Source organism: Amphiura filiformis, chromosome 19 (genome assembly GCF_039555335.1).
Source record: "Amphiura filiformis chromosome 19, Afil_fr2py, whole genome shotgun sequence".
Lineage (NCBI taxonomy): Eukaryota > Metazoa > Echinodermata > Ophiuroidea > Amphilepidida > Amphiuridae > Amphiura > Amphiura filiformis.
This window is the reverse complement of record NC_092646.1, coordinates 35,428,220-35,500,308: the sequence shown is the minus strand read 5'-3', so window position 1 is coordinate 35,500,308 and position 72,089 is coordinate 35,428,220. Positions and strand designations below refer to the sequence as shown.

Below are 72,089 nucleotides of genomic sequence, written 5' to 3'. Positions count from 1 at the left end.
GCAATGTTAGCATATTTTGGTGCAAAATATGGTGTATTCGGGCTAAAAAGAAACATGCACATGCCAAATTGGGGCCCCCAGATTTCGGGGGCCCTGGGCCCTGGTCCATCTGACCCAATGGTAAATCCGGCCCGGCATATTTTATAAATATTTTTGTTAACATTATCTAATGTGGTGCTTAGGACTACTACATGTGGAACCGATGCGAAAGGCCGGGTCTGCAAAATAATGATCAGTGAATGATGGCTGTAGAGATTTAGCTTCATCATGTCCATGTTCAGTGTAATCAAATGAAATACTAGGCCTATATAGCTGGATATCATAAAATCGTGGAAAATGGTATCGCCTATCGCAAACCACCAAATCTGTCGTACGTTTGAATTGCCAATATAAAAACCGTGAATTTAGTGTCACACATCTACGACTTGGTTTGAAATAAGGCGAGCCTGACGCCAGCTGACGCCATAAACAGTTTTGGGAATATAGCACACCGTTCGGTGTGCAAACTTGTGCTAAAATGCAATTAAATAACTAAAATCGGATTACTGGAATAATACCAAACAGCAACGGACATTGAGTAAGGACTACGTGAGAAGTTTGGGGTAAGTAAAACATTTCCTTGTTATAAAAAACAGCCAAAAAGCTGTCCAAAATTGCACAAGGCGATATATCTCGAAACTAAATTTTGAGAGGGCCTACGCTGATTCTTTTAATTCTAGTTTAAAATCTATCCGTCACCTGCAGTCTGATATGGTATCTATGGTTTCATCCAATTCTTGGGAACTAATGTGGAAGGTATTTTGGTTAAAAAACCCGATACTGTTAAAAATATCGGTATTTATGCAAGCGACATTTCTATCGTGTAAAATGCATTGAAAATTGTCGGCTAAAGAGTGCATAAATAAAAATCGCGAACAGTAATATCAACAACAACTATCTACATTCCAAGCGGAAACGCTTTTCAAAAACATACAACCTTTTTTCGGGCAATCGCTGAAACCGAAATATGCAATTCTAGACCATCTGTAAAAAAGTGCGTGAACGTTTGTGACTATGAACTTGGGTCACCGAAACAAATGTTTATATTGGTGTCAGGCCTTTCAAATTGATACAATAATTAGCCCCCAATAATGGCTTTCATTTTAACCGTTATTTGTTAAACTGCGATTTTTACTTTTTTAGAAATCAAAGAACGTATCAAAAAACTTTTTGTAGATCGCTTAAAAATGGCCCCATCCCTTAACACAACTAATCTACTACCATCACTGTATACACCAACGCACTGAAGGGTCTATTGTTCTATTGTGTCCGATTTGAGTGAGGACATATTGAAAATGCTGCCAATCAATATTCATGAAGTCATGCGATCGACACCTAGGCCTACAGCTATATGCTATAATAGGCCTAGTAGGCCTACCCTGATTCTGCAATATATATAACAATAACTACAACAACAATAACAAAACCAACAACCAATATCTAATTTGTAAAAAAATATTCATAGGCTTATATAGCCTATACCGCGCCTAATTAGATTAGTAGGCCTATTCCTGAATTATACAATAATTAAAAAACGGCAAAAACAATCAATCACTGAGTCAGAAAGAAAGAAACGAACAAGAAAGAAGACAGAAAAAGAGAAAAAAGTAAGAAAAAATAGAATTGACCAGCTCAAAACTATTAAATACGGTAGTCGAGAAGAGTACACGTCTAACGCGCTAACCGATTGAGCTACGAAGGAGGCTTATGAAAACTGATGGTCTCAAACTGACTATGATATTCAACAGTGCATACAGGCTGTTATGATAAACAACCGCATTGCCCCCGCAAAGTCGGTCGCATCGATGACGAAAAAACGAGTTTTTTGGCTTCAATTTTGAATGAAAGTCAAATGGTAGAGTATTCGACAGACCGTTGAGAAATAATGTTGGTAGTTAGATGTCAAAATTAACGTTCCACAATCAAGATATTGATAATGTAACAAAACTGTTTTTTCTCAATGAAGATTCTCGAAAATGTTCCCCCCCCCCCAAAACGGGCTTTTAAAATTTATTCGGTACTGTATTTGGTTCTTCCCCATGGCAACATTATTTCTTTGGTCGATTTGTAGTACAATACAAAAAAGAAGAAAACAATTACTCGGCGTGGTTTTATACGGAGCGCACATTTGAAAAAAAAACGTCATGGAACGCGTTTTTGATGTTGTGAACATGGTGCGTAAAAACGCTTTAAACGAAGGATTATGAAATTTATTCTAAAAATCTGTATAAACACACAAAGAAAATGTTAAGCTACATCCAATGCACCAACATTTCACTCGCTGGGATATCTGATTACTGAGAATACTCTGTTTTAGAGAACAACTTTATACGTCTTTTATACGTTTTTTATACGTTTTTTAGTGTAACCTTAACTCATGTTTCTAGGGATTAAGTGAATATTGACCAAGGATAAGAATAATGACAATTGATATTAATTTACCCGATATTTTGACCCCCAAATGCATGAAACAAAACGAACATTTCCATGAAAGCCGAGCAGATTTCCTTCATTTATATGAAGAGCTTATTTCCAAACCGTGTTAAGTCCACCCACCTTCAAAATTGAGATTTTGATGAAAATGGGTAGTGAGTAACTAGGGCTATCCAGCAATGTGTTTGTTTTTTCCCAAAATTAGTCAAGTTCCGAAATATTGACAAACAAAGTATCGATTTTTTTCCAAAACGTGTTAAGTCCAATCCAGTTTTGTAGCAAACTGTGTTAAGTCCACGAACACTGCCCTTGTGGGCAGCTTGTAGGCAAGTAGCACGGCATAGGGCTTCCAATAGTTAATCGCCAAAGTTCTTGTTTGGTCCTGAGACTAGTATACATGAATTTGGTCTGCATAAAAGTTGTTGTTGTTTTTGTTTTATATTAGAAGGCTTAGTTTATATGGGATAACTGAAATATTTGATAGATACCTCCAGAAAGACATGAATAGGGTGGGAAGGGGAGAGGAGAGGCTGTGATGGTAGAATTAATGTTAGAGGATGGTGGTAGAGTTAGTTTTTGATATTATTATTTTGTATGATTATCAAAATGTGCTACTAAATTCAAGGTATAATTTTAAAGTTAAAGGTATAAAAAAACTTAGGACTTAAAAACTTACGACTGTCAATATGAGATTAGGGTGGCAGCATGGGGGAGGGGGAAATATTTGTGATAATGTGATAAAACAAGTGCATATTTCAGGTCATCACTTATTGTCAGTGAAATGATGTTTATTCAATTCTGAGAAATGCAATTCAACTAAATTTTTGAATTTTGAACTATTTTAAATGTCGAATTTTGGTAAAAAATGGGCAGCAGGAGGGGGTTCGAGATGCAAGGTGTTTTGTGACAAAATTGTGTTTTATAGTAGAGAGAATCACATTTTGTATGTTTTTAATAAATGTGTTATCTTTTAAGACTAGTTTGAGAAAAATATGGTTAGTTCTGTGTTACAGATACTATGTTTTGTGTCAAAATGTGTTAAGTCCATGCCAGAAATTGCGTTTTGTGTCAAAACGTGTTAAGTCCATGCTACTTTAAAACAAATTAATTCATTAAAAAAAATCAAAAGTCTCTAGATTTTAACTTAACATGTTTTTATGGTCCTATATATGTCACCTTCACTTCACTGTAATTTTATAGAAATTGAACTTTTTTTCATTGCCATAAAGAAAATTCCTGATTTTCTTCAAAGTGAATCTTGTGGACTTAACACGGTTTGGAAATAAGCTCTTCATATACATATCACTATAGTGCCGTACTATTACGCTGATTTCCGTATTCGGCGAGGAGGACAATTTGTTAATACAAACAGAGAGGTAGACAAAAGACCTGTCAAAACTGTTCCACTTGTCCAAGTACTCAAGTATCAAAAGGATGGTCTACAATAGAGTGATTCACGCAACATGAATAGGGGATTAAAAAACTGTGAAGTAGGACCACGTGCTTCTTTTGTCCAATTTGCCATCAAGATTTCGAATGGAAACTGTTCAGACCCAGAACAAGATCATGTCAGAAATTAATATTTTGTTCTGGGTCTGATTATTCGTACTAATATCAATAGAGTTTATTCGGACTAATATCTATAGAGTTTACTGCAACTTTCAAATCCTGGGTTACGTTGATTTAAATGTACGCTGCGGCGTCAATATTTAGACAATTGCTACAAATGAGGTGTCAAAATGCGTCAAAAGTTACCTTTTTTGAGATGTTTACAATAACACGTGAATAAAATCATGTTGGAAACAAAATGGCCTCTATGGTCGCCTATTGTGTAGACTTCGCCGTAGTCCACTTGCCAATTGTGCATCTCAAAACTCTGATTCAATTATTTGTGCACAATTGATAGATTTTCACATCTGATCTTTTCAGTCACCGTACTCCCTCTGTTTGTTAGCTTCCCACGTGGACTACTGACTTTGACTTGCGGGACTCTATGGAGAGTTAGTCCAATTTCTGGCCTAACTAAAATTGGTCATGATGTAATGCATCTTTAAAGGAATCTGGTTTGTGATTGGTCGCCCAGATCTCGTTATTGTTTAAATCCTCCCGACACGTATTGGTACTAATATCTAGGGAATACTGCGCTTTTGTGCTGGCGCGAAAGTTGGTGGATGAACGCGTAGGCATCTAGCGCGTATTGTACCACCATGCTTAGTCTTGTGGTTAGATTTGATTGATAAACAAGTTTGATTGACAGTGTGTTTTAGAGAACGAAGTCCCGGGGTAAAGTTCTGCTTAAAAGTGAAAGTCCATAGTCGATTTTTAACTCGGATACTAAAACTGGCAGATTCTAAAATTAGAATTGTTCAGTATTGAAGTGCCATTATAATTATGCCATTATGATATATTGTATTCAATAATATAAGCCTATACCGGTACTTTACCTTGAAAAGCACCCTAAACAAGGATTTAACCCTTGGATAAAACGACACCCTAAACAGGGATTTCATTCCTAACATTAAATTTCATACCCTAAATTTCATTTCCGCGTATTTAGCAATTGCAATGTTGCTACCCTTTTTTTCCAATTTTTCATGTTTTTGACACCCTAAACGCGATACTCGCGTATCGTGCCTACCCACGAAAAACGACCCTTTTTACGTGTTTTCATTATCGCGGATGGTGTACAGGCCACAATGGGAGTGACCCCCCCGTGTTTATACTAGTATTTTGATGTAATAAATATCAGTATAATTTCGAGTTCAACTGATTGCGTTCATCATGATTAATAACATTTTTATTTATCAAAAATCGATTATGGCATAGTCTACCTATTGTGTGGACCTAAGCTACACCTTCCGGGTTGGTTACATCATTTCGGATGCCATCCCATGTCCTTTATTCCTGCCTATATGTGACCGTCCACGGCGAATGAGCCGTAAATTCCTCCCCCGGTCAATTTGGTTTTATTTCGTGTTTAAAAAATAAACATCATAAACTTAAAAATGGTATATCATTTGACTTCAAACGATATCCAGAAGCGGGGTTATGGTTAAACTTTGCTCCTTCAACAAAATTATAGCTTTTTACGTTTTTACATGTGTCTCTTTTTCCACATTATTGGCAATAAATACAAGCGGCTATGGGACGCAGGGGTAACCTTGTCAATCAAATACTTCATCTATTGTGTCCAATACTTAATGCGATAAGTGATCGATGTTTATCGATAACAGTAGGATCAAGATCATGGAATTAAGCTACGGCGGCGCACTTTAATACTTTACTTAATGCCTGTTAATACTTTACGAGGTGAATCAGCCAGGTACCTGGATTCAGCAGCACTCAACAACGTTTGTCATGACTTAATTTATTCTTTATGGTTACGATTTTTTTTTAAAAACAATAGTAAAAATATAAACAAAATAATGATAATAATATTAATATTATAAGCAATATATGTGATGCGATCAAGCAAAATCAGTCGGAACTCGGATATATTGATTTAGAGATATAGCCAAACAAAGCAACTATTTCCTTTTGTTTTCTATTGTTTTGAAAACTCTTAAATTGATCATATCTTTGGAAATGAATGTTCAATTTCATTGGAGTTTTCTGCAAAATCCAGCTTTTTTATGTTTTTTACTATCCTATAAGAAACTGGAAATTTAATATCCCCGCGTCCCCTAGCCGCTTGTCAATAAATATCAAACAGTCATAATTGGCGGTCATTTCAAATCATCCCCAAGTCAACGAGGTTTAAGAAAGTTCTCTCATTGTTAATTGTTGGTTATGTATACCTGTACAAAATACAATGCCTGGTAACCCACCACTTGAACAGGATTTAGCAATATAAGCAAACAAAGACCAGAGCTATTAAAAGTTCTATAGCCATCTAAGGTAGAAGCTTATTATCCACTTCAAAAATAGGATTATTGATTAGTTTTTGACTATCGAAATGAGACGGATGTCGGGCCAGCTTAAGATACCGCATGAATATGACCTTCGTACACATTTTACACCGTAACTCAGAATACAATTTAGGGAATTTACGGCTCATTTGTGCTGCCGGGTCACATATTCATTGCATTGATGGGTAATATGATGGATTTGAAGGCATTTCATGGTTTGTCTGGGCGCTGGTGTTTTTTATTATTTTGTAGGTCAATCATTTAAATGAATTGAATGGAATAACGTTGAGTGCCAGGGTTGAGTGACCATTGCTGCCGGATAATTAGGCCTATTGTTACATGTGCGTCACGCACTTATATTTAACCAATAAGCGTATAATCCGGGCGTGTAATCTATAAATCTTAAATCTGAAAACATATTACTATTACTAGCCTATATCAGGATTTGCTCTAGCAATTCACTTGTCTTGGTGCAAGTTGCTGATAGTGACATCTTGTTGTCAGGGGAGGAATTACACTATGGCTGAAGAAAAATGTCCCAAATGCGGGCCATGTCAACCGACATGGCTTCAAAAATTAGCCAATCCAAAGGTAAGTCTTACTCTACGTTTGAAGTAGGCATATTTTTGAGAAAGGCGCTATAACTGACAATAGCAACAATAGCACTCTTAATAACATATCTAGCAATAGCACGTTTCTGCCATTACTTTGAATGAATAATTACTACCGCGATTACTTCTTTTTCCTTATAAGTGCCTCCCTCATATGTATGAGTATGATCGCACGTTTGAAGTAGGCATATTTTGAGAAAGGCGCTATAACTGACAATAGCAATAATAGCACTCTTAATAACATATCTTGCAATAGCGCGTTTCTGCCATTAGGCCTACTTTGAATGAATAATCACTACCGCGATTACAGAGAACTGCTTCTTCTTCTTCCTTATAAGTGCCTCCCTCATATGTATGAGTATTATCGCACTGCGTACAGACAAGCTGTACTTATTTTTTACTCTGGAACCTAGAGTAGATGAGTGTATTTTTGAAGTACAGTCAACAGTACCGGGATGATTCCTTGCTCTTTTCTAATAGCATGTGACGTTCTGTAACGTGCACACTACATTAATGTGAGAAATATGCATGTACACGGGACCGACAGCTTAAGTGCCCTCCGAAGCACTAAGCAAGTAGAGTGAAGTGCCTTGCTCAAGGACACAAAGAGTCAGCCAAGCTCAGGTGGACCTGGGATTCGAACCCTTGACCCTTGGATTGTGTTTTTGGTTTGGTTAATAGGTATATGACAGGTGTGCTATTCGCGCTATTTTGCGCCGATGTCATCCTGATGTGTTCTAATTCTCGCTATTCGCAATAAGGGCGCCGCCAGCAGTTTGCGATGTAATCGTGATGTATCATGGGAAAATCGTGATGTATCATGGGAAAAGGTCGACATCAAGTCCGCGCAATACGAATATTACCATGCTATTACATAGGAACACGTGACAATATTTTTAGTTTGTCAATATAACGGTATTACACGCAAGAAAAAATTAATTGTGCACAAGTCAAATCACATTATTAAGTATTATTGAGTATCGATTCGCGTGTAACACCTTTATTTTGAAAAACTAAAAAAATATTGTCACGTGTTCCTATGTAATAGCATGGTAATATTCGTATTGCGCGGACTTGGATGTCGACCTTTTCCCATGATACATCACGATTACATCGCAAAATCCGCTGGCGGCGCCCTTATTGCGAATAGCGAGAATTGAAAATTGCCTTATTCGCACGATTATGCGATTTTTTCTGATTGACCTACACTGGGTGTACTATTCGCGCTATTTTGCGCTTAGGCCTAACTTAAAGAAAATTGTTTGATTGGCGTAACATAAACAAATAGGGTCTATGTAGGACCCTTTAAGGACCCTTTAAGGGGGTACTACACCCCTCGATAAATTTGGGTCTATTTTTGCATTTTTTCTCAAAAACTAATAACACAGTGGTAACAAAAGTCATGTATATTATTGGGGCAAGGAATCCAATTACTACACTGGAATTTCAGTGACCCAAGACAAGCGGTTTGTTATTTATGATCAGAAATAAGGTACCGCTAGGGCGCCCGGGCTAGGATGTACCTCGTTTCCTATCATATATACCGAACCGCTTGTCTTGAGTCACTGAAATTGCAGTATAGTAATTGGATTTCTTGCCCCAATAATATACATAACTTTTGTTACCAGTGTGTAATTATTTTTTGAGAAAAATGCAAAAATAATCACAAATTTACCACAGGGGTGTAGTACCCCATTAACCTGTCATCTAATGTCAGTGAGTACTCTGTTTAACAAATTGTGAACATTCGTCCTTCAAAACAAGTCATGAATAGACCGAATCCTAATATTACTTCCAGATTATCTTATTAAATTGAATAAACTATAATCATAATCAGTAATCTTATCACATATTAACATAGCATACCTGTTTGAATTATATCAAATCGGGTTACAATAATAAAAGCCTTTATTCCTCCCATTATTTGAAACACGGAAATTCTGATGGAAAAGATCAGTAATTCCCTAGGGTTCTTTTTGGGCGTACACGCTACAGCGTGTACGCACCATTCTATTGTCACTTTTGACCTTTAATGGCGTATAGTATGAGATGAAACTTTCGTCACAATTTTTGTAGTCTGAAACGACGCAAGTGATATTGTGCGATGCAGTTCCGATGAAGTATTTTTATACTAATTACTCACTATAAAATCAACGATCCATTCAGTACATACAAGCTAGACACCGTACCTCACGGTGATCTTCTGATAGAAGTTATAATTATTGGAAATACTATAATCACTTTTGACCCATAGCGGATGTTGCAAAGAAATATTATGGTTGGAAGCAGCCATAAGTATTTGCACAGTACAATTGCGTCATATTGCGAGATTTGTGTCAAGGTTTTTCTCCCAATTAAAGTGTATTGGAACTTCGTTATTGTAAATTTAACGTATACTTTGCGAACATGAATGTCATTGGTACCTGTGAAGGCGCGGAGCAATCTAATGATATGCTAATTATTCTGCTATCTCCGGGGCGTAATCAGAAATGAAAACCTCAACGCGAATAGTTGAAAGGCGGAGTGATTTAATGATAATGCTAATCATAGGGGTATCTCTGGGACTATCTGAGCCGACTATCTGAAGGGCTAAGTGATACGGGTATCTCTGCGCCTAAAGGGCGGAGTAATAATATGCTATTTATAGGGGTGTCCTACAAAAAGGAGGCATTTAAACATTTTCTAGCAACCTTTTCTAACCTTTGGTGAAAATATCTTTCTTTACAGTTAGGTGTAGAAATTAACCTGTAACAACTGAAAATCAAAGATGGCACTTAACTTGAGTTTTACAACTCGAGAGATGACGTCTGAATTAAACATTGTTCTGTATAATTAGGTGTATAAATTAACTTGTAACACGAAATGTGACCTAGGACAATTGTTTACAACTCCAAAGATGACGTCTGAATTAAGATTTTTTCAAACCCTTTGTGAAAATATTGTTCTGTATAATTAGGTGTATAAATTAACTTGTAACACGGAAAGTGACCTCTTGTGACATTTTTCTAACCGTTGGTGGAAATATCGTTCTTTAGAATTAGGTGTAGGAATTAACTTGTAACAACTGAAAATCAAAGATATCATTTAAATTGAGATAGGACTATTTTTTATAATTCGAAAGATGACATCTTAATTGAGATTTTAATTACCGTGATATCATGTGACACATACATGATATCATGTGACACATACATGATGAAACGACATGGTCCATAACAGAAGGCACGATCTATAATCATCATAAGCATAGTTTAAACTTACTATTGTGTACACTCTAAGAAACTTACTATTGTGTACACTCTAAGAACAATTTTTAACACTCAAACAAATTTATACGGATATGTTACAAATCACATTCTTCCCCTTGTAACCCCCCCCATCATTATTACATGCCATGTGTAGGGATTGATTGGTGATTATTGTGACAGGATTCAGTTAAAATCCGACAAAGTAAGACAGAGCTACATTATCTAAACAATTATTGGATTAACATATTGAAAAACACTATAACGCGTTGAAGTGTTTATTCAGTGTTATCAATAACGCGTTCATCTTGCCGATATAAACATTTTGACGTGTTTTGTCGGCAACATAAACGAGATCACACTTCAATGCGTTATAGTATCTATCAATATGTTATTCCAATAATTATTCTGATAATGTATAGCTCTGTCATGCTCTGTTGTACTTTGTCAACTTTTAACTATATCTTAGTACATTACTCACCAACCAAACCCAACACATGACACGTCATAATGATCAAGTCAAAACTCATTTGTGGGGTCACAAAAGTAACATTATCATTTCTTACATATCCGTATAAACGCGTTCAAGTGCATGATTAAAAAAGTGTCAACGTTTCTATTTAGAGTCTATAGGCTGCATTCTTGCCTTATGTCACAAATTTACTATCTCGTGTAGGGCCTACTCCCGGGGGGCGCCGCAATATGAAAAGGAAAGAGGTGTAGGGCTGGCACTTTCGCACTTAGGGGCATTCGGTGAGAGCAAAATGTAAAAAATATGGGGTCATTGGGTGAGAGCATGACCTTTTTTTTAAAATGGAATCTTTGGGTGAGAGCCGAAAAAGCGCCACAGAAACCTCGAAAATTGAGTATCTAGTTCTAAATGGCTTCAAATTTCCTTGTTTTTTCAAAATAAGTAACAAAATCCAAGATAAATGAAAGTTGCTGTTCAAATTGGACTTGTAAGGTCTTTGGGTGACAGATCAAATTGAAAAATAGGGGGTCTTCGGGTGACAGAGCATGGACATAGTATGTGTTCGTAAAAAAATATGGGGTCTTTGGGTGACAGCGATGCTGAAAAGGGGGGTCTTAACAGCCCTACATACGCGTCACCTCCAAAGTTGGAGTGCCCCCCCCCCCGGGGCCTACTCCGTCTTCTGTATGTTTCAATAAAGTCGTTTCAATGTAATTAATCGAACATTGTCATACTTTCCACGTGCTCCCAATACTTATATCACATTGGTAATACCCTACACCATCGACAGTTTCCTTTGGTACGCCCATTTCCTTTTTAAGGAATTTTTATTATATGAATTTTACCTCACTGCACTACATTATAATGAAGGGCCAAATGACGGAATAACTGCAGAATACCCCGCCCAGGGTGCCTAACCCTAACCCTAATCCTAACCCTAACCCTAACGCTGTGTTCGGAGGTGAGGTGGGTATTCTGTAGTTTTACCGCTGTGAGCAATTGCAACAATTCTTTGTTTTTATTTAGAGGTGTAGAGTTTGCTCTTTCCGATATTTCATTTATAGCAGATTCCTTACAGATCTCTAGTAACAGCCTCTTAAATATGAGTTTACTTCTTTTTGACTCAGCCTGTAAATAGAAAGGGGCATATGTTAACTTGTTGATCTAATAATCTAAAGATAATAATAATGCATCTGAGAGCTTTTGTCATTTGAACGAAGATCGACGTTCGCTGTTTGAACTATTTATTGCGTACGTGCTCTCAATCAATAGAGAGATTGCGATTTCCAAACGTATCGAACGTAAGTGAAAATCAATTCAAAACCACTCTCCTGTGACGGGCTTTTGAATAGATTCCACGTACGTTCGATGCTACGTTTGGAAATCGCAATCTCACATCAGTTTAAAATTGCTTTACACGTACTTTTAGAAAGCCAATTCCCGAAGTCTCTGCCTTACGACTCTGGCAGTGTGAGGTGAATTGAAGTCTCATTTTGACTGAACTTAACACCTGTCATGGATCCATTCTGTAACTGCCCATGAGTATAAATACACAGCCGATGACATTTCAATTCAATTCAATTCAATTCAATTCGATTTAATTCAATTTAATAGTCAATTTCATATTAATAGTCCGGCAAGGCCCGCAGAGCTGGCATAGTATTTGTTCATGGGCAACTCAACCCAAACCTCCACGAGGTGTCGGATGGGTAACTCTAACTTGGGCAATGGGGAACAGGCTTGGATGTGTGGAAGGCAGCTAGCGGAGGATCATGTAAAGTTTTGGCCACGTTCTAGCCCTTCCTCGGCGGACTCAGCCTGATGTGGCTATGAAAAGACACCGTTTGGTTTTTAAACACGCCTGCATGGAAATGAAATCGCCGTATGAGTTTACAGAAAGAGACATATCATGATATACAACGTGGCATCAAGCTGATAGAAAATAACTAAGATTCGCAGTGAAGCATATGGTCGAATCCAACCAAAGGTGTCCACGGGCCAAAAATAAAAGTCCGAAATAAAAATGTCTCCACAATTTTTCCCTTTTGCCCATTGATTGATGACATATTGGCCTTATAGGAACCAAAAGTGCCATTACTAATCTTGAAAAATAAATCCAGGACGTGTGATAGTAAATGTGATATCAAAACCCAATGTTACCTACGAATACCACTAGGATGCTTTCACTATCGCAATAATAATCAACCTAAAACAAATGGAATATTCCCATTAACCATGTTAACGCTTTTTTCGTGTAATGTAGACCACATGGTGTCAGGAAAATGCTAGCTCAACCAGAAAATATTTGTTTTTATTTTTATAACGCGATCAATATGATCTTAGTCAATTTATGCTAGTTTATTTTTGAAAATGAAGTTTAGGTCAGTTTCTGTATTTTATTTATCAAATGAGTATGAATCAATTTACACATTGTATTAGAACGAGTAGGATATATGTTTTCAAGAATATTAGGAATTATACGCATACACCTAACGCTTTATACAATGAAAAGGTGAAGATACCCGGGTATTCGTAGGTAACATGAGCGATTTAACAATATCTATATTGAGTTTAGAGGTTTAAATTTTGCTATTTTGGTAATGAATTAATAAAATGGTAGTTTTAGATCTCTTTCAGATGGTACGTCCAAATGAATAAATGATATTACCTTAGATCAAAAAATGTTGATGCTTTTAGCAAGATTTTGAACACTTCATTTTGATATACAAGTAGTTAATCAGCAATTTTACATAATAAATCATTGTTGAATGAATCCGTATATGGGTAATAATAGTGTCCTGGGGTACCGCTTAAAGTTTTTGACAATTAATTTCCATTGGTAGAGACACTTCATTACACATGTCATGTATTATGCTGTATTCGTAAGTAACATTTCAGTATTTGTAGGTAAGAATTAGACTTTTGGTGGATATCACAATCAAAACTTCATTTTATAAAGCACTTTGAATGTATTATTTTCTTTATGTGCGTTTATTGATACTTTAGACCCTATCATGTATTAATAATGTCGGTTCACAGCGGTTGAAAGAGGGTTGAAGTAAGAAACAAAGGCACTAAAGTGACTTTAATTTGCTTAATTGCACACAAATCGCTTAAAACCGTTATTGCAGACTTGTGAAGTCCATCTTGGAGTCAGTTACGTCTTGTGGCCTTTCGTTTGAGGGCAACTACAATTAGCTTTATACCAGGGTCCATCACTGTGTTGTCTAGATCATGAGACAGTGAGAACAGTCGTTTTTTCCATGGTATTCGTAGGTAACCTTAGCGAAAACGTCAAAAGTTACCTTCGAATAAATCAATTTGGACACAAATTACTCAGAAACCAGAAGGTCGGTAAACATTTAAAATGAAGCACACATGACAGTTGACAAATCCAAGTATTTATCCCTTCTAATCTTCTTTGAATCTGATTTTTCTTTCAAATGAGCAGACCGTCGTCTATTTCAGTACATATTTTTCACCAATTAAGCCGTATTCAGTTTTGCATGGTGGGCATGTATGTGAATTCGCAACTTTCATTGACATATGATTTGATAGCAAACATACAGGCCTTTGTTATGTACCAATATGGGCATTGGCATGAATGGCGGTGTTTCACAATACTGTCATGATAAATCAATTGTATTCGTAGGTAACATTCGGTTACCGAAATTTACCTACGAATACTTGCTTTTATTGTTGACATCTCAGAAATATTTAAACGCAGGCTATTGAAACTTGGTAGAAATAAAGAGTGTATTACCCTGCACCTATTGCTTAACTATTGTTTACTATTCTCTCACTTTGTGGAAATGGCACAGCTTTTAACTTGTATTCGGAGGTAATGCATATTGTTTACCTAACCTAACTTTGTGCCATTTAGAATTTCTGGCAGCTAAACACAATAATAAAGATGTCCGAATGCAATGCATTTCAGTATTGGACATATCAAAGCTTGTATCAATTGCGCATTTATTAGTGATTTCCATTTTTAAAGATATATCTAGTGCTATGAAAATTGTATTCGTAGGTAATGTAAAAAATACCACTCAAAAAATTATCACAAAAAATTCATAATTATGTACAAATATGTGAAAAATTGAACAGGCAATCTTTGAATACACACCTTTCAGGAAATCAATTTAGATTCAATCCAATGACTTCTTTTCATAACTGATTTATATGTTTTTAAAAATACTTAAAGAAATATTTTGAAAAAATGGGTAAAAATAGCATGCTTTGGGGTCTCTGTGTCTAAGTTTCTCACAGAAGGGGGTCTTATTATATATGGCGCGAAGCGTATGATCAAGGCAAATAAACACAATACAAAAACGAATGCCAATTGATTAATACTTTTAAGTTATGGCCCTGAACATGCCGTGTACACTTTTCGTTGGATTCGACCATATAATGTTTTATGACTGAATTAAGATAATTATACAGGTGCAATTTGACAAAGGAGTGAGTACTGGCGCAAATAACCTTATGAGTTGAAAGCGCCATTCAAATCTACAAAAACGAAATTCATATTAAGATCTCTTTCTCTCTCTTTCCCTTTTTCAGCTGTTCGTGTTGAACATCAGCCTTATCTATTTGTTTCTCGGCGGGGAAACGTACTTAAATGCTTCCTTACCCACCATTGAACGACAGTTCAAGTTGTCGAGTTTGGAATCAGGAGTCTTGGCGATCGTGAATGATCTGGCATTAATATGTGTGATCGTTGTTGGTTCTTATTTTGGCTACAAATCCCACCGACCTCGATGGATTGCTGGAGCTGGTACATTAAGTGGTATGTGCATTAAAGGGGGTGGATAGGGTCATCGTCAATATTTGCCCTGTGTAAATGGTAAATGGAAGAGTAAAAAAATGATGGTACACTTTCAACGTGTGAATGTAATTTTCTTCCCCATCCTCCCCTCTATGATATGCACAGAAACGGTCATATCTTACAATCCTGTCCATCAAAAGTAACCAAAAATTACACAGAGGATTGCCTCAATACTCTACTCTAAACACATGTCTGTAACCAAGCAGCTGTCCAACTGACACAACAGCAAAATGCACTGATATGGAGCAGCTTCCTGGACCACATTCACAGCCCAATAATTGGCACCCAGCACAAGAAATCTGTGAGAATCGTTGAACAGATGATAATTTACAAAACGGTGCTGCTTTTTACTTTTCACGCACTTTCTTTAAGAAGAAACAGGTCTTGTTCCACACTATTCCACTTTAGTCTTTGGGAATTATCATCTGTGCAAGGTCCTCCTTTTAATATTGGGCGTAAAGCATCCAATTATATCATTATTAATTATGTTTTGGATCCAATATTTTCACACACTTGGATTCATCAAAACATAATAATGGTTATTGCTGAACCGTGATATATCATGTCATATCACACAGATGAGAACCAATAAGATTACAGGAACTTTCTCAAGTGTTCATGAATGTGTATTAATAACAATGTTTTATTCCACCATATTTTTTGCTGCAGTAATAGGAAATCTTTTGTGTACCTTACCCCACTACTTGAACAAGCCATTTGATACTAACGATTTTCTGACCAATGATAAGAATGCTTCATCAGATTTGCTGAGTAAATTTCTCTGCTCCGCTGATGATCGAAATTTAAGGATGAAAAACCAATCGTCAGAGTTTTGCCAGGTAAGCGATTCGTTTCGGGGGGGGGGGGGGGTCTTTCTCTATACCTACTTTTTGCTGTTTTTGCTACCCTAATTGGGCGCTTTTAAGGACACTTTTGCCAAATGCGCCCAATTGGGCACATGGGTGTTCACTGAAATTCCACCCTTCGACTATGCCAAAATCGCTGAAAAGGTACCCCAAACAATGGCACATCCCCGTATACCTTCAACCAGAGGGAGAGAGAGACACCCGGGATTCTTTCAGTAACTAGTCCTGGAGCATTATTGACACTTTTATTATTTGTGGCGCATAAACCTGCGCCACAAATAATAAACCGGGAGGTGGACTATACTACAGGTCCACCTTTTTTTTTGGGGGGGCTACCCTCGTGGTAGACTGCCACTGCTCATCTTGATAAATTTATATACTTGCTGGAGATATCAGCCTAAACCCACAACTCCGCCAAAGTCTACAAGCCGTCCACGAGGCCGTGAACCGAAATCCGGGACTGAAATAGCCCTGTGGTATCTGTAAGTACGCTTATAAAACTGGCAGTATTATGTGTAGCAATAATTGTGAATCAATTTTGGCGATCTTCTTGGAAAAAGAACTGGCAACCACGTCCCAAAACTGCAAAAACTGTTCCACAATGCATTGCAAACTTCCAATGTCGATTTGGCTTATTGTAAATGGCCATCTTCTTACCCAGAAAGCACTTTTCATCACCAGAAGACATGCAAACGGTACCGAAAACATCCTGGATCTCCTGTTTACGAGTCATCATTCCCTTCTTCACTCAATCAGACCACACCCAGGAATCGGTGACCACCAAGCTGTCCTTGCTGTTTTGAACACCAAAGTTGATATCCCTAAGAAGCCTGTCATTGTGGAAGAGTGTTAACGAAGAAGAATTGGGACAAAATGCAAGAGAGATTGCGGACAAATTCACTGGTACTGATCTCCCAAGAAAGAACAGTGGAGGAAACCTGGAAGTTTTTTGCGAACTCCTTAAGTGTCCTTAATTGACAAACATGTACCACACAAGACCTAGACTGGCACAAAGGTGCGCCATGGTTCACAAACAGCCTCAAGAAGAAGATTCGGAAGAAAGAGAAGTTTTATGCCCGTGCTAAATTATCTGGTAGAGAAGACCATTGGACCCAATACAAAGACTACCAAAGTATGGTAAAACAAAACCATCTGATATACCATATGCTTTGTTAGATCGAAAAGGAAAGACAACACAGTCAATGTGTGACAGTGGTCCCAGTGATAAAGGTTATGTCACCCTCACGAAGGATAATGATAAGGCCACACCATGACCGCAGAGTGTCTTCACTAGAGAAAGCATAGAACCATCTCAAATGCCAAAATTAGACCAGAATCCGTATGAAGACATGCCTGAAATTGTAGTTTCAACAGAAGGGTGACATGACATCGACAGTTCTTGTCGCAATTTCGCCATTTTTATTTTCACAGACGATTTGACTAATTCAGGCCATCTAGTAGACTTTCTTACCAATCGTTTTTGTTACCCTAACTATAGTTCGCTATAGTATCTATCAGCACCAATCATGACGGAATTATCGAAGCGGAAAATTGAAAGCGAAGGCAATTGTGTAGCTACTAACAGATATCCTACACAATCGTCCTCGCTTCCAGTATGCCGCTTCGCAAATTCCGGTTTGATTGGAGTTATCCGAGCCAAAACGCCAGAGGCCATTTATGACTCTGTATGACTTTATTTTTTGTTCAAAGGGGGAGAGAGACGTTTCTATTTCGGTGATATGGGTGGTCATTGGACAGATTTTGATCGGTGCTGGGTCTGGATGCGTAATGCCACTAACCATTACTTACATTGAAGATGCAGTGGGCAAAAGCAAAATACTTTCTTATACGGGTAATGTATAAGTTTGAGGTGAAGTTCCAGGTCTGGGCCACTCATGTATAACTGTTATAAGTATCCGCGTAATTTGACTTTCAAAATAACTCCTAGTAAGATTCAAACAATTTGTCAAATTTACCCTTAATCTGCCTAAATGAGGATTGTACACGTAAATAAAATAAATACCCTTTATAGCAAAAATATGATTATTGGTCAAAACTATAACTGGAACAATCCAAGACATTTCCCATCCAATATTTTAAAACTCATAGCGAGACCAATACTTGGACGTAAAGCATCCAATTCGATCATTATTATGTTTTGGATCCAATATTTTCACACACTTGGATTCATCAAAACAGTTTTTGCAGCTTTATTACCAAATTTGTAATTGCAGCTGTTGTGTTTTTCGGACAACTGGGTGGAGGTATCGTCGGATTTCTGGTAAGCTCCTTCACAAATTCTCTGTTTGTGGATTTTGATCGTCTGAAGCCCGAGGATATTCCAAATATACCACAGTACGATACCAGATGGATAGGCAAGTAATAATTTTGTGAGAACAAGAAAATGTGACCCAACGCTGATGACACTGATATCGGAATAAGAATAGTCGAGCAGGCACCTTTTATTCTTTTCCCTTTATATATGGGGTCAATAATTATATTGACCATGCACTTTTGGGTAATAGCCTTTTTGAAATATGGCGGGCACAAAAGGAGAGGGCGTACTTTGATTTGGGTAATCTTTTGTCAACTGAGAACCATACAAAAGAATACCCAAACCAAAGTACGCCCTCTCCTTTTGTTCCCGACATACTTAAAAAAGGCCAATGGGCTTGTCCAGAGGAGGTTTAAAGGCATTCCTACAATGCACTATGATTGGGAAATTTGATCAATATAACCTAATTTTAAAGGCAAAGTCCCCATTACCACACACAGAAAATGGTAATTTTAAAACTGCAGCCAACGAGCTAATAGTTGAGACTTATAACTTATATTTGACTTTCTTACAGGAAACATTCATATTGTCCCACTGCATTAATTTTATTCATAAGTCTCAATGTTTTGAATATTAAATAAAAGGATGAAAACACCAGATATTTGCACACAATCCTAATGCAAGGTATAGTCAACTGTGCTGCTTGTGTACAAAAGCCAGACATAGCAAGGTCAGAAACCCCATTGGGTTATGGGAATGTCTTTAAACATCCGCTGGGGCTTGTCTTAGGGGAATCTTAGAATTGGTGCTTGAAAATTTGTCACGCTAATGACGTCATAGGCCATGCCGCATTTGTAGGGGGTTAGGTTTCACTGTCTGAACAGAATTGATCATGTCTCACCTCCTTTTTCAACCAAATCGACGGTAATAACTCTTGTAGTGAGTTACCAACATTTAACCACAGATTGCAAACCTTACTTCCTGGGAACTATAAACACCACACAAGGTCATTTTATGTAACTCATTGACCCAACTGTGTATACTGCCACTAACTATATATCCTGGTGATCTGGTCACCTCATTGACAGATACTAACCTCAGGAGAGAATTCAAGTTCTGATATATTTTTTTCTGGCAGAGAAACCTGAATAATCAGTATTGTGTCTAAGATGCTTTGGTTGTACAATACGAGCCCAAATAGATCAAAGGTCGACAAACTTTTCTACGTAGTTAGCTGTAGTTTAAATTTTTAACATACTCTTGTTCAACGAACTGTCTCAAAATGTCTGTCCTGACACAGGGATGAAAAGAGTAGAGTTTGCTGTAGCCACAAAGTTTAGTTTTAAAAATATGAGGTAGAGGTAAACTGTAAAGTGGTTAACCCTTGACCTCTCACCCCGCTGAAACTAAGCATCATGATATGTGTATGGAAAACTATAATTATTAATCATATGTCATGTAGACAATTTTAAAGTAATTTTAGTATTCGTTGAAATCGGAACATGTTGAAAATTTTACACCGGTAGAAAAATTTGTTGACCTTTGAAACTGTTTGGGCTAATATCGTACAACCCTGAGGAAGCGGTTGAGTTTACAACTTGATCGGAGCAACTTGATTTTATTTACCCCTAAAAAGGGGACGTGGCCTTTGATGTAATTAATAACAACTCCGAATTTTGGCACCCCTTCTAAAACAGTTCTATACACCACAAGGAAGGTTTATGCTCAATCACTTGCTTTTATCCAGAAGTGCACGATCATGGTGACAATATTATAATTCGAGGGTTGACAAACAGAAGGTCTTAACTCACTTTTGGCTATTTTGAGATTTTGGTACCAAAATAATATGTAATACCCACAGATTTTTAAAATCATAAGCCTTAACTCAATTCAACTTCCTATTGCATCTATAGCACAATAATACTTTGTCACATCTCAATGCAAAATATAATTTTTACTAATTTTTCTCAAAAAGGCACTTTTTGAGTTAAGGCCTTCTGTTTGTCAACCCTCGAATTATGCAATTATTGACTACGGTACACCGTTAGTGTAAAGTTGCGTATGAGTAACATTTCCTTGTTTAAAATTGATGCATAACAATTTGAGGGGTCAAAATGACAGGTGATTTCTTCTCGGGGTGGGGGAAGGGGGAGGGAGCGGTCACTAGGTTGTGAGCTGTCACTGTGTTTTAATCAGTGTCTCGGAGTATAGTGTGTAAAAAAGGCCCTGTAGTAGGGCTACTTGCGCCGTTCTCAAATCCCTGGTCATTTTTACATGGATAGATTTCGTACAATTTTTTTCGCAGGTGCATGGTGGTTGGGCTTCCTCATAAATGGAATTTGTTTGTTGGTTTTCACAATCCCCATGTTCTTCTTTCCCCGAAAAATGAAAACCAACAAAATGGAAGAAGCAAATGAGCTGAGAGACGTAGCAGAAGGTGTTCTGAAAGATACAAAAGTAACGGATATTCTCCGGGCGAGCGAGGAAAAAGGACTGACGGAAGTCGCCCGTGGTAAGTAAAGTTCCACGTACAAAAATGCTGTAAACTGTAATAAAAAAACACTAGCATAGTAAGCAAAGAAAGATTAGGAAATGTAAAGCATATTTATTGCAGTGGATATATATAAGAGGATTGGTTTCATAATAGCGCCATCTCATGAAAAGCGTTTTTAGAAGACCTAAAAGGCATTTTTTAAAATTAATTTCGTATTTCAAGCGTTAATTCCCGCTGTATATAGAACTACTTTACTTGCATTCAATGCATATTAGTAAACAGTAATACAATCAAAATCAAATCCAAGTTAGTTGTGTTATTTACTCTAAGCACATACTTTTAAACAAAACAGGTGCAAAGTAAATCTAGAAAAACCGAAATTTGAAACCATTTGCAAAGTCAAGCCAATATAGGAGCCCGTCGTAGCGGGCGCCCCAAAAAGAAAGAAGAAAAAGCGGCACGTGGCCAAAGGTTTTCCAAATTTAAAAGCAAACTGGATACAATTACTTATTTTGAACCTGTATTTATGACGCTTTGCGCAAATTCGGTTTGGTCAAAACATAATTATCGACTATTAAGGATACAAAACCTGTCCTCAAATTTGATGCACGTAGCCTCATTCAAATTTTAATGCATCTTAAAGGCAAGGTCTAAGGATTCTTATTTTAGTAATAGTTTTATTCTGAGCCAAATGGAAACCTTTGTTGTTTGAAACTCAAATCTCATCGCCGATGAAAAATACACCGCGTGATGAGAATTTTCACCACCGAGCTCGTAAAAACCCTGCTCCCCATATCAATTAGTTCCACTCTGATGTCGGCTGTCGACAACAACTTCCAAATTTTCTGACCAATCAACATGAGAAATGCAATAAAATGGGTAAAAACAAGCCCAGTATTGGTCCAGTGTTTTTTGAGATATATATTTATATTATGAGAACTTGAAATGTCTGAAAACTTGTGACTTTACACACTGTATACATACAGTGGTGTAGGGGGGGGGGGAGGTCAGGGATCAAATGGGGACGGCAAAGAGTTAAGTGTCCTTAAAGCATGGAAGAAAAAGATTTTTCTTTAAAATGGGACAAAACATTGACGGGATGGGGACGATAATTTGGCTTTGCCCCTCACACCAAAATCTTGGCGACGCTGGCAGTGTCATCACCCCGATGTCTTCATGGCAGAAATCGCCATGATTGTAGGCCGAATCCATCTGTTCTTCAAAAGTCACGCATGGCCATTTTTGTTCTGACCTGTGTAATAGTTTTGAAACGCATAATCTAGCCTGGTGACTGACCTCTGTAGATGTCGGAGCCTGGTACACACCGTCATCATTCCTATATCTTCGTGTCAAAAATTGCCGTGATAGTACGGCGAATCCTCTCGTTTTTCAATAGCTACGCATGGCGATTTTGTTCGAGATAGGCCGAGCGACTCAGGCTAAGCATAGTACGACTATCATATGAGATACCATCAAGTTCTATTCTACACATTATTACGATTTGCGCATGCTCTAGTATCCCATATGGTGTTACTATTACAAGGAAATTCGATTTGTTTTGAGGTAAAACCAAGGTTTTGTTTCAAATACACTAACTTGAAATTAAATACACTAATTAGCGGCCATCACTGTTTGCTCTGGATACATTTTTACTGCATTTTTGGCGTAACGATTTTTAAATCGAAAGTTAAAATTGTGATATATTTAATTTTGAGAATTACAATTATATAAAGGAACACATTTATGATCCAGGTGCGTGTATAATAGAAAATTCGATCACACTTGTATATCACAATGCATATGTAAACTTTCTTTATCTGTTTCAACAACAGAATATTGATCACCAACGGAGCATGGAGCTTTATGAATTTTTTTTTTATAATATAGCGTGTTGACACTGTGTGGTACGTCATCTTATTTAGACTGCCTCCACCAGTTGTATACACTGCGCTATTATTATAGTACCGTGTTATGTTCCGTGACCCGAGTGTTTTCAAATGAGGGCAGCTGTCATTTTTTGTCCTGCGCCACAAAAAATCTGGTCAGTTTTTGATTTCAAAACGCACGGTTGTTTGTCAATACGCTGGCTAACGACTATCATGTTAACTTCTTTCAGCACATAATTATATTCAAAATCGGCTTCTTTATAAAGAAAAAAATACGTGAGATATTCATCATATTCTACCCCGGTATCCAAAGATTTATCGTCTGAATATCAAATCGTGCATAGCATATACACGTGTATCGATCCCGGGTATTGATTTAGTTTCCCTGCCGTGCAATATAATTATTTCCCAGGCGTTGTCACTGTGCGCTACTGCCTACAGATTTAAATGTCATTGACTATTCATTGCACTTTTTACACAGGTTTGTTGCCTATTCTGAAGCGAGTTGGTTCCAATGCGACTTTATGGTTTTTTCTCCTCTCATCCTCATGTGGACAAGCTATACTAAGTGGGAGTTTGGCTACCCAGCAAACACAAAACGTTTCCAAAACGTTTTGAATTGGTTTTTATTTGGTTTTGGTTTTTTAAAACGTTAAATACACGTTTCCAAAACGTTTTGATAAACATCGAGTTATCTGATGGCAGAATAGTTCGACCAAAACGTTATAAAAACGTTCTAATAACGTAGACCCATTGTAGACAAAATACTCACGAAAAAAGCAAATAAAATCACAATGTTCATAGATCGTTCCATTCGACTGGGGTTCCACTATATAACCAATTAGCTGGATATTAAATAATTATTTAATATTTATTATAATAAGTAGGCTATCGAATCAACAAGAGACTTGCATTTTATTTTTCTGTAATTTATTTAGGCCTACTGTACGTTATTTGCATGAATGATGACAGATATGAATAAAAACGTAAGCAAATTAAAGTAAAAAGTACCGGTAAATTTACATTGCTTTATTTTATAAATCAACTTTCAAAAGATGTAACCATGGTAACGCACGGTCTCGATTTCGTAAAATAATGAACCGGCGGTTAGTCTCGAGTCCCAGACGGCTTGTGCTCCTCGTTACTCAAGGAGCACAAGCCGGCTGGGACTAAGACTACCCACCGGTTAGTGCGGTTTGTGTGTTTCGAAATACTAGTAACAAATTGTAACCGTTTTGACCATGCATCAACGGATATATCTGTGAATCTCAATTGCTGACTGTTTACGGTGGAATTTAATAGGCCTAGCTAGCCTTTAATCATGTTTATAGATCAAAAGATAAACGTGTATAGGCCTTTGATTTTGTAGACAAGTTGCAGCTATGTTTTGGGCGAAACATGTGCGTTTTAATGGAATTACTGACATATGATTTTAGTCTGCACTGATGGCGAGCAATGGTGACTACTACACAGTACTATAGTACTAGTATCCTTGATCTCAGTGACCTTATACTTGACTAGCCTATACGTGGTTACTGCTCAACTACTATATATTAGCTGTTCAAATTTGATTCTGGTGTGGAGAAAGCGATACAATTCTACATGTATTTTTGTTGTATTTAATGATAAGTGTTCCAGCTCCAAGAGTAAAGTATAACAGCATTAAGTCTACTCATTTAGGTAAGTTTTCATTTTCAGTTTTAATTGAGGCCCTTTTATTTCTTAATTCTGTAAATTTTAATAGCATGACATGGTATAAATGTGCCATTTGTTTCTGATTATAATCATATATAATATTCACGCTAGTTGCCCATTGCAAGTCTCTTGTTGGTTTATATACTGCGCCAAAAAGTATCCTTACACTTGGAAGAAAAATAGATAGCGCATCTATTAAATAAATAAATTTACCCAAATATGGTTTAGTTTTAATTCACATGTTCAGTTCAGTTCAGTGAGTTGTAGAATTGATTTTTTCCAAGTGTAAGGATACTTTTATAATTTTAGCGCAGAATACATTTACATTAATGTATTTTAATATCACATTTAATATCCTAGCTAAGGTTGGCTTTCATATTTTGGTTATCCGAATCATGCTGCCAGCTGCCGGCAAGAATAATCGATGCAACAGGACTGGACTGGGACGCTGAACATGTCTTGATGTCGAATACATTGGGGACATGGAGTTATACATTATCTCATGGTGTACATCTTTTACTTTCATGGTTAATGTATTTCTTCATGGTTTCATGTCTTATATACTACACAAGATCGAAGTGTTAACGTCATAACCATGATAACTTGGACTACCAAAGTGATGCGGTTTATTAGCATTTGGAAAACGGTCTGATAACGTTTTCAAAACGTGTCATGCAAACGTTATTGAAACGTATTTAGAACTACGTTTTAAAAACGCAATATTGAAACGGTTTTTAAACAAAAGTGAAACGTAATATTAACGTGAAAAAAAAACGTAATCAAAACGTTTCATGCAAACGTTATTGAAACGTATTCAAAACTCCACACATTTACGTTTTTAAAACGCAATATTGAAACGTTTCTTAAACCAAAGTGAAACGATTTTTTAACGTTTTAAAAACGTATTTTGGCTAGCTGGGTAACTACCCCAAGTACTTAGTATATCAATTCAACTTAAGTGTCTCCACAGCCAGCTTAGCATTAGGTAGGTTCAAAAAGATCATCGCCACATCACCACAATGCATCTTGATTTTGCAAAAGACCGTAAAATTGGTTCCTGATGAAGCATGCAAGTTCCCATTGCGAGCATGTACACGAAGGAGTGCTTTATAGCAGCAACATCACTGGGGTTCTTAGGTTTATTTGGATGGTATTTATGGGTAACTGGTACTCATTACAACTTACAAGCTTTCAAAAATTAAGAGCTCGTAAAAGTAAGACAAAATATGGTTATGAAATTTGAAATGAAAAAGTTATTTTTGACACGGATATCACTCTAGCTTCTCTTTTGATGTTTACTGATGCATTTAGGTCTAGAACGCGACATTCAGCGCGTAAATTTCGGAAGGCTATTATAGCATAACAAAAGGGTAGTTCCTGATAGATGTACAAATCCATTAGATTTTGAAATGCGTTATTTTCACATGAAAAAACAAACAAACATCATAATCCTTTCCTGGCGCATGTGTATAAAAAGATATGTCACGGTTTGGTCTGGTTGAAAAAGGTCACATTTTACGTAAGTGCCATGTACAGCGCATTGTGTATTGGGCTATTCCAGGAAATCTACACTACCCCTGTGAAAGATTTAGCTAAAGTCTTCCACAGAGGGAGTGTGAGTTTCAAATAGAATAGGCAATTGGGTAACTTCCATTTGAAATACTCACTCCATTTGTGGAAGATAAAGGTAAAACCATAATACAGGGGGAGTATGAGTTTCAAAATGATTAACTCTGACAAATTACATTTGAAAAACATACTCCCCCTGTGTAAGATATTTCCAAAATCTTCCACAGGAGGAGTGTGGATTTTAAATGGAATAGCCCATTCTGGGATGCTGTGAAAATATTCTCTGTGGTAGACTTAGGTTGTTTTGTTTTAAAAGCAGGCTACAGATTTTTATACCCGCATGCGAAGCATGGACGGGTATATTCTTATTCTGTGGTTATCTATGCCTGTGCAACAGGGCATAGATATTCTCCTTATGCTCTTTAGTCTTCTCCTTTTCCTTCTCCTCCTTCTTCTCACGCTTCATATTAACAGGACTATCTCCAAAACTACAAGTGCCCCATGGCTCATATTTGGCACACTTAATGGCCCTACCCCATAGATGTGCCTTTTGCCCATTTTGGCCCTATAGGTCAAATGTCACGGGCCCCAGGGGCCCAAATGTAAAAATACCAATCGTGCCATTTCTCATCAAATAAAACAGCCTCATGGCCCTGAGTTGGTACACTGATAGCCCTAGGGGTACTCTATATTTACAAATATACAAGGGCCCCATATGATGGGCCCCAGGGGCCCAAATGTTAAAATATGGTGCAACAGATTTACAAGCCTAGCTCTAAAAGTACAAGATCACTAGGGCTATATGTGGCATATGTATGAGCCCTAAGTTGTAGATGTGCCTTTTGCCCGTTTTGGTCCCAGATGTACAAGGCTAGGGCCCCCATGGGCCCAAATGTTAAAACAAAGGGCTGGCTGTTTCTCAGCAAATAAAGCAGCTACAGGTTTCAGATTTGGTACACAGATATGTCTTCAGTATTACATTGTCATATGTATATATGACCCCCATATGTCACATTATATGGGCCCCAGGGCCCCAAACGCTAAAACATAGGGCCGGCCATTACTCAGTAAATAAAGCAGCTACAATGCCCAGCTTGAGTCTACTGATAGCACTTGAGAATTATATTTCAACATATGTACATGAGCCTCATAAGTCAAATATTATGGGCCCATGGCCCCAAATGTTAAAACAAAGGGCCGGCCGTTTCTCAGCAAATAAAGTAGCTACATGTTTCAGATTTGGTACACTAAATGGTCTTCAGTATTATATTGTTATTTGTATATATGAGTCCCATGTATCACACAATATGGGCCTCAGGGCCCCAAACCCTAAAACATAGGGCCGGCCGTTACTCAGTAAATATAGGAGCTGCAATGGCCAGCTTTAGTCTACTGATAGAACTAGAGAATTATACTTGAACATATGTACATGAGCCTCATAAGTCAAATACAATGGGCCCCAGGGCCCCAAATGTTAAAACAAAGGGCCAGCCGTTTCTCATCATATAAAGCAGCTTAGGGCTCAGAGTTTGTACACAGATTGCTCCTGAGAACTACATTGTTATATGTACATATGAGCCCCATATATCACATAATATGGGCCCCAGGGCCCCAAACGCTAAAACATAGGGCCCGACATAGGGCCGGCCGTTACTCGGTAAATAAAGCAGCTAGTCAGCTACAATGCCCTGCGTTGGTATACTAATGCATTTTTTCTGAAGTTGATATTCCAGAGCGCTAATACCCGTTTAGGGGCTGTGCAATAATTCATATGAGCCCGGGGGGGGAAATTTTTCTAACGGCTCGCCAAAAATCACTTGCCCCCCCCCCCGGCCTGCCAAAAATCGCTTGCCCCCCCTCTCGGCCCGCCAAAATTCTTTGCCCCCCCTTACACATGCCAAATTTTGGGGATCCCAACTTGTAAACCTTAAATGGTCTAGGTATATGTTGCGAGCGCAGCAAGCAGGAAAATTTGCATATTAAAGCATTTCCGTACGGTTTTTCTAAGCATCCATGAATGTGTGCCAAAATCACTTGCCCCCCCCCTCGGCTGGCCAAAAATTGCTTGCCCCTCCCCTTTCGGCTCGCCAAAAATGTTTGCCCCCGACCCCCCAATTTTACCCTCCCCAGGGCTCGTAATTATTACAGCCCCTTAGGGACGCACCATTTGATATTATGGGGGGGCGGGGCTAGGGAGTTTGGGTCAGGCAGATTTTTTTTTTTCGGCCGCCGAAGGCAGCGAAATTTTTTTCCCCTGCCTTAGGAGGCAAAATTTTGTTGTTGTCTTTTTAAGTTGTCTTTTTCAATTTTAATGTATACCTTTATACAGAGCTGGGTAGGGGAAATTTTTTTTTTGCTCATCAGTGAGGCAAATTTTTTGTTTATTCATCAGTGAGGTAATTTTTTTTTACTCATCAGAGAGGCAAAACTTCTTTTTTCAAAAAACTCCCTAGCACCTCCCCCCCGATAATATCTATTGGTGCGTCCCTTGCATGGTTGTATGGTATTAAAATACTGAACATAAAGTTGAATTTTATACTACATCGCTGAACGATAGCGATTACTTTTTAGCCAATAGGCTGAGAGGTTTTTTGTTGTGTTGAGAATAACGCGCTATCTTACTCGTCTCAATACCAATCGTTCGTCGCTTAGCGATTGAGTATAATACAGGTCACGCGGCTCTGGACGCCGGGTTCTGACCAGTTCCGACCAGATTTGCAGCGTAAACAAAAACATTGAACGTGGCGTGGGAAAGCGATTAAAATCAACGACACGCGGATCGTATTCGGGATCGTATATAAATCTCATCATCTGCATCATCATCTCGAATCTTGGATATTTATTTGTTTGTTTGTTGGAAAATACACTTTAGCCTGATTGAGAAGTCTATTTTTGGAGTCGGGTCCTGCTTCACATTCAGCCCAGAGCAACGGATTTCAAAACTGAAGTTGTCTGATTGATCTGCTGGTAGCCGGCCGGCTCGCGGCTGATGATACCGAGTAAAACGGTGGATGAAGTTGTTCCACATAGACACGAGTAACAGAGTGAGTATACATTGAAATTCTTTTCTTTAAATTGTACCGGGAAATTGTATTTATTTTGCCGTAAATATGTTTTTGCAACGAAGAATGTTACCAAACGTTTCGGCGTTAAGTTTTTAGTTTATTTGATAACGACAGATCGGCCAGAATTAGATTGCAAAACGAATGAAATTGATGATTTTGGGGGGATTTTTGCTCGGAAAATGGACGTGTCTTGTGGCATTTAGCTCGTTCACGTAGCGGTTTGACTACAATACATTGTAGTACTTTAACAGAAGCTGGATCTTGGTAGTACAACCTAGAATATTTTCTCAATTTAAATTTTATACTTTCTAGTAGTAGGCCTAGATGATAAATACCTAAAAGAAATCACCATAATAGCTCCCTGTACTAGGATTTTGGTTAGTCCGAATAATCAGACCCAGAACAAAATATTAATTTCTGACATGATCGTGTACTGGATTTTGGTGTGATGGGGCAAAGCCAAATTTTCATCCCCATAGTGTCAATTTTTTGTCCCATTTGTAAGTCATTTTAAAGACACTTTACTCTTTGCATTGCTGCCCCATTTTATTTCTGGGGGTGGGCCCCTCTGTGATTTGCTCATTCAGACATGACATCCGAGGGGCCTCAACTTTATGTGCCTACCGGCCTCGCGAAGCAGGTACTGTATAAAGCGGTGCAAAATGTTATTTAACAAAACAGGGGGGTCATTGGGTACAAATAAAAATGTAAAATAGGTTCAATGGATATAATATTTTTAAAAAAGGGGTCAGTGGGTATAAACATTTTTAAGCAGGGGCCATCGGGTAGAGAATTTTGAATTGAAAAACTGGAGCAAAATTCTATTTTCTTGTTTCAAATTTTCAGTAGAAATTTGTTGAAATAAGAGAATTTGAAAGTTTCGGCATTATTTTGTGGCATTTTGATGATACTATTCTAGGAAAAAATGGGGGGTCATTGGGGTAGCCGCAACTACAGTACAAAGAGTTAGGGCACAGCACACCATGTGATATCGGGGGGCGGGGGTGGGAATTTTTTGAAAATACAAACTTTGCCCACTAGTGAGACAAAATAAATTTTTTAGGTATAGGCCAACATTAAAATGAAATAAAAAGATCCAGCTGACCCACGCTCCCAGATGCCCCTTCCTGAATCTAATGTTGCATAGCTATTTTGCTCATCTGATTTGGAAGATCATATTCATCAAGTTGTTTATGTTGTCATCATATGTATAGGCTACTAAGGCCGTATAAAATTAATGTTTTGGTTCTCGTCCAGAGGATTTTCATGAATTGTAAAATTAGCATTGTCAGTAGTTTACGGTCTTCTCCAACAGTGCTCGAGGAAACGATGAGGCCCTTTTTTTTTTTTTCAAATGTGAGATTCTGAGGATAAACCCCTAGAGTACCACAAAAAGACTTGGAAGTGATGCTTGTTCTCTAATAAACTTATGTATGAAGATTTCATAAATCATTCCAAAGTCTAAAAAATTGAAAAATCTAAATAAAAAAAAAAGAAATCTGACAAATCCCAGAAATTGAGGAAGGGAGGGGACGAGAACCTAAATATTAATTTTACGCGGCCTAACATACAATGTACACGTATTTTAAAAGCAAAAACTAAGACATTTTGCACAAATCTGTAATTTCTGTACTTATGTTAAAGTAGAGAAATGATCTAGGCCTACATGTATTTGAATAGGACTTCCAATTTGTCAATAATGCCATTTTCTTCATTTTTGCTGTTAAATTCTTTCATTTTAGGGGGTACTACATGTACACCCCTGGTCAATTTTGTGCCAATTTTTTGCATTTTTCTCAAAAATGATAGTGCATTGGTGACAAGTAAGATATGTATATTATAGGGGCAAGGACTACAACTACTGCATTTGGCAGGGGTGTGTACCCCCGGGGTGTGTACCCCTTAAAAATTCCTAATGACAATTTAAATAACTTATTTCACTTTTAGTTTTAGGTAATTAACAAACAAATTTCATTTTTTTAAAGACCCAGTGATCCCAGCGAAAGTGTAAAAAAATGAAATTGTTTATAAATTGCTTAGTGAAAGATACAGTCATTCAAATTGTCATTTGGTATTTTTGAAATGAAAAATTTGGCAACAAACAAAGAAAACAGTGCTCCAATTATTATTATCGAAGTTAAAGCCCCATTCGAATACATGTTGCTGATTTAGATACTGTCAGTATCTAAATTACAGGTTCATTTAAATTCCTTATTTTTTTTCTTAAATACACGGCTTTCGGCTGAACAAATAGCAGGCTATGTTTACATTTATGATAATGACAAATGTACCAAAATCTGAATTTTGATGAGCAAATCACTGAATGGGTTGTTTCTTCTGGTCCTTGCAAAATTTCCCACGAGTGCAGTAAAAGTGCCAGTAATCATGATTATGATTTAATACCCTTTTACTAACCCTGACCTCTCACAACTCACTACCACTGCACTGCTAGTGTGTTTAGAATATGTTTATGAACATGGATTAATAATTTCACTGGAATATTTGACAAGTTTATGGCCAAACCCCCAAATCACGTAATTTCCACTTTTTTATGCGGCAATTTTGGGCAAAATTTTCCAATTTTGCCCCCCCCTGAAATTCACTATGCCCCCCGAAAAATTTCTGTCATGCCACTGGGTATTTACATCGATTCTGCGATAAAAAATAAAAAGGCCCCTCCTCCTTTTTCAAAAACCCGGACGTGAAACATGTTTTTTATTTTACTTGGCCTTATTTCTGATGGTCATTTTCATCACTTTTAAAACAAGGTCCATTGGTCATGGTCAAAAACTCTGGCAATTTTTTGAGTGGGGTTCAAGGTCATATACTGAGGTCAAAGGTCAATCTGAGGTCAAATTACAAAAACTGTCGTATGGGCATGAAACTTGGTGGGTACAGTCAACATTTAGCGCCAAATTTTTGGAAGGTCATTTTGAGGTCATCCAGGGTCACCAAGGGGTCATTTGAGGTCAAATTGCTAAAAATTGTATGGGCTTGAAACTTGGTGGGTGCAGTCAACATTTAGAGCCAAATTTTTGGAAGGTCATTCGGGGTCATCTGAGGGCAAGTTAATAAAATTGGTTGTATGGGCTTGAAACTTGATGGGTATTAGTCAACATGTAGAGCCAAATTTTTGGAAGGTCATTTTTGGGTCATCCTGGGTCACCAAGGGGTCATCTGAGGTCGTATTAATAAGATTGGTCGTATGGGTTTGAAACTTGGTGGGTACAGTCAATATTTAGAGCCAAATTTTTGGAAGGTCATTTTCAGGTCATCCGGGGTCATCTGAGGTCAAATTGCTAACAATTGTCGTATGGCCTTGAAACTTGGTGGGTGCAGTCAACATTGAAAGTCAAATTTTTGGAAGGTCATTTCGGGGTCATCTGAGGTCAAGTTAATAAAAGTAGAGCCAAATTTTTGGGAGGTTATTTTGGAGGCATCCGGGTTCACCAAGGGGTCATCTGAGGTCAAATTAATAACATAAGTCGTATGGGTTTGAAACTTTGTGGGTACAGTCAACATTTAGAGCCAAATATTTGGAATGTCATTTTGAGGTCATCCAGGGTCATCTGAGGTCAAATTGCTAGCAATTGTCGTATGGGTTTGAAACTTAGGGGGTGCAGTCAACATTTAGAGCCAAATGTTTGGAAGGTCATTTCGGGGCCATCTGAGGTCAAGTTAATAAAATTGGTCGTATGGGCTTGAAACTTGGTGGGTACAGTCAACATATAGAGCCAAATTTTTGGAAGATCATTTTTTGGGTCATCCGGGTTCACCAAGGGGTCATCTGAGGTCAAATTAATAACATAAGTTGTATGGGTTTGAAACTTTGTGGGTACAGTCAACATTTAGAGCCAAATATTTGGAAGGTCATTTTGAGGTCATCCAGGGTCATCTGAGGTCAAATTGCTAGCAATTGTCGTATGGGCTTGAAACTTCGTGGGTGCAGTCAATATTTAGAGCCAAATGTTTGGAAGGTCATTTCGGGGTCATCTGAGGTCAAGTTAATGAAATTGGTCATATGGGCTTGAAACTTGGTGGGTACAGTCAACATGTAGAGCCAAATTTTTGGAAGATCATTTTGGGGTCATCCGGGTTCACCAAGGGGTCATCTGAGGTCAAATTAATAACATAAGTCGTATTTGTTTGAAACTTTGTGGGTACAGTCAACATTTAGAGCCAAATATTTGGAAGGTCATTTTGAGGTCATCCAGAGTCATCTGAGGTCAAATTGCTAGCAATTGTATGGGCTTGAAACTTGGTGGGTGCAGTCAACATTTAGAGCCAAATTTTTGGAAGGTCATTTTCGGGGTCATCTGAGGTCATATGGGCTTGAAACTTGGTGGGTAGTTCTAGTTCTAGTTGAATACTTCTCAACACCTTATTAGGGCCAAGCGAGAAGGACTCTGGAACCTAGAGACAGTCAACATTTAGAGCCAAGATTTTGGAAGGTCATTTTGGGGTCATCTGGGGTCACCAAGGGGTCATCTGAGATCAAATTAATAAAAATTGGTCAGATGTGCTTGAAACTTGGTAGGAACAGTCAACATTTAGAGTCAAATTTTAGAAGGTCATTTTGGGGTCATCTGCAGGGACTGCCTTTTATGAAAGTTGCAACTTTTCTACATGTTTATGGAATTCCCTATACACTATTTGAATCTTATTTATGTGACTATTATAATACTTTTTTGCCCATATTTTTGTTTGTTTACCACTCTGACTTTTAGCGCTATAAGATATGTACACATTTAAATCGCCCCATGGTGGAGGCATTAACATTTTTGATTTCCAGACTTTAAATAATTCGCTAATGAAAAATATTTCTCAACTTTCTTAAGCACATGTATCATAATTAAAGGGCTATATATCATAGTTTTGATTGCACCATTTTTCAATTCCGATTACATTTTGTTACAATCAACTCGCAAATGTACCCATGGATGGAGGATATTTCAAGCCACAGTAGAAATATCGATTATTTTCCCTGGATTTATATTACAAATCAAGTACATGTACTGAGATGGACACTTTGGCAGTGCTCAGCAAGTGAAAAAAGTTGAAAATCGAAACAGATATTTTGACAAAACTGTAATCCACACGATGTGCCTTGGAGGTGGGCAAATCTTTCTTTAGCAAACTATATTTAGTTTGAAACGCTAAAAAGTTAATTCCAAAAAAGGTCACGGGCGAATTTTTGGCCTAGATACAAATCAGAAATTCATGCCTAATTTTAACACTGGGTTTTTGTAAATAAGGTATATATCCAAGTGATATAAAGTGATTAAACATGTACATCTATCAATCGACCTTTAGCATGACAATACAAAACAATAGAGGATGGTCACTGGCGTACTGAGGGTATTGACCATGACCTGTTACAAATACAACACATTTCAAATTTATATTGTATCATTTCTCAAGTTTTCAGTATGCCTTCGAAAGACAGAAAGAAAAGAGATGAAAGAAGAAGGAAGCGAGAGGAGAAGAAACGCAAGGTAAGTATCACTTTTAGTCCAGTACAGAGTAAATTTGTAAATGCACCAATCCTCTTCGCTTTTATTAGCCTTGGTTCAAGGCATCAGACTGATTTTCTATCTCACTCTCTTCTTGAAAAAAAATTGTTTCTAAAGTTTATACACAATGGTCTATGGTTCTATTTAAGTATTGTGTCTTGTTTCAGCTTTTCACAGCAAACTATGCTAGACCAACTGTACATGTGTGTTGTGTAAGATTCTGGTGTAGGCCTACCCTGCACTATATGAATATATTTTAAACAAAAGGTAATCTGCAGTAATCCTTTTTATTAATTTTTATTAAATCAGCCAGTTTATTCTCATTAATTACATATACAAAGACAAATAATAATACATGAATAAAATAAATAGCAACAATAAAATACATATAGAAATACAAACTGGCAGTGTAAAATCTAGGACACGGAGATACCCGACCAGCGAGTCTCCGGCAAGATAAAATATTTTAAAAAAAACACAAATGTTAAAAGACATTATAGTTTAAACAGTGGTGGACCAATCCATGATGGTTCGGATTTGGAACAATATATACTAAAAGATGTGCACAGGACGATTTTCATAAGATTATTCCGAACGTTCTTAAAAGTTTGAGTTGTACCAGAGAGATGTATAAGTGACTTAAGGCCAGAGTAATGGAAGACACATTCGTCCACGACCGAATTTGAGATTTTTTGATATTTATCAACACTAAGATGTATTCTATCACTTGAAACTGATAAAATACAAGTTGCTAATATTTATTCGTATTTTTTCCTTGATTTATTTCACTCTTTTCAACTCTAAAAAGTCACATGGCTCAAGACAGCTTAGTAAATTGGCGGGAAATAATGAGTCAGAAATGCGCTGAATGCGAAATATTGTGACTACGCTGCCATGATTCGCTGTCAAGACGCAAGCGCAACTCTGCCAGTATGTACAACGCAGTCAAGGCGCATTCGGTATGTTGTTAACGCCAGCAAATGTGGTGTAAACAAATCAAAAATTTGCAGTCAAAATGCCACTTAGATTTTTTAATTATTTTGAATTTTAGCGCACTGAAAGCAGAGATTATAGATTCAAAAAAAAAAAAAGATGCATATTTAGACCATGCACCAGATACAGCTTTTACAAGTGTGAAAGTCTTACTGTTTTAAAATTTAAGGACGTTTTGTGCATAATTTTGTCATTTTTTACTAAAACGTCGATTTCTCAGAGTTCACTTTTGACAATATTATGCGATTTTTGTGACAAGATAACCAAAATATGCAAGCAAAGGGTAAACTTTTTGCACTATCCTTTAGAGTACATCAAAGTCTAGGGAAGGTTTTTTATTTTTCAAAATATTTGTTTTAAACAAAAATATACACCATTATGTGCAATTTTTAGCTTAATAGAGTGACAAAATAGCATTTTTCACATGTTTTTTAAATAATTAAAAAAAAGAGACGAATTTAAAAAAAATAAAAAACCTTCCCTAAGTTCGTGGTCTCTTCTTCATGAAAAGCTAACTGAATTATTTTTACTTCGAACGGATTTTTTTCTAAGTTGTCAAAAAAAAATTGGGGTAAAAAAGTTTTGTGATTTTTTCAAAAACTTGAGATTTTTTAACAAATCTGACGTCACCATGGGATTCCTTGACTCATTTCCTTTCCAAAAATATATAGTTTTATATACTTTGGACATACAATTCAGAAATAATGAAGCTCGAAAAGGTCCATGTTCTCTCCCATTACACTGCCCTTAAGAGTAGATGTATTTTCAGGAGATAGGTAACCTCTACTACCAATTTCAAAAGCATGAATATTGACTTTGAGCCCTTTTTCAGTAAGATCATTAACAAGACTTGCATATTGTCGAGTTTCCTCTGATGGGCATCAACAATGTTTGTTTCGAAGGGTATGGTTAACGTAAGGTACTAATATACTTGTTTATTTCTGGTTTTTTTTTCATATCAATCTGATGTTTTGTATGTGATCAACCCTGGTTTATGGTAATCCGGTTATCATCGCTACTTACCAAACAATATCTGACGAATACATCCTTCATTGTTGATGAAATCGGGACATTATGAATTATACTTTGCTTATTGTAAACCAACATTAATGGTAATGTATATCATCCACCCATCTAACACTATCTTACCACCATAATATTCCATTTTACCCACTGGTTAACCTTCTTCCACTTGTAATCCGTTAATTCACTCGCCTATCCACATGTGCTCAAACATTTGACAATGTCAAATAAACATTTCACACTGCCTTAATGATGCACCTGTTAACCAACCAATCCATTTCACATCCAACTACCCATGTACTCTATTTTGTTCTCATTGTTCTATCTGTGTTTGAATCCCATTTCTTATGACTAATCCACTTATTTGTCATCTTAATAATGTACCATCGCTGTGTTATACTCTTCCTCCCCATACATAATATATTCATTGATCCACTCTTAACTTACCCAATGTTCTTTCACCACTTTCTTTTCCTAACTTACCTGGCATTCTTACACCATTTTTAATTTCTTAACTTACATGGAATTTTTTCTCCACTTTCTTTTCCCAACTTATCTGGTGTTATTTCACCACTTTCTTTTCCCAACTTATCTGGTGTTATTTCACCACTTTCTTTTCCCAACTTATTTGGTGTTATTTCACCACTTTCTTTTCCCAACTTATCTGGTGTTATTTCACCACTTTCTTTTCCCAACTTATCTGGTGTTATTTCACCACTTTCTATTCCCAACTTATCTGGTGTTATTTCACCACTTTCTTTTCAACTTATCTGGTGGTATGTCACCACTTTCTTTTCCTAACTTGCCTGGTTTTCTTTTACCACTTTCTATTCATAACTTACATGGTGTTCTTTCACCACATTCCTTTTTCTAACTTGCTTGGTGTTCTTCACCACTTTCCTCTATAACCTCCTGTAACCTCGGTTCAGGAGGATGATACAGAATTGCATACAGAATCTCATACAGAATCTCAAGCAAAGAATGAATGTGAAGTGATACCTCCTGTACCTTCGGGTGAGGTGCGTGATACAGAAATTCCTACAGAATGCCTTACTGAATCGCAAGCAAAGAATGAACGTGAAGTGGTTCTTCCTGTCCCTTGGGTCAGGAAAGTGATACAGAATGCCAATCAAACAATAAATGCAATGAATCTGCAAATCAAACGTCAATGAATGTTCTTTCTGTAATTGAATCGACAGATCAACCTTCTACACATGCTATCAGAGATGCACACAGAGATGAGACAAGTTCATTACATACTATAGCTAGTATTGAAAGGTCAGTACCAAGTGTTATTTCTAATCCATGTATAGATCAAGACAAGTCTGGTCAAAGTGTATCAGAAATTATGGGCCTTACTACAGGCATGCAGTGCAAGTTTACAAATAAATTAAATAATTCCAGTGATAATGATCAGCCAGGTTGTTCGTTTTGGAGAGAATATGATACTAAGAAAGCAAAATGTCAAGCCAGGAGTAAAAGATATTATGCCAAACACAAAGAGAGAATACTAGAAAAGAGAAGAGCGCATTACATGGCAAACAGGTCATCCTTACTGAAAAATAGAAAAGACCACCATACCTCAAACAGACCATCTGTACTGAAAAATAAAAAAGACCACTATACCTCAAACAGACCATCTGTACTGAAAAATAAAAAAGACCACTATAGCTCAAACAGACCATCTGTACTGAAAAATAGAAAAGACAGGTACAAAACAAACAAGTCATTGATACTGAACAGCAAAAAAGGCTATTACAAATCAAACAGATCATCCATATTGAAAACCAGAAAAGAGAACTACACAAAAAACAATGATACAATACTGGAAAAGAAAAGGATGAATTACATTAGAAACAAAGCTTTGATGTTGATTAAAAGGAGCATATACTACTTGAGAAATAGAGATGCAATTTTGAACCAAAGGAGAGAAGCCTATCAAGAACCTGAAAGAAGAGCTAGACAAATCCAACAAACTAAAACCTCTCACGAATCTTCTAGAAGTGACATTGCAAAGGTTGTTCTGAAATTTAAGACTGAAATCAAAAATGAAAAGCCAATCTACGCATGTCTTATATGCAATCGTTCATTATTCAGAAATCAAGTTGTATCATTCAACAAAGCAAAGTATAACAAAACTACCTTGTTATCAGCACTGCCATCCAATGCTACTTATGAAACACTCCCAACTGTTGCATGGATTTGTAAAACATGTCACAATAACATCAAACAGAATGTAGTGCCACGTTTATCACAAGCCAATAACCTAGAACTGTGTCCACAACCTGCAGAATTGTCAGAACTTAACATCCTTGAAAGACACTTGATTGCACCTGTGATTCCTTTCATGAAATTAGTTCCTTTATACAAAGGTTGTCAGAAAGGTATCCATGGTCAGGTTGTTTGTGTGAAATCTGATGTAGATAGTACAGCAAAAGCATTGCCACGTCTTCCCAATGATGACAGTATCGTTCGAGTCAAACTGAAACGTAAATTGCAATACAAAGGTCACGTTATGTACAAGCAAGTTTGTCCCAGTAAGATCAGAACAGCTCTCAATGTACTGAAGCAAATAAATCCAGTGTTTGAAGACATTGATATAGATGCTAATCAATTGGATGCAATTGACAATGATCCAATCATAGCTACTGAACATACTGAAAGCTTGGAATCAGAAAATGACAATATTATTAACTTGGAACCAAATCAGATTGCAGACCTCACAGATCAACAAGAACCTTCAGAAATAGCAACAGAAAATATCCATGATGAGATCAATGATACTATTAGTACGACTGCATCTATCATAACAAATGAACTTGAAGAACCTGTTGATATGGAAATCAGTGACTCTGAAATTGAAGAACCTTTTGATATGGATATAAGTGACTCTGAACTTGAAGATGACATTTCTGAATCAGTGCATAATAGAAATGATGAAAACAAAGATGAAGATTTAACCGAAACTGCATCCACAGAAACCCATGAACCCGAGATTGATAATACAAGACATCAAGATCAATCTGAAAATGCAAATGAGGAAGTCTGTGAAACTAATCAGAATAACAGTGAAAATGATCATGACGATGTCAATGAGGAAAACTGTGCAACAGATCATAATGACAGTGAAAATGATGATGCCAATGTCAATGAGGAAAACAGTGAAACAAATCAGAATGACAGTGACAATGATGATGATATCACTCACACATCGGTTCCACTCATATCATGTTTGCAGCCAGTTGACTTTACACAATATGTGGCAGATCACCTTGATGATTCCATACTTAGTCTTGCACCTGCAGAAGGCAACAGACCTATCAGTGTTCTCAATGTAGAAGCAGAAGCATTCCCAGTTCAATTTCCTGATGGCAAGAATACATACAAAGAACAAAGAAATCCAAAGGTTTCTCCAAGCAGATATTTCAATGCACATCTTTTTTCGTCAGATACTCGCTTTGCTAGTGATCCACAGTATATTTTCTTTGCTCAATATGCCACAGAATTGAACATGATAACATCTCAGATTTCAATTGCTATGAGACAAGGCCATACCAAAACTCCTGATGGAAAAGCGATCACACCTGACATGCTTGCAGACAAAGATCAAGTCAAACAAATGATTGAAAGAGATTCAGCATTTCGATATTTGAGACAAATAAGAGGAACACCATCTTATTGGGATGCAACTCTCAAAGATTTATTTGCAATGATTCGACAAATTGGCATTCCCACATGGTTTCTAACCTTTAGTGCTGCTGACCGTAGATGGATTGAAATTGACAATGCAATTCTTGAACAGCAAGGCAAACAACCTCTTACACCAGAAGAGCACAAAGATATGGATTGGAATACACATTGTGAACACATCTATTCAAACACAGTAACCCCTGCTAGAATGTTTGAGCACAGAGTAAAAAAGTACATCAAAGATATCCTTAAATCACCTGCTGAACCTATTGGCAAAGTTGTTGACTATTTTTATCGTACAGAATTCCAGCAGAGAGGTTGGCCACACATTCATATGCTAGTTTGGGTAGAAGATGCTCCTGATGTATATGATGTATCAGATTGTGACATTGTTGAATTTGTTGACAAATATGTATCATGTGAATTACCATCTGAAGATGATGATCCAGAACTCCATGAAATTGTCAAATCATGCCAAATGCATAGCAAGAATCATACCAAGTCTTGTCGCAAAACAGGCAAAACATGTAGATTCAACTTTCCAAAACCACCTTCAGAACAAACTTTCATAGCTAGAAACCTAGATACATATGATGATTCAGATGATAATGAAGATGAAAGTAATGATGACACTCCTGATGAATTACATGTACTTGATGATCAAGGAGAGGCAGATGCAACAATTGAAGCTAAAGAATTGATCCAGAAAATACATGATACTCTGACTGACCCAGATATACAAATCACAGAAAAGACATCTGTTACTGAAATCTTTGATGCTGCAAATGTTTCTCAAGCAGAACTAGAAATGGCACTTTTAACACTCGCATCACGATCTACCATCTATCTGAAAAGAAAACCTGCAGCAGTTTTGATCAATAACTACAATCCTCACCTGATACGTGCTTGGAATGGCAATATGGACATTCAACTTGTACTTGATGCTTATAGTTGTATCAAATATATCATGTCGTATTTAACCAAATCTGAACGTCAAGTAGGTGATCTGTTGAAAAATGCACAGAAAGAAGCCAGACAAGACAATAGTGATGCTATTACAGAGCTGAGAAAAATTGGAAATGTATATCTACACAGTCGAGAGTTAAGTGTTATGGAAAGTATATACAGAGTATGTAGCATGCACTTGAAAGATTGTACAAGAGAAGTCATTTTGTACAGACAGATCCAGATGGTCAAAGAATATCACTGCCACTATCTCTGATGCAAAATAAAGACCCCACAGAGCCAGTATGGATGACAAATTTGCTTGAAAAGTATTATGGCAGACCTGACATGCCCAATTTCAATGACATGTGCTTGGCAACATTTGCATCCAAGTTTCGCTTTGCATCATCAAAAACTGGAAACAGAGCTAGTAATGATGAATCGGATGAAGAGGAAGAAAGTTCAAGAAATACAAGCAGAAAGTATGATCTTGAGTATCTAGGCAGAGATCTTGGAATTGCAATAGAACGTGTAGGCAAACCTGCAATTGTACGCTATCCAAAGATAAAGCTTGAAAAAGATCCTGAAAAGTACTATATGAACATCATACGCATGTACTTGCCACATCGTAACATTGAGCTCAAGCCAGAAGATTTTGAAAGCTTTGCATTGTACTATCACACTGGTTGTGTTAGAACACCTGAAGGTGTGAAATCTGTCAAACAAGTCATCAAAGACAACATGAAGAAATATGAACCTATCAATGACAAAATAGATACTGCATGGAATGAATTGCAAAATGCAAATGATAATCTTGAAGATGCATGGGCTGCATTAGCACCACAAGCTGAACAGCAACGTCTTGATGATCTTGAAGACAAAATCATGTTAAACAATGAATCTGATGATGATTTCAATGAAATTGAAATTCCTGAATTGCAAGCAAATCCATCCAACAAATGCAATGATAACCTATATCGATCACCAGTTGAAACAATAAGATCAGTTCCCTCAGATGACCAAGTTGCATCAATGATCAGAGCTCTCAATGATAAACAGTTACAGCTTTTCAAGTATGTCCACCAATGGTGTATGAAAAAATGAATGGTGAAAACCCAGAACCTTTCAGAATATTTCTCACTGGTGGAGCTGGCACAGGCAAATCTCATGTAACAAGATGTATCAGATATCATGCAGAGAAAATCTTTGACACCTTACGTGAAACACAACAAGAAAAGACAGTACTGGTTGTTGCACACCTTGGCACAGCTGCTTTCAATGTTGAAGGACAAACAATTTGTTCTGCTCTGAATATCAGTATCCATGCTACTAAAGATTACAAACCACTTAGAGAAGAGTCACTCAATACTATGCGTACGAAGTTGCAACACTTGCAGTTACTGATCATAGATGAGATCTCAATGGTTAGCAAAAAGCAGTTACAATACATTCACGGTAGACTACAGCAAATTAAGCGAGCTTCAGATCGTGCATTCTTTGGCAATATTTCAGTATTAGCTGTCGGAGATTTCTATCAAATACCACCCATCAATTCCACTTCATTATGTGTACCTGATGATAATCCATTGAATGACATGTGGACTGACAATTTCCAAGTCTGTGAACTCACACAAATCATGCGTCAACAAGATGATCTTGAATTTGCACAACTTCTTAATCGCTTACGTTCAAGAAAAAAAGGTGATGCTATAAATCCAGATGATAATAGGAAGCTTTTGTCACGAACACTTGAATCTGAAACAAATTTGACTCCACCAAAGGAAGCACTTCATATCTATGCATTCAATAAAGATGTTGACAAACATAACCAAACAATGCTAGAATCTCTTCCAAGTCAAAAACCACCATCCTTGCTCTTGATATCAAAGAACGTGCAGGACAAAGTCAAACCAGGAAAATACCATACAAGTCTGAAGAAATTGGTAAAACAGTGCTGCAATCTCAACTATGCTTAGCAGTGGAAGCTAGAGTAATGCTTACAACAAATCTAGATGTACCTGACGGTCTTTGCAATGGAGTCACTGGCACAGTCAAATCGATCCTACCTGATGATGCAAACAATCAACCAAGTGCTATCTATGTACAATTTGATAATGCAAAGTGTGGTGCAAATGCAAGACAAAAAGCCCTCTACCAAATGAATATGCTAGCTGTGTTGTCATAAAACCGCATAAAGAAAGCATTGAAATACATGATGAATATGGCCATCAAACTAGAATACGGAAGCAATATCCACTGAAACTAGCCTGGGCAATCACTATGCACAAGGTACAAGGACAGTCAACAGATCAAGCAGTTATTTCGTTGAAAGGAATAAAAGCATGCATGGCCTATGTTGCAATTAGTCGTGTCACACACCTCACTGGTCTATATCTCTCAGACTATGATCCAAAGAGAATTTTCTGTAATGAAACACTTCAGCAGCACTTATCAAATATGTTACCATGTGACCTTTCAGTTGCTAACCCGATTCTGCACACCAATCACAGAGAACAATTTATAATAGTTCATCACAATGTACAAAGTCTTCCCAAACACATTGATGATATCAAATGTGACTTTGAAATCAGGAAAGCTCATATCATAGCCCTATCAGAAACATGGTTGAGTACTGATCATAACATGAGTAACTATGAAATACCTGCATATCAACTTGTTGCCATGAGAAAACAACCTGAACATGCTAAAGGCAGAGGTACTGCAATGTATATTCATGAGAGTGTTTCATTTACTGCACTACCACTTGAAGTAGATGAATGTGATATTCTTGCTATAAGAACCAATGCCAACCCATCTATTGTTATCATGACAGTCTACAAGCCAGTCAGTACCAGCATTACAGTTCTTTCCGATGTGCTAAACAACTTGTGCACCCAGATAGAGATGCTAGATGTTGATTATGTTGTTATTTTGGGCGATTTCAATCATGATCTACTGAAGAAACCACCAATTAATGCATTACAGACATATCACCAATTGATAACCTCTCCTACCACTGCTAAAGGAACTCTGCTGGATCATGTGTACATTAAGCCAATGCCTGTAGAATATAATGCATCAGTGTTAGCATCACATTTCAGCTACCATGAACCAGTTGCTCTTTGTATGAAATCATAGGAACCTCTTCCACAATCAATGTAACAGTGAAACAAGTGTTTATGGCAAACATACCTAACATACAGTCTCCTGAGTTGTATGTCATCCTCAGTTCTGACCAGAAATTACAAGCTGACTGAACTAAATTACAGTTAGTAACATGCTAAATCACATGCCCAATCAGTTTCATAAAGAAAGATGAAGTGAATTTTTGTACACAGAATGTCAGCATTTTTCTCTGCAAAATGTGAACACAATGTTGACAAAATATCAGACCTATTTCTATGTTTATTGTCCTCAGAATGTCAGCAGAATGTTAAGCCTAATTTTCTGTAAAATGTTTTATAGAATATAAACCCCATTTCTATGCCGACTGTTAAACATATTTCTAAAATGTTAACAGAATGTCAAACATATTTCTATGCAGAATCTCGAATGCCAATTCTTATTACTGTGCATAATGTCAAACCTATCTGTACAGAATGTGGACGATTATTACAGAATGGCAAGCATATTTTATCCAAACTATTAACATATTGTAATTGCCTTTATACCTACAGAATGTCAATCCTGTTGATACACAATGTGAATAGAATTTTAACTGAATGTCAAGCTCATTTATTTACAGTACATCAACAGAATGATAGCAGAATGTTCAGCATATTTCTCCATATATAATGTTGAATGTTGACAAGATCAAACTTAATTCCTTTACAGAATGTGAACAGATGACAGAATGTGAACAGACCACAGAATGTGAACAGATGACAGAATGTGAACAGAAGACAGAATGTGAACAGATGACAGACTGTAAACAGATGACAGAATGTGAACAGATGACAAAATGTGAACAGATGACAGAATGTGAACGGACAGATGACAGAATGTGAACGGACAGATGACAGAATGTGAACAGATGACAGAATGTGAACAGATGACAGAATGTGAACAGAAGACAGAATGTGAACAGATGACAGAATGTGAACAGAAGACAGAATGTGAACGGATGACAGACTGTGAACAGATGACAGAATGTGAACAGATGACAAAATGTGAACAGATGACAGAGTGTGAACAGATGACAGAATGTGAACAGATGACAGAATGTGAACAGATGGCAGAATGTGAACGGACAGATGACAGAATGTGAACGGACAGATGACAGAATGTGAACAGATGACAGAATGTGAACGGACAGATGACAGAATGTGAACAGATGGCAGAATGTGAACAGATGACAGAATGTGAACAGATGACAAAATGTGAACAGATGACAGAATGTAAACAGATGACAGAATGTGAACAGATGACAGAATGTGAACAGATGACAGTATGTGAACAGATGACAGTATGTGAACAGATGACAGAATGTGAACAGGTGACAGAATGTGAACAGATGACAGAATGTGAACAGATGACAGAATGTGAACAGATGACAGAATGTGAACAGATGACATAATGTGAATGGACAGATGACAAAATGTGAACAGATGACAGAATGTGAACAGTTGGCAGAATGTGAACAGATGACAGAATGTGAACAGATGACAGAATGTGAACAGATGACAGAATGTGAACAGATGACAGAATGTGAACAGACAACAGAATGTGAACAGATGATGTGAACAGATGACAGAATGTGAACGGACAGATGACAGAATGTGAACAGATGGCAGAATGTGAACAGATGACAGAATGTGAACAGATGACAGAATGTGAACAGAATGCCAAGCCTATTTCTATATTTAGTATTTTATCAACAAAATTGCAACTAATATGTTGCACACAACACAATGTCACCATCAGCAGTCAAAATGTCCAAACTCAAGAAAATACAGTGTCACAGCATTAATCCTGAATCTTCAATGTCACTATACATTAAGATGAACTACAGCATTGCAGGTGCACTGCATGTTCTTGCAGTACCAACTTCATGCCAACCCAGTTACATCTGACCAGTATCAACTACGTCTCTACAAATTGCCGACTGACCAAATTAAACTTTCTAGTACCATCTTCACAACTTCTCAACCAGTTTCAAATCTACTCTTCTTGTTCACAAGGTAAGTAAGCATCTGGTTATCATATTTGTATGCCTTTCGCTTTAGCTAAAGGTATGTCGGAGGGAATCGTGACTTGGCAGTTTACACTCAAATATTGAGACAAATAAAGTTGACACACAAGAGGGATGGTATGAGTTCTATAAAGAAATCCCAAGGCTTCACCCCATGTACATGAATTTTCTCATTTAATAATTACAGCTGGACTCTACAAGTTGTATACTGAGAGCTGGCTCTGTTTTTAATCTCTTGAAAAAGAAAGGTCATTACTCTTGTCTTTTCAAAACGTTTTTAACTTTATTTATACCATTTGCATTTTACATACATGTATTACCCCAATTGGATGTTGTTTCACATTTTTCCTATTTTTACTTTGTCCATTGCTAATGTGACCGAGTTGTATCCTTTTGGATCCATCCATGGTTCCATGTTAAAGTGGCGTTTCCCTGTTTTTATATTTAAAATGGTCAGACAAAATACATTGGATTTGCTCACCAAAACTATTTCAATCCTGCTATATGTAGGATACAAATATTGATGGGACTAAATTTCTAATGTCTCCATTTTCCTATATCCCTGTTTTTGGGTGTTTTTTTTCTACAGGTAGTCCTGCAAGGGAAATCATCTTACAATTTCACTGCAAAATTGGAAGCTAACTATATTATTCAAGACCATTAAGGAGTATCACCATAAACAATCAAAAAAAGTTAATTCACGATGACACAGCTGTCATTAGTATGCTAAGAAAGCATCAATCCTAACTCCTCATTGTCAGTACACACTAAGGTGGACAAGAGCATTGCAGAAGCACTACTTGCAGTACCATGTCTCCCCAATTACATCTGTAGCCAGTATAAACTACATCTCTATCAATCGCAGACAGTACCAACTTCATGACAACTCAATTACATCAGAGTATCTCTACAACTTTTCAATCAGTTTCAAATCTACTCTTCTTGTTCACAAGGTAAGTAAGTATCTGGTTACCATATTTGTATGCCTTTCGCTTCAGCCTTAAGGCCCATGCTTATTTACTAGTGTACAGCCTTCTCCAGCCCAGCTGCAGCCACAATGTATTGAATGAAGGATCCCCCAGCCAAACTGCCCACTGGTAATTAGGTATGGGCCGTGCTCACCGACATTAACAGTTATTATGTCCGCAATAGTCATTCAGTATACCTATATCTGTGTGTACAGCTACCTCAGTATGTTGTGGCATGCTGTTTGTATACGTACACGCCTCCGCAAGGTGCTTTCTTTTATATAACCATTACATTTTTTCGGCCAAAAACACAGCAAAACGACACATTTAAATGACACATGAATTTCACTACGTCTTCAGTCTCAATACCAAACCAAACCACAACAAACAGTATACTTACAATTTTAGGATATTAGTATTGCTCCTGATAATAACGTGTAATTAATCATTTTATTTCAATGTCCAGGTGTAGCAGCACTACGGAGGATACTGGCTTTATGGCACAATTCTTAAACGACAGAGGATGATGATTTGGAAATCAAAAGCTGCCATCTATTATCTGTCGCATTCATTCAAAACTTTCCCAACATGTTGCCAGACTGAAATGGCAACAATTCAACTTTGAAGAAAAATCTTTATGTTGATGGTGAACATTTTATGAGAACTTAAATACTTGCATAGTAATTTCTGTGGTGCATCAACTAACTACATGCATAGTGCACTAGTAAATGTGTGCTCCAATTATAAATACAATAAGGACCTCAACAAGTGACACTGACATTTGATGCATACAAGTGCAATGCACTACTAAGCATACCTTACAATCTATAAAAGTAGAATTAAGGCACTATTCTTTGGTTCACATCAAGTTAGGTAGTGACGTTAATGTCTTTTAGCAATTGTGCCACGCTAACCACCCTTGTACGTGTGCGTTCTGTGCAATTAACTTAACACACACGATTCAATACTGAGCCCACCAAAATACGCACTACATCACTACCAAACTTGAGGCAAACCAATGTGTACTGAAGATTACTAGTCCAACATATGGTTCGCTAGCCCGCAAAAATAATAACATGGTTCAGATAAGTTTAAGTGACCGCTTATGGGTTCGAATTCCAACCAGCCTAATCATGAAGCTCCCGTGGCCAAGTGGTTAAGGTCCTGGGTTCGATTCCCCGGCGGGATCACTTTATCTACTTGTCTCCTTTATTATTTGCGACAGCGAACCTGATGAAAAATAATGTTTATTTTTATAATTCCCATCGATCATGTCACTGTTTTTCCGGGTTATTGTTCATTTTAGTCCAAAAATATATTTGCTTAGAGAACCCTATTTTTTATTCGGACTAGCAAGTCTTAGGACTAACGACCCACACTTTTTTCTCAGATTAGTGACACTTATAACTACCACACCTTGGGATTAGCTGATGTATGATGTAGAGTAATTGTAGACCAAAATGTTTACCGGCTGATCCATAGTGTAAGGTGTACCTTAAGGGTAGATGAGGTATTGTTGGTTGTAGCAACCAAAAAAATCTATTGTCATTATCTAAATCAATATATTATTGAAAAATAACACCTTGATATTTTGCACAAGTGCATTCTACAAATTATATACTTCGAAAACTTGCTTAATTTATTATTGCTAATGAGTTATGTACGTTTCACAATAGTGTTATTGTTTCAGCCCTTTTTACAACATAACTCAAGAACCACAGGACCTACAAAAGTATATCTCTGATTTGAATTCTTCTACACGCTTGCTATGAATTGAGCAATGCAATATTTCCCAACGCTCACTACTATTCGCAATTTCAAATAGTTGCTAAAACCTTAATGCCATTAATTAAAAGTTGACTGCCATAAAATGATGAGTTTTCACTTCAAGGATTTAGAACCAGAATGCAATAACTGCCCCATACACATCTTGAGGGCCCCAAGAAGCTAAAGCAAGGGAGTTAACCGCTTAAAGGACACTCCGTTTTGGGCTTAAAGGGTATTCCGTGATTTTTAATTACATTTTTTTTTCGGTATACTAATAGCATTTTAGCATTAAACATATTACGGGGTGTCATGATGGGTTAAGGGGGTTGGGGTGGGAAACACAGGCATAGATATTCGTGTTTGGTCAAACACAACTGTGCCATCTAGTTTCTTCTCCTCCTCCTTCTTCTCCATCAAACACATCATTCTGTCAAGGCTAGCGCTAAAACTACAAAGGCCCTGGGGCCCATATGTGGTACACTTATGGGCCCTACCCCGTAGAAGTGCCTTTTGCCCATCTTGGCCCCAGAGGTCAAAGGTCACGGGCCCCAGGGGCCCAAATGTAACAATAACGAGCACACCGTTTCTCATCAATTAAAGCAGCCTCAGGGCCCTGAGTTGGTACACTGATAGCCCTAGGGGTACTCTATATTTACAAATATACAAGAGCCCCATATGTTATATAATTTGGGCCCCAGGGGGCCCATATGTTAAGATATGGTGCAACAGATTGACAAGGCTAGCTCTAAAAGTACAAGAGCACTAGAGCTCATATGTGGCATATGTATGGGCCTTAAGTTGTAGGTGTGCCTTTTGCCCTTTTTGGCCCTAGATGTACAAGGCTAGGGGCCCCAGGGGCCCAAATGTTAAAACAAAGGGACAGCCGTTTCTCAGCAAATGAAGTAGCTACAAGACTCAGATTTGGTACACAGATAGGTCTTCAGTATTATATTGTCATATGTATATATATGACCACCATATGTCACATAATATGAGCCCCAGGGCCCCAAACGCTAAAACATAGGGCCGGCCGTTACTCAGTAAATAAAGCAGCTACAATGCCCAGCTTGAGTCTACTGGTAGCACTTGAGAATTATATTTCAACATATGTACATGAGCCCCATAAGTCAAATATTCTGGGCCCCAGGGCCCCAAATGTTAAAACAAAGGGCCGGCCGTTTCTCAGCAAATAAAGTAGCTACAGGGTTCAGATTTGGTACACTAAACGGTCTTCAGCGTTATATTGTTATATGTACATATGAGCCCCATGTGTCACACAATATGGGCCTCAGGGCCCCAAACCTTAAAACATAGGGCCGGCCATAACTCAGTAAATAAAGGAGCTACAATGCCCAGATTTAGTCTACTGATAGAACTAGAGAATTATACTTAAAACATATGTACATGAGCCTCATAAGTCAAATACAATGGGCCCCAGGGCCCCAAATGTTAAAACAAAGGGCCAGCCATTTTTCATCATATAAAGCAGCTTTAGGGCTCAGAGTTTGTACACAGATTGCACCTGAGAATTACATTGTTATATGTACATATGAGCCCCATATATTACATAATATGGGCCCCAGGGCCCCAAACGCTAAAACATAGGGCCGGCCGTTACTCAGTAAATAAAGCAGCTACAGTGCCCAGCTTGAGTCGCCTGATAGCACTAGAGAATTATAATGCAACATATGTACATGGACCTCATAAGTCAAATATAATGGGCCCAGGGCCCCAAATGTTAAAATCATCAAATAAAGCAGCTTCCGGGCTCAGAATTTGTACACAGATTAGTTTGATAATATTATTGGAAATACCAGCGTGAAGTGTTAAGGCTGTTCCAGTTAAATTACATATCCATTGGCTGTTCCATTTAATTTACATACTCCTTCTGAAATGGTCCCAAAATAGGCTGTTCCGTTTAATTTACATACTCCCTCTAAAATGGCTGTTCGATTTAATTTACATACTCCCTCTGGAATAGTTTTCCCCTAATCATATTGCATAGCCTCACTGTGAATAAGAGAGACTGACAACAGCAACCTATGGAGAGTAAGAGAGACGCCTCCCCTGGGAGGGGACTTTTTTGCTTGGCTACAGGCCAAGCAATATTATCATTCGTTTGCGACCTCGTCCTTTGACCTGAAGTAGGAAACTAGTCTTGTTAACATGCATTTGCTTCATCCTCAGTAAAACAATGTTGTAGGATAATGCTTAAAATTTAAGTTGTGGGTTTGCAGGAGGCTAAAGAGTAGCCTCACTCCCACATGACTTAATTCATCTTAGCTATATATTCAGCAGTGAACTCTTTGACTTGACCATGTTAACCCAGGGACGAAATAGCAACCTCCCAGGTAACCTTGTTTCCCTCATAAAGCAGTGCTCAGTTAAGTGACTGTTTTTTGACCTGGAGGATGATGAGTTTTAATGATTGTTGACAGGTGTACCATATATGGAACTTGCTTGTTTCCAAGATAAATTTAACCAAATTCCAATAATTATTATATTGTCCTTGGACATGGAACAATTGACCAAGAACAATTTTGGTGGTTAATGAACTTTCGCATCACAGTCCCGGGATCACAGTATACATGGTATAAGAGAGTGTAATACCACAGTCTATATTCATGTGTTTTACTTCCATGGTCTATGTTACGGCAAAATTCTTGATTTAATATAGTGTTTGTCAGTCATGTTTGACGTTTGGGAGAATGGATAGCTACTGTTTTATAGGTAGGTGGGTATTTAGGTTGTGGGTTGGTAGTAGATTGTATACATGTAGGTAGCACAGACCATCTAGACTATATGGTCTATGTTTATAGGTATAGGTATATATTGCCTATAGGTAGGAAGGTAACAATGCATCTAGGGCAGGTACTCCTAGATGGTAGTTGCTGTTGGAGCAGGTGTAATAAGGGCCGGTGCTGGCTTGGACTGATTGGATCATATCGTTTCATATAACCGAGTATAGGCCTATTGCATTAACTGCAATATGAGTTCATGTAGTGTAGTATGTTCTTTGTATTTATTTTTTGATATATTTCATTCAGTTTGGGTATTCCAAGGCCAAGCTCTCCCTTTTAAAGGGATTTTTATTACAATGTCTTTATTTTAAGTGCTACGAGAGTGCAACCTACATTAAATTAAAGCTTGTGACATGGACTTTTTACACATTTTCCGCCCAATTGGGCGACTTTTTACAATTTCTTTATTTTAAACCCTCAGCAAATAAGGACTGTAAGTTTGGGTACACCGATAACATGCGGGTATAGCCGTATTTGTGTACAAATATATAGCCTTCTAGTTATTATTATTACTAATATTATCACAGTTGTTTGATGTGATAATTTATTAATTTTTCTAACAAAATAATGTTCTAGACCTGAATAATACCAACAGCAATCACACTACTGATACACATATATTTTGTAGCTATTTTTAACATAGATTTTGTTTCTTTATCAAATTATTCACTTTTTTCTGCATTTTTGTGGTAATTTGTAATTTTTATATTCTGTACATAATCTGTATATTTGTGTGCAAATTGAGGGCGCTATTTACATATATTTTTAATTCAAATTCGCCAAATAATACGAGTTATACCTTACATTTAATGATAAATAGTTTTTTGAAAATTCCCTTGTCATTTAGTCTGTTTGCTGATGTTCTGATACCATTTTACAAGTGTCTACCCCTTGTAACGATGAAAACAAGATTTAAGATAAATAGCGCCATCATTGTTCAACTTTTCTTTAAAATGACCCCGTTTTACATGCCATCAAACAACCGTACGATTTCCGTTTTGTGACATTATTTTTGCTTTGCTACAGCTTCAAGCATACCGCTGTCAATGATATCCCATTTTATCTCCGCATTTGTCATGCGCAAATTGAAACACAACTCGACGAAAGCTATCGCAATTGTTGTTGTGTTACAAGTCATCGTTACCATAGTTCTGACTGCAGCTCTCTTTGTCAAGTGCCCTACACCAGATATTGCTGGATACACCGTTTCGTATCGGGATAGGTAAAGTACATTACAGGTGCCTTAGAAAACATGTAATATTTTACAGCTTTTTTTTTTACAGCCAAATCGATGGCAATAGTCTCTTTAGTCAAATACAGCAAATCCTATGTACATGTACAATGTAGGATTATCAACATTTAACAACCAAATTCATTGGCAAAGTGAATTTAAGGTGGGGAATCAACGCATTAATTTTTGCAGAAAATTGACGCCAAAAGTATAAATTTACGTAATATTTTGTTTTTACGGGAGGGGGGGGGGTCATCTGGGGGGATAGAATTCTGATCGGCAACCATTTGCCCCTTCCCATGTCTCCCCCCTCCGCCGCCAATAACAATGTTGTCTAATATACACAACTCATTGACCCACCTGGGTCACGGGTACTATCGCCGGCTAATAGTGTCGGTCCCAGCCGGTTTGTGCTCCTTCGTTACTAAACTAACCGCCTGGCGACAACTCATAATGCGTCATCTTTTTCTGTCAACCAACCATTGGGCTTTAGTGGTTGATGGGCATGGGCATGCGGCGATATCCACACAATGCACGCGAGTACGCGTCTTGCATGAAAGGCAATAACCATGATAACAGACAAACGAATGTCTATGATAGGCGCCTCCGAGTCCTATTGTAACTATTATATATTTTGCGCTTGCGGTTAGCTACAAATCTGGGCGCGGCGGTATATTGTTCAGTGTCATTTTTACACAGGTCGCATCCTAATTCCGCAGTCACGTGGTCCCATAGCCAATTGAAAAACTTTTTATAAACCAATCAGCAATCATTATTCAAGCTTTTCGCCAGACGGTTTGTTTTGTGACGAAGGAGCACAAACCGACTGGGACCGAGACTACCTATTTATATGGTCACCTTAGTGACAGATAGCAGACTCATGGGAAACTCAATTTGTGTCGTTAAGTTAACGTTATGAGCTTTACCAGTTGTCGCCACAGGCGTAGTACATGGCACTGTGTAGTAATATTTTAATTAGCATTTTGTCTTGCTACATTAGCAGACCCAATGACCAAGTAGTTTTTAATCATTTCAAGCAGCCTTTTTCTTCTGTTTTCTGATAGAAACTCTAGCATGATTTTGCATGTAGATTAGGTAATTTCCAGACATCAGAGGGCCTAAAAAGTGACGGTCAATCAAGTAGTTTTCCTAGTCAGACTGTCCTTAAAGTCATAATGTACAATCTTTTTTCAGAATTTACCTTTATTTTTTCAAAAGCGATTTTTGGCATATTTGTAATACTTACATGTTCTAACTTAAATCTATGAGCAAACTGTCAAATTCGTCCTATTTGTAGTAAAACGGGACGATTTTCTGTTGGTCCGACATAAAGTCATAATTTTTAGATTATGACTTTATGTCGGCCACGATCGAAACCGTAGTCTCCTACAAAACTAGCTTGGTTACGCTCCCTCCACATGTGGAGAGAGCCTAACCAAACTGGCAGCATAAGTAACTAACTCTGAGACCGCACTCGCTGTCCTAATCCAAATAGTGCGAGATGTTTCGAATGATAGAGGTGAAGTTTATGATGTTGTTTCTTTGCAAATTCCCAATGTTTTTCGCGTCCAAATGTATTGGGAACTTTCATAATGATTGCATATTATCATTTTAGAAGAAAAAAAAGAAAAATCTAAAAATTTAAAAAGATCGTACATTAAGGCTTTAAGATCTGAGTCGCTTCTGTGAATTCGTAAGACAAATTTAGTACGGGACTTTGTTTTGGTGGTGTGAGATCTTCAAAAATCCCATATACCATAACACCTCGTCTACAAGCATATAGAGTGATTTTTATGAAGGCTATATTAATATACCAAATGCAATAGATCGGTCTTACAATAGTACTTGTTTGTATATGCTTATATAGGTAAATATGTTTGCGAAAATTCCATAATGTTCTAATTTTGTGAATGGATGGCGCCTGGATTAATTTAGCTTTCATCAGAAGCACTATATATGCTTATAGACGAGATTTTACGGTATTGCATGTTACAAGTAGGCCATGTTAGAAATTTTACAAGATGTTAAATTACCTCAAGATGCTTTAAATATGTCCACAGTCGTCGTCATCATCATGATCAGAGGGTTTGTTTGTTCTTCCTTTCGTTCAGGACTTCTTCGGAATGCTATGATGACTGTTTTTGCCAAGACCAGGACTTCTTTCCTGTTTGTGGAGCAGATGGTATCACCTACACTTCTCCGTGTGTTGCTGGTTGTACTTCTTCTAATATATCTTTTGGAAGCGATGGGCCACAGGTAAGTTATATCACTTAGCGGTGGCGATTAAAGACCCATTCAGCGATTTGCTCATCCGGGCAATCGTAAAACTCATCAAAATTCAGATTTTTGTACCTTTGTCATTGTTATAGATGTGCTAACATAGCCTGCTTGTGGTTCAGACGAAAGCTGTGTATTAAAGACAAAATAAGGCATTTACATGAAACCTGTAATTTATATACTGAGAGTATATAAATTAGCTACATGTATTTGAATGGGGCCTCAACTTTGACAATACTGCTGTTTTCCTCAAATTTTTCATTTAAAAAATACCAAATGACAATTTCAATGACTTATCCTTCACTTTTAAGCTATTTATAAACAATTTTATTTTGTTTACACTTTCGCTGGGATCACTCGGAATGGGACATTGATTGAACTTGTCCCGAGGAGCTTGTCCCACCATAACGATATTCTGCATTGAAAACCGTCCTTTTCTGAATTCCAATGCTTCTTATGCTATTTATTTGAATAAGGGCCGCTACAGATATCTCGTTGGTAGCAACACAAAACGCGTAAAGGTTTAACTATATCCTATAAGAGTTATTCCTTTTTAACTATTACAGATACAGTTTAATAGCTTGAACCTTAAACTTCAATTGCAAATGGAATTGGGCCACTGAGAGATAACGGTGGCACGGTTGTTTGATAGCATGTAAAACTGTAGTCATTTTAAAGTAAAGTTGAACAATGATGGCGCTATTTAAGTCCAATCGTTTGCATTGGCACACAGTATTTACGGCTGTTTCGTATTAATTTAGCTTTCATCAAAACATTCTATATGCTTGTACACGAAGTTTTACGGTATATAGATAGAAATCGACTGATGCTCTCATATAATTGTTACCTTGCTATCTCCAACAATTTAACCCTCTTCCACTGAAGGGAAATCCTTTTTCGGCGCGCTCAAACGTCCGGATTAACCACCAAATGGCTAATGAGATGTAGTTGCGATACCATCTTTTGCACGAACTTTTAACCCGGGGGTAAGACGGACCGTCAAGCTTCGATGGTAGGAGGTTGTTTGTTTGTTTGTTTAAACGGTCGCTCCGTTCGGAGACACACTTAGGTGCTGATGGGAACATGCTCAAACAAAATGCTTAAGCCAAGCTGGTGAAAACTTGCAAGGAACACACCTGGTATAAACTGTGTTTCCACGATTTCTTAATATCCAAAAACAACTTTTGATAGGCATATTCTGTTAAACAAAAATTCTCTCAATATTTCTGTCTTCGTTCTCTTCATAGGCTGGTTATAGAGAGTGTTCATGTGTTAGCGAAGTAGCAAGTAGCAGCTTCAGTGCGACACCAGGTTTCTGTGAATTAAAATCAGAATGTTATATGGTCATTGTTAGTGTGCTGCTAATCTGTGTGACACTCTTCCTTGGAACCTTCGTAGTTCAGCCGCTTTTATACACGATACTAAGGTAAGTAAAAGGGGCGTAATATCAGTTATAATAAGTTGCTGATAAATCGCCGAGCGAATTGCATACTTGATTGCTGAGCGCTTGCGATGCATCGTTTTTGAAAAGCGATGCAATCGCCAAATTTTGCGATACATTGTACGATTGCAGACGACAATTGAAATAGCCTTTTCACCATGTTGACATGTGTCACTCCTCATGGGCTAAAAATACAGCACATATAAAGGCATGATTTTTAAGGACGTCCCGGCAGCAAATGTTGCAATATGGCTTTAAACGATAAACATGCAACGGTAGCGATCACGGGGTAAATGACACCACTGAACAAGCACGAGTTTGTTAATCAAATTCCCCACATAAGCCCGTGATTGGTAAGTAAACGCGTAAAAACAGGAGGTATTCATCTAGTGCCTTCTTCGGAAAAAATGAATCGCAGAAAATGGCGCGATGTCGGCTTTAAAAAGCAACTTTTATAAGCATTAGGTATCATAAGGTATGAAGGTAAACGATGGATCGGGGCGATGGGAAGGAGGTCATATAGTTAGGGTTAGGATTAGAGCCAGAGGAGGTCATGGGTAGGATTAGGGACCTCCTTCTCATCGCCCCGATCCAACGACTAACTAGGCATTGTTAGGGAACAAACCAAAAGATCAATGACGTCCTATAAACGAAACTAGGGGGAGGGGGTAAAAATACTCGATTACGTTTGTACAAAAACATCGGTCTGAAGAATGTGTCATTATTATTATTATGGCAAAATTTTTAACATTTCTTTATTACGTTTCTGGCAGGAAGGGAGGGGGTCGGCAGAGAAACGAAACTAGTTACGTTTATAGGACGTCATCGATCTTTTGGTTTGTTCCCATAACATGGTACCTTTACTGAGAAAATAAAGTTTCCTAATTACTAACTTTTGAAACGGTTTGTATGTCTGAATATAAAAACAAACCGTCGCCTTTTTGAGTTTGATCGACAGGTGACGCCGGATCCGAACTAGTGTTTTTTATCTCTTCCGTTTATAGTCTTTTACATTGCTTTTATATCTCTCTGTTAGGATTTGCGATGACGATGACCGTCCTGTGGCACTCGGTCTTTTTGGTGCGATTACAAAGACTATTGGTACGTACTTTGGACCCAGAGAAGACATGGAAGATACCTTATGTCCCAAAACCCTTTGTAACATGATATATCACCTCATTTCACCCCACCCAGGTGCAATGGGAAGCTGTTAGGGGTAGTCACAGTCGTTGTACTGATGGACCCTGCGCCACTTGTAGGCGCTTGTAGGCTGCAAACGTGGTTCCGACATATTCTAATGACGGCAGAATAAATGTAAAGCGCTTTGAGGCTGTTTACGGCATAAAGTGCTATATAAATATCTACATTTTTTTAATGACACTCCCATGACTTTGTATAGGTTCCCCTTCGTTTTCAGTTTGAGAATAAACTTGTTAAACATGGGTCGATAGTCAAGAAATGAACATATTTTGCAGGATCTGAATGCACGGTGCTCTTTTGATTGAGAGAGGGAGGTACATCGCTACCGGCCCATTTTGCACCAGATAGAAATTCAAAACAGAAAACTAAAATGGGAGACATGCACTGTGGGAAGTGTAAGAAATCTTTTCTGCTTTGGAACCGTATATTATATATTACTAGGCGGTTACCCGTATTTCGGCTATCATGGTTATTGGCTTTTGCAGATCTCAAAATCAGGGTGTGTCCTTTGGCTGGGATCACGTTCCTCACAGCTGAGCTCAATTGCAGCTTTTTGCAATTTGACCTACTTTTCGCCCTCAGTTTGAAATTTGACCTGACCTTTGACCACGGATGACCTAACAAACGCAAACCTGATCTTCCTTGGCCAAAGTTACACCCACCCACAAAGTTTGAGCTCCATTATATGAGCAATTTGAAATTTTTACGTTTTTTGACCTATGACCTCTTAACCGTAGGTCTGACAAAAAGGTCACCGTGGAAACTTTTGTTTATTAGTCCAATGTCCACTCACCTACCAAGTTTGAGCTCCATAGAGGCAATTTGAAATGTCTACCTTTTTACCTATGACCTCTTAACCGTAGGTCTGACAAAAAGGTCACCGTGGAAACTTTTGTTTGTTAGTCCAAGATCCACCCACCCACCAAGTTTGAGCTCCATAGGGCAATATTTCAAATTTCTACCTTTTTTGACCTATGACTTAACCGTAGTTCTGACGAAAAGGTCACCGTGGAAACTTTTATTTGTTAGTCCAAGGTCAACACACCCACCAAGTTTGAGCTTCATAGGACCAATTTGAAATCCTTCAATTGGACTTGACCCGTTCGTTGACCTATGACCTTAAAAATATAAACTCGTTCTTCCTCATATCAAGAGCTGCACCCACCCACCAAGTTTGAGCATCGAGCTACTAATAGAAGGAGATTCCACAGAAAAATCCTAATCCACTCAATAGGGTTAAGCCGATTACGCTATTCAACGCGAGTCATCACTTGAATGGATTTAATCAGTGCAGTCCCTCAAACACGGCCTTTGATGTTTATGATCGATATGCGACAATATCGATCATCTATTTTAAAATTTAATTTAAACCGACCCCCAGGTGACCCGTACCGGAAATGGATGGTATTAGTGCCATTTTGCATCGGTCACATGATCTTCGATTACGTCATTGTGTTTCCGAGTTCAAGTTGATTTACTAGCGAAAACCTGATCGAATTCCCTCATTTCCTTCCAAAGTTACAGTGAATTTATGTTTTTTTTCTGATCGTGATTAGTAATACTGGCGGGTGTCTGCGGGACTTTTAAACCAGTGGAAATGATTTGGAAAGGTTTTCCAAGACTGGCAATGTTGTTTCTACCATCCGCCAAGCTTGGCCATAAGAAATATTGGCGTTATAAAATTACCGGAAGTAAATTGTTTTCCTTTGTTTATGGTCACGGCCACAATGCTTTGTGGGTAAAAATGACGTCATTCTGCTTAGAAGTCGCGATAACGGTGGTTCATAACCGGCCAAGCTCAATAGATAAGAAGCTTAGCAAATCGATAGTGCACCATTCATACCTGATTGCTCAGTCCCGACTCATAACGATCATAGTACAAAGGGAACTGGGTTCGTGGATTCTCCTTCTATTAATAGCTCAATGGTTTGAGGAACGTGCGACCCCTAGTCTCCGTCAAAAGATGCGGTCAGAGACAGACAGACAGACAGACAGACAGATTCCGGTGAATTATAGTAAGAATTTTTGCAGTACCTCGTAGAACAGCTTGAGAAAAAATTAAATATTCACACTGATGATGTAATTATCTTTCAAAGACATCCTCCTTACCATCATCGTCAACTTTATCGTCGTCGTCATCGTCATAACTATCATCATCATCATCATAATTATCATTATCATCATGGTCGTCGTCATATCAATAGTTTTTAATAGTGGTAAATAGTATTATTTCATTATTATTTTCAAAGGTCTAATTCCCGCTCCAATATATTTCGGAGCAGCCATCAACTCAACATGTCAATTTTGGAGGATAACCTGTGGCGAACAGGGCAACTGTTTCATCTACGATATCGATAAATTCCGCTACTATTTCTTTGGTTTAACTATCGGGTTGAGTGCACTGACTGCACTTTTTAACGCATTTGCTCGGTACACACTTCCGTCGGCTTTATATTCGCATATAAAGGTAAGTGTACAGGGAACCGGTGGATATTTCGAATAATCGTTTGCCCGAATGTTCTTTAAAAGGGCGTGAGTCGTTCAGCCGTTTATCCGACCACACTAAATTGTCCAAAAAGCATTTCTTCTTATTATATGTTACATAGTCTTCGTCAAAGACTAGACTCAACAACAAAGTCATCTGAGCTGAATATGCCATACCGGCGCAAAATTAAAAACCGAGAGTGAGATTAAACATATGGACTAAGGGCACGTTGGCGCAGCGGTACTGGCGCTTTACCTAACTTGCCTCTCTCTACCCAGGGGTGAAATGGGGAGCTGCTATTAATATTGTCCATTAAGCGCCTCCTAAAGGTATGAGCATGCATTGGGCATTGTATGGCAGCTGGCATATTCTAACAACAGCGGAATAAATGTAAAGCGCTTTGGTACATGTGCACATGTCAAAAGCGCTGTATAAATACCAACATTTTTTTATTTTATCACAGACAGAGACATAATTTCTTTGAGAGCTAAAGATGTCAAGAAGTAACGTAAATTTGCCTTACTCATCAAATTCGCAACTGGCAGATTTGTTTATTCATAGATCTATGGTTTATTACATATTTATTTATTACTCATCTTCAATGTCTGGTTTTTATCATGTTCATTTTTGCAGAAACAGCCTGAACACTACTGAACAGAAAGACACCAAAGAACGATAATGCAGAGAACTACGCCAGGAGTGGTAACCATGGTAGCTCATGGTTATACTGGTAACGCACTCCACGCTATTCAATTGGCACAAGCAACATCATGGACTGAAAACCCGCTCGAATTATTGCCAATTTGGCTCGAGAGGCTTTGCCTAGGGCGGCAAAATCCCTAGGAACGGCCCTGCTGCCAAGCTATATTCGAACCCGTGACACTTAAATTGTCCCGCACACAAAAAAAACCCTTACATGCTCATACAGGGGGCAAAAATGAAACATGCTCCAAATTCACTAAAAAGATGTCAAATTATTTGTCTGGGCCTAACAAAAATGTAACATTATTTGCATGTAGGACATAGAGTTACCAAGTTATGAGGCTCAACAGGTCCAAGGTCAATTTTGCATGTTGTACATGGGTGAAACATTAGTTCATTCGATTCTCGTAAAAATCGAGGCAAACTGTTCCTCAAGTTCAAGGGATTCAGGAAAAGAATAGTTTCTTCTTATCTGCGATGTGAAGTACAGAAGATGATAAATAAATATAATTGCCATTGAATCCTATGGAATCCTACATATCTTATAACTCTTTGTTGTGTAACATGCTTATAAGATATCGCATACCGACATCGCCTGGTTAATAATTATACATTGTACAGCAGAGACACTAAAATGAATACACGGGATCGATACACGTGAATGTGCTATGAACGATGTGATATTCAGATGATAAATCTTTGGATACCGGTGTAGAAAATGATGAATAAAGAAGCCATATTTTTTCCCTTGCACTTGAACATATGTGTTGAAAGGATATGATAGTCGTTAGCTTGCGTATTGAGAAGGAAGCGTGCATATTGAGCTCAAAAACTGACAAAAATTCTGATTTTCTATGTGCCTAACTATAGCGCAGCGTAGGCTAGCTTCACTCACTCGTGGACGCAGTCTAAAAGCCAAAAGCAGATGCTCACTCACACACAGTGAGGTCAATTACCTGGATATTGTCAGTAGCCTTAGTCGGATGTCCCTCGGCTCATTATGCGTCTCAAAACTATTAAACAGGTCGGAACAAAATGACCATGCATGGCTGTGGATTCAATCTACCATGGCGATTACTGCCATGAAGATATCGGGGCGATGACACTGTGTATCGTAGATAGTGCAAACTATTATTTTTTCTGAAACCTCTAAGAGATGCGAACAATTTGCCTCAACTTTTACGAAAATTGGAGCAACTTTGACTTTTGACACATGCACAACAAGCAAATCGACCTTAGACCTTTGGTGCCCCATAACGTCTTGACTATAGGTCGTACGCACAAACTTTTTTCATTTCTGGTATCCGTGGGTCCAGATAATAAATTGAAATGTTTGAAACTGTTATTGGATAATTAATTTCTGCCCCCTATACGATCCTATGGGGTCATTTAGGGGTCTTTTGAGGGTCACGGTCTCAAAATATTGCTTGGCTGACAACAGATTCAAGTTAAGCATACCCAAATTAACCAAAATAAACTTGCCGGTTGGAACGCGATTTTTCCAAAATAGAACCCGTCTAGTAGAAAGTTAGCTTATTCGTTGTATAGTAGAGAGGTTACATAGGGTCCCGTGAATCATTTTTTGGACAAAGGTGCCAGCCGGGTAAGAATTAATCGTTAAAAAAGGTCTCCTTTATCTGTTTAAGGGAACTGCAATGAACGCTTTGAGCGTTTCAACGGCATTTTTGTGGGACATGAGAGCACATCAGACCTATCGAATTGCATTCTGAATACGAAAGAATGTCTTTCTGATATCAAATAATTTTCATTTTATGAAATTCATGATATAATACAAATTTTATGACAAATTATTAAAATTTGATATTTTTCACATTTGAGATATAACAGTCCTCGAAGTAAATTTTATAAATTTAATGATATAGTCTATCTTAAAGTGTATGTAGCTGGGAGGAAAAGACGACGATCAATTGAAAATGTTGACCTTTCATATTGAAGATGTGGATTTTTTTCCAAAAACACAAAAAAAAATGAGGTCTTTTGGGGGAAAAAATCCATATCTTCAATATGAAAGGTCAAAATTTTCAATTGATCGTCGGCTTTTCATCCCACCTGCATACACTTTAATTAGAAATCATCAGATTTATAAAGTTTACTTCGAGTACTGTTAAATATCAAAAATATCAATTTTTAATTATTTGCCATAAAATGTGTATTACATTGCAAATTTCAAAAATCAAAATTATTTGACATCACAAGGCCATTCTTCGTATTCAGAATGCAATTCGATATGTCTGATGTGCTAAATGTCCCACAATAAATACTGTCCAAACGTTCATACCCCTTCCCTTAACCCAGCTGGCATTTCTGAAAAGTGATGTGAACTGAGATAATCTGGTTAAAATGTGTTCCCCCCCAATTTTTACCCAAACATGTCAAATCTAAAAGTAGCCATAACTTCAAAAGAAAATTGGCTGCACCCTCAATTTTTGCTCTGAACTCGAGTAATAGAGGGCATATGAATATTTTATATCTGTGAACAAAAATATTCCATCATACCATATTGAGGCGAAATTTGGGTTAAAACACACTTTTTTCATGACTTTTTTTTCATTTTTTACCAAAAATGAGTGAAAATGTATTTATTTGACAAGAAATATATGTCAATGTATTGAGCTGGATCTTGAATTGAAAAAGTTTAGTGACTTGTGATGTAGACTAAGATATTTGATTTGAAAAATGCAGTTTTTGTGATTTTTAAAAACTTTTACCAAAACAAAAATGTCAATTATTAAAACAGCTATAACATAAGGTTAGCCGAGAGTTTTTCATGCGCTTGATTTCAGAGGGCGTAAGTTCATAACAGAAACAGCCATGCAGAAAATGAACAAGCGTTGGGACGTAGGCCTACTTGCAATAGAATATTGATCCACGGTCAAGACATGAAACTTGGCTTAGCTCGTGCCCGGAGCTCGTGAGTCGGGCGGGCGGGGTTACATGAGGGGCGACATGCCGGGTCGGATGCCGGGGGAGGGGTACAAGCCATTTTCGGCAAGCTACGCCCTGGAAAATGTGTTGATTTTGAATTTATAGCCTTGATATCTTTGATGAAATAAATCAATGCTGCTATTCCCCTGATTACAATGTAATAGGGTACAACAATAACATCAACAACAATATCAAAAAGCAATTATTTGCAAATCGAATTTGGGAAGAATATTCAAAAGACAGACTTAGCAGGCCTACAAATTTCTGAATTATATAAAGTGAAAACAATCAATCACTGCAGTCAGCGAATCAATCAAATAAAACTAAAAAGAAAGGAGCAAGAAAGAATAAAGAAATAGTAAAAAAGAGAAAGAAAGAGAGAGAGAGAAAGAAAAAGAACGAAAAAGAAAGTATTAAAGAAAGAAAGAAATGAAAAAAAATGAAAAAAAAAAGAAAAAGAGAAAGAAAAGAGGAAAGAAAGGAAGTAAAAATGAGAAAAGAGAGAAAAAAGGAAAGAAAATTCAGCCACATGGGGACTCGAACCCACAAAAATTGTTCATAACAGATTCCCAGTCCAACGCTCTATCCACTGGACCATACATCAACTTACGCAATTTCTAATTCTCGAAGCGGATATGTAACTATAATTTGATGTAATTACTTGATTACAATCGCGTCCGCACAATGGCTCTTAGAATAAACACGCATGTCGGCGCTGAAATTTTGAACGAACTGATGGAGGAAAAACCTCGTTTTTTGCAATACTAGCTTCAATTTGGAGTGAAAATCAAATGGGATAGCAATTGGTAGAATGTTGAGAAATAATGTAGGTATTCAGATGTCTAAATTAACGCCCCGTTATCAAGATATCGATAATTTCACAAAACAGTTTTTTCTCAGACAAGATTCTCGAAAATGTTCCCCAAAAACGGGCTTTTTAAATTTGATCGGTACTGTATTTGGTTCTTCCCCATGGCAACATTATTTCTTTAATCGATTTGTAGTACAATACAAAAAAGGAGAAAACAATCACTCGGCGTGGTTTTATACGGAACATTTGAAAAAAACTGCATGGAACGTGTTTTTGATCTTGTGAACATGGTGCGTAAAAATGATTTAAACGAAGGATTTTCAAACGGATTCTAACATTTTTTATAAACACACAAAAATAATGTAAAGATACATCCATGCACCAACATTTGACTCACTGCGATATTTGATTGCTGAGAAAACGCGGTTTTAGAGAACAACTTTATACGTTTTATACGTCTCTTATACGCTTCTTCGTGTAACCTTAACTGAAAGTAATTATAAAGTATGAACTTCATATTTGCCGTGGATAATATATGTCACATGTTAGACTACTCCGTAGTCCACTTGCCCATTGTGTATACTCTGGATATTGTATTTAAGCTTAAAACTCTGATTTAATTAATGTGTGCACAATTGATCGATTTTCACAACTGATCTTTTCAGTTACCGTACCCATGCGCATATTTTTTGGGGGGTGGGGGCTTTGGGAGCGCCAGCCCCCGGGGTAAAAGCAGGGGGCGGCCAAAATGAAGGGGCGGCGAAAGAAGAAGGGGCGGTAAAAACGAAGGGGGCGGCAAAAAGAATTAGTAAATACAAAAGGGCGAAAACTTTGATAAAGCATAAAAATGTTTTGCAAAAAATGGTACTATAGGCCTACATCAGAATGTGCTGCTTTTAGGGCGCTAGCGCCTGAAACCTTTTTTTTTTTTTTTTTTTTTTTGCTCTTCACTTTTTCAAAATTTTTCAAAAAATTGGGTCAACCTTTTCGGGCTGTTGAGGAAGGGGCGCAAAATTGAATTTTCTTCAGCCCCTGGGGTTGGGCGGCCATGGTACGCCACTGGTACCCCCTGTTTGTTAGCTTCCCAAGTGGACTACTGACTTTGACTTGCGGTTAACATTTTTAACACGGGACTCTATGGAGAGTTAGGCCAATTTCTGGCCTAACTAAAATTGGCCATGATGTAATGCATCTTTAATTGGATCTGGCTTGTGATTGGTCGCCCAGATCTCGTTATGGTTTAAATCCTCCGGGCACCTGCCATTGCCACTAATAACTACGTGGTACACAACTATGCGGCCTTTGTGTTGGCGGGAACATTGAACTCTCAATAAGTACATGAGCGCGTCTTGTATTTGCTTGCGGTTAAATTGGATTGATAAACAAGTATCATGCGTTAGGGACTTTGCCCGTTCAAAGTTCCGTTTTAAAATGCAATGTCCATAGTCGATTTTTAACTCGTAGATTCTAAAATCAGAATTGTTCAGTATTGAAGTGCCAATATAATTATGACATAATGATATGTTGCATTCAATAATATAAGCCTACGTACACTTTACTTTTGCTGTCACTAATATAATTATATAAACTTTTTCTTCACAATTTTATACTAGTATTTTGATGTAATAAATATTAGTATAATTTCGAGTTCAACTGAATGCCTTCATCATGATTAATAACATGATTTTATTTATAAAAAATCGACTATGGCATAGTCTAGTCACATGTATATTCAAAACAAAATTGCATCTTTATATTTTGACCAAAAATTTGAGGGAAAATGCATTATTTTGGTGATTTTGTTTAATTTGACCAAAAAAGGTGAATTTTACATGATAATGCATTGACTCAAAATAATTAAAATTTAAGATATTTGAAATAAAAAGTATAACAATGTATTGATACGAATGTGTACATCAAAAAGGTTATTCATGGCAACTCCCTAAAAACAAAGGTTTTTTTACCTATGACCTCTTGAAAATCAATCAAAGGTCAGCATAAAATGCTTGTTTTGGGCTAAAATGGCAATTTTTTGCTTAAAATTTTAATTTGTTCAAAAATTTTATTGTTTACTTGTTATAAGTTTTTATTACAACTAATATTATTTATATGAACTAGTACCACAGCTTGGTCAGTTACCATAGCAACCACATTTCCCACCATTTTGCAGTCAATTTTGATGGCAAAACTGCCAAAAACGATCATTTTATGTTTTGTTGACCTTCGATTTTCAAGAGGTCATAGGTCAAAAATCTTTGGTTTCAGGAAGTTACATGCATTGGTATGCTTTTATTTAAATTTTTTCTTTAAATTCCATTTTTTACCATGTAAATTTAACTTTTTTGGTCAGAATTGAACAAAATCATCAAAATAATGCTATGGGGAATCATTTACAAAGTATGCAACCTCATCAAATAGTGGGGAACTCCAGATAGAGGGTGCTTTTCAAAATGGCAGCCACAATTGTGTGATTTGGATGCCACAATGATGAAAAGGTAATAATTATTTTTGCTATATATTTCTTATATGACCCAGTGTATAATTTCAGCAAAAAATGAGATTAGAACTAAGACAGAAACAGCCTCTAGAGGGCGCTTTTGTAAAAATAGATTAATTCAGGCGGCATAGGACACGCGACACGTGACGTTCGAGGCTGGCGAAAATACAAGGCTGACAGCCCCATTCAAAATACACGGTTAGCAGTTAAAAACAACATACTTACAGTGTGGTACATTGTCGTACCCCAACGGTTTTAGAGTAAGATAATTTTGCTTTGACACCACATAACAAATTTAGAATTGTTGGTGAAGATTTCATGATTATGTGTTAATCCAATGGCGACGTCAAAAATGGCGATATCGCTTCCACCACTGCCTGGATTAATTTCCACTTCAGGTTGGTCAGTTACTATAGCAACCACATTTCCCACCATTTTGCAGTCAATTTTGATGGCAAAACTGCCAAAAACGATCATTTTATGTTTTGTTGACCTTCGATTTTCAAGAGGTCGATTTTCAAGAGGTCATAGGTCAAAAATCTTTGGTTTCAGGAAGTTGTCATGCATTGGTATGCTTTTTATTTCAATTTTTTACCATGTAAATTTAACTTTTTTTGGTCAAAATTTAACAAAATCATCAAAATAATGCAGTTCACCCAAAATATATTAGAATTAGAATTAAGGCAGAAACAGCCTCTAGAGGGCGCTTTTGTAAAAATAGATTAAAGGTGCTTGAATTAACTTAGAAGACAAATCAAATTGTCACTTGGTATCTCATTGTATGATTTTGTAGTGTGCCTCAAAGCTGCCTAATTGTCTAATATAAAAAGTGAATTACAAAGACAGTGTGAATTTTAAATGCGATTACCTAAAATGGGCGACTCCATTTGAAATCGACACCCCTGTATGAGAGATTTAGGTCATATCTTCCATAGGTGTATTAGACAAAAAGAAACATACTGAGACTTAATGCATTTCACCACACGGACAAAAGACATACAATTACACAGATGAATATTTTCAATCGTTTATTTTATTTAATAACCATTGAATCATACATTGCAGTAATAACGTTACATAGACTACATTTACATATGCTACGGACAAATAAGTCCTCTCTGCAATACCTGCCAAATGTGGGATTTTGCACAATATAGAAGTGCGTCATGCCTATAAGGAAGCTATTGCAGGTAGGACCTTAAGCATAGGCTGATTTACTGTGATGCTGCTGGTTACCATGGACATGCTAAGCTAGACTACTGGGCTATTCCATTTGAAATCCATATACCCCCTATATAGAAGACATGATCTCCCACACACAGGGTGCAGATTTCAAATGGAATCACCCATTCAGGTAACCCCATTTGAAACTCACACTCCATGTGTGACAATTTAGGTCATGTCTTCCATAGGGGGTGTATGGATTTCAACTGGAATAGCCCATGTTATTGAAAATGCTTTCGTCGTTGGGCAGGAAAACCTCCTATGTGTTTGTGGTCCCTGAACATGTTTAAAACAAAGCAGCCAATCGGTTACATGGGAGGTTCAGGGGCCAATGACACATTTTTCCAGGTTTTTCCTGCCCAACGATGCTTTGCAAAGCACCCAAAGGATGATGCTTTGCAAAGCACCCAAAGGACGACACTTTGCAAAGCACCCAAAGGACACCAACAGCAAATATTTTTTTAAATGGATCATACATTAAGCAGTTTTTCCTTATCAGTTTTTTATTATTCTGAAGGACCGTTATTCAAAAGGGTCGTTATTCTGAAGGTTTGTTTTTACGAAGGACCGTTACTCCTAATTTAAAATAAGGCTAGTTATTTTGAAGATTCACAAATTAGAAGGCTTGGCCATTACTCCGAATTTCCAAATAACGGCCCTTCTGAATAACGATCCTTACTGTATATTTTGAGAAATGACATTTCACAGTAATGGGGTTATGGAGTATTGACCCTTTGGAATAATGACCCTTTGGAATACAAAACCGTGACCAATCATAACAGTATACAATTTATTATAATCACAACCCTCTGCAAGTGTATTTTTCTTACATTTAGGATGCAAAATTGGCACAGCTAGCCATTGTAACTCCTTTTTTTCCCAACACATTCTTTGCACCCCTCTGGGATTTAATGATACTTAATTTTTTAGGTGCTAGGGATGTCTACAACCAGATTTGACATGTTCCAAAAATTGAAAGTGCTTCTAAGTGTGTAAGGTCAACACAGTGGTCAATTGACTAATTTGCTCAAATTTTGTTTTAAAAACACAATACCAAGATATTTCTCTCATCTCGAGCAGAGTATATATCTTACCATTCTCAGAATCCCTTGCAACATGATACATCACCGCACACACATACTTTGTACAGGTTTCCTCTGTTTTCATGTTGAGAATAGACTTGCTTAAATATGGGTTGATGGTCAAGAAATGAACATATTTTGCATTGACCTAGATGTTTTCTGTCCATTGAGGTACATTTCATCACTATCAACCCAATGAAAACCTCCTATGTAGTTGTGGCCCTTGAACAAGCTTAAAAGAAAACTGCCAAGAGGTTACATGGGAGGTTTTGCTTTAAACAAGTTCAGGGGCCAATAACACAGGAGGTTTTCATCCCAAATGACACCATGTTGCACTAGATAGTAAATCAGTACAGAAAATTAAAATGGAAGAAATGAATTGTGGGAAGTGTAAGATATCTTCTCTGCATCTCAAGGTTTTAGAAAATGTATAGTTTTGAGCAAGTTTGAAATTACTGGACTCCAGTGTAAAGCATTTAAGAAAAAGGAAAAAAAAGCATCATTAAATCCCAGTGGGGTGCAGTTAGAGTAAGCCCTCTTCCATCCCCAACTACTACTCAGATGTTCAGAGGGGTAAAAATACCGAATTTTGCCAATGCTTTTGATCATATATTTTGACCTCTGTTATTATCACACTATAGTTTTCAGCACAGTTCTTCTGCGGTCTGCCAATTTGGAGCAGTTTATTGCGTATACAAAAGCGGAGTTCTGATTGGCTAATTGAATCACATCATCATCACATCGGCACCTCATTCGCTGGTTGAGCTGCGTAGCATCACGTGACATAGTTTTTTAACGCGATAATCTGACTGAGCAGACGGATATAGATGAAGTAATTTGCTGAATAGTATAGCAACTAGAAAAAACAATATTATTACATTTTTAAAACAAATTTACAATAAATGATGACTTTTTAGAATTTACGCAACCAACAAGTCTTATAGTTCTTGAGTTAAGTCTGTATGGTAGGTGAATAGAACATAATTTACATATGAAGAGCTTGTTTCCAAACCCACAGTAACAGTACTGTGTGAGGTCATTGGTTCCCAAATGAGAACAATAGTCTGCATATTGTTATGCAGCATTGTAGTGGTAAATAATGGCTTGTCGATGGTACAACTCATTGTTGCTAATGTCAAACTTGTCAAATTGTGATGTATCACACAGGTAAATGAGAAACATATGGTTGTGGACTTGGTTTGGAAACAAGCTCATCATTTACTGAACAAAGTCCAAAAATCCACACAACACACTAATTTCAAACCTTTAAGTTAAGAGATACATTTCATCAACTTGTTGAATAAATGAAATCACACTAGCCATTGACCTTGTATTATTTTTTACCAAAATCAATGTTGTTATCAAAAGTGATTTTTTTAAAATAAATTTATGTCTAATTTTTATCTTAACTAAATATGGTTTTTTTATTAGACTTGATATGAAAAATACTGAACCGGAGACAAGCAAAAGGACTGAACACTAAGCCCATTCATTCATTCCATTGCTACAGCTGGTAAATAAAAAGAAAATAAAGGATCAAATTCAAAGGAAATAAAGAGGGCGCCATTCTAGACCTACCTTGCATTCCCTTTTTGATAAACAATTCATACCATTCCATGCATAAAACACAACACATCCCCAGTGACTGCTCTGCCCAGAGAAAAAAGGGACTGCTCTATTTGGAATATGACCTTGTGACCCACCATATCTTAACACATAGACTCAACCTCTTTCACTTCCAATCTGAGATGAATGTTAATGAAGTAAAAATCAATTTTATTTATTTTATTTATTTAAACAAAAGGTTAAAATACTGTCTCTCCCGCTGTTTATTGCTCCTTATGTCTACCTCTGCACTACTAATTCTGATTCATTAAACATTCCTTTTTAGGTACAGGTTGAGTAGTCACTGATCA

General features: G+C 37.4%; 1 protein-coding gene and 2 long non-coding RNA genes across 3 annotated transcripts; all 3 read left to right on the top strand.

Annotated features, from left to right (window-relative positions):
* The first annotated feature begins 16,210 nt into the window (after positions 1-16,210).
* On the top strand, positions 16,211-18,772 carry LOC140141226 (uncharacterized). Its single transcript, XR_011857380.1, has 3 exons — positions 16,211-16,375; positions 18,113-18,254; positions 18,637-18,772. It is a non-coding gene; the product is annotated as an uncharacterized lncRNA (long non-coding RNA).
* Positions 18,773-25,674: 6,902 nt separating this feature from the next.
* Positions 25,675-61,565, top strand: LOC140140530 (solute carrier organic anion transporter family member 3A1-like). The gene is made up of 7 exons (XM_072162288.1): positions 25,675-25,737; positions 53,304-53,499; positions 55,620-55,764; positions 57,033-57,211; positions 58,263-58,327; positions 60,676-60,893; positions 61,545-61,565. Exons 2-7 carry the CDS (start codon positions 53,324-53,326, stop codon positions 61,563-61,565), a joined length of 804 nt encoding a protein of 267 aa, XP_072018389.1. The 5' UTR covers positions 25,675-25,737; positions 53,304-53,323.
* LOC140141225 (uncharacterized) lies at positions 28,840-49,325 on the top strand. Its single transcript, XR_011857379.1, has 6 exons — positions 28,840-29,365; positions 34,808-34,881; positions 38,140-38,193; positions 45,385-46,730; positions 47,331-47,694; positions 48,176-49,325. It is a non-coding gene; the product is annotated as an uncharacterized lncRNA (long non-coding RNA).
* Positions 61,566-72,089: the final 10,524 nt, after the last annotated feature.

What these genes read in the sequence shown, in the direction of transcription:
- LOC140140530 (XM_072162288.1), top strand. Translation starts at nt 53,324, where the DNA reads ATGATATCCCATTTTATCTCCGCATTTGTCATGCGCAAATTGAAACAC. An exon ending in ACCGTTTCGTATCGGGATAG is followed by an intron (nt 53,500 to 55,619) that starts GTAAAGTACATT and finishes CCTTTCGTTCAG; the next exon opens with GACTTCTTCGGAATGCTATG. An exon ending in CTTTATATTCGCATATAAAG is followed by an intron (nt 60,894 to 61,544) that starts GTAAGTGTACAG and finishes TCATTTTTGCAG; the next exon opens with AAACAGCCTGAACACTACTG.